Here is a 60,948-nt window from a genome sequence, read left to right on the forward strand (position 1 = left end):
GTCCAAAAAGCAAACTTCTAATGGAGATCCTAGTTGCTTGTTCCCATTCTTCCTTCTTTGGAAAATCATTCAGTCCCTCACGTGGCTTCACCAGCATGCCACTTGAAATCGTTCCTTTGTGATGACATTTTGAGGGCCATTTTTCGAAACACTTTGTTCATCTTAACAAATTTCCTCCCGTCGGTTATCTCTAGCAGCGAGAGATCAATGAGTTCTTTCAAGATCGCATGCCCTTTACCACGTGCATCTTTAAACTCATTTGTATAATCCATAGTAAAACCTTCAGCTCTCCAACATTCCAGCAAGTAATCTACACAAATCTCACATTCTTCAGGATACAATGCGCTGTAAAAAAAACAACCCTTTTTAATTTCATCTAAATCCTGGTAACAAAGCCCCAAGAATTCAAGCACTTCATCTATGCCTCCGACTTTGCTGCTATCCCATCTCTGTAAGCACATCAATCCCCGATTCCACAGTACATCACTTTCCTCGTACTTTTTGAAGGTTCTTGCTACTCTATCTATCAGCAGTGGGAAACCTCCACACTCGTTAACCACCAGCTCTGCTATTCTTTTAATTGAGGAGGAAGAAAAGGCATCACCCACAATTTCCTAAAACATGTTCCAAGCATCATCAAATGACAAATTTTCCTATATATATATATATATATATCTTATAAGAACTTTTAGCGGCTTACATTGAACAAATAATGCTTCTAAAAATTACTTTGAAAAGAGAGGTATGGATTTTTTTTTTTTCCTATATCAAATTTTAAATTTTCTCAAAGTAATTTTTAAAGACATGAGGTTAATTTATTTATTTATTTATTTTATAAAATATTCTAATTTTACATAGAAGTTTTTGATTTTCAAAATAAAGAAAAGAAATATATCCAAACAAATACTAAATTTCTAAATTCATTACGGTAAATAGTAACTCTAAGCGTTGTATTTGAATTCGTGCTTTGATTTGATAGAAATCCCATCTAGTGTGAAAACACTTAAGCATCTTGAAGTGCTGGATATTCGAAAGACCAAACTTAATTTACTCCAAATTGGAAGTTTAATATGGTTGAAGTGCTTATGAATATCATTATGTAATTTTGATACGGGAAACCATACTGAAGCTCAAGTTTCAGGGTTTGATACATTGGAAGAATTGAGTATTGATGTTGGTTCATCAAAAGAAGGGTGGGACAAGATTGTGGATATGGTAGTAAAGGAGGTGGCTAAGTTGAAAAAATTGACTCTCAAATGATGGTTACATTGTAAGAACAATACCCTGAGTTTAGGGCAATCTGAATTATAATATTATACTTTTACCCATCAAATTCATCAATGTGCAATATTTGTGCAAATGATAAAAGGTTTAATTTAAATATTAAAACAATCGACAATTAAAAAACCAAGCATTTCCAAAGCTCCTAACCCTTTTCCATCATATATTAATTGTTGCAATATTCAAATTAAGTCTTTTATCATTTGCACAAATATTGCACAAATATTGCATATTGATGAGTTTGATAGGTAAAAGTATAATATTATAATTTGGATTGCCCTAAACTCAATTAACAATTTGAAAACCAAGCATTTCCAAAGCTCCTAACCCATTTCAATCATATATTAATTGTTGCAATATTCAAATTAAGCCTTTGGTGGAATATGTGGTGTTTTGGTGGCCCTCAACTCTCTTGAAAACTCACAATTTTTTTCACTCATGGTCCCTCAAGAATATAAAGCTCTGATACCAATTTTTGGTGTTTTAAAACAAGCTAAGGAAAGTAAACACAATAGAAAATAGAGAAAATATATCAGCGGAAGTCGCTTTTTATTTCCTCCATCCAACGTACATTTATAGAACTGGGAAATAATTGAAAAGAGAAAAAAAAAAATCAAATTCAAAACAGATAGTACGTGATCCACAATTTATGAAAGTGGACTCACATATCCTAAAGAATAGGAACTAACAATGACTCAGTTTTATTCAAACTTTGAAAAATTAAAACATAATATGGTAGTCCAAAAAGCAAACTTCTAACGGAGATCCTAGTTGCTTGTTCCCATTCTTCCTTCTTTGGAAAATCATTCAGTCCGTCACGTGGCTTCACCAGCATGCAACTTGAAATCGTTCCTTTGTGATGACATTTTGAGGGCCATTTTTCAAAGCACTCTGTTCATCTTAACAAATTTCCTCCCGTCGGTTATCTCTAGCGGCGAGAGATCAATGACTTCTTTCAAGATCGCATGCCCTTTACCACGTGCATCTTTAAACTCATTTGTATAATCCATAGTAAAACCTCCAGCTCTCCAAAATTCCAGCAAGTAATCTACACAAATCTCACATTCTTCAGGATACAATGCGTTGTAAAAAAAACAACCCTTTTTAATTTCATCTAAATCCTGGTAACAAAGCCCCAAGAATTCAAGCACTTCATCTATGCCTCCGACATTGCTGCTATCCCATCTCTGTAAGCACATCAATCCCCGATTCAACAGTACATAACTTTCCTCGTACTTTTTGAAGGTTCTTGCTACTCTATCTATCAGCAGTGGGAAACCTCCACACTCATTAACCACCAGCTCCGCTATTCTTTTAATTGAGGAGGAAGAAAAGGCATCACCCACAATTTCCTAAAACATGTTCCAAGCATCATCAAAAGACAAATTTTTCCTATATATATATATATATATATCTTATAAGAACTTTTAGCGGCTTACATTGAACAAATAATGCTTCTAAAAATTACTTTGAAAAGAGAGGTATGGATTTTTTTTTCCTACATCAAATTTTAAATTTTCTCAAAGTAATTTTTAAAGACATGAGGTAAATTTATTTATTTATTTATTTTATAAAATATTCTAATTTTACATAGAAGTTTTTGATTTTCAAAATAAAGAAAAGAAATATATCCAAAAAAATACTAAATTTCTAAATTCATTACGGTAAATAGTAACTCTAAGCGCTGTATTTGAATTCGTGCTTTGATTTGATAGAAATCCCATCTAGTGTGGAAACACTTAAGCATCTTGAAGTGCTGGATATTCGAAAGACCAAACTTAATTTACTCCAAATTGGAAGTTTAATATGGTTGAAGTGCTTATGAATATCATTATGTAATTTTGATACGGGAAACCATACTGAAGCTCAAGTTTCAGGGTTTGATACATTGGAAGAATTGAGTATTGATGTTAGTTCATCAAAAGAAGGGTGGGACAAGATTGTGGATATGGTAGTAAAGGAGGTGGCTAAGTTGAAAAAATTGACTCTCAAATGATGGTTACATTGTAAGAACAATACCCTGAGTTTAGGGCAATCTGAATTATAATATTATACTTTTACCCATCAAATTCATCAATGTGCAATATTTGTGCAAATGATAAAAGGTTTAATTTAAATATTACAATAATCAACAATTAAAAAACCAAGCATTTCCGAAGCTCCTAACCCTTTTCAAGCATATATTAATTGTTGCAATATTCAAATTAAGTCTTTTATCATTTGCACAAATATTGCACAAATATTGCATATTGATGAGTTTGATAGGTAAAAGTATAATATTATAATTTGGATTGCCCTAAACTCAATTAACAATTTGAAAACCAAGCATTTCCAAAGCTCCTAACCCATTTCAATCATATATTAATTGTTGCAATATTCAAATTAAGCCTTTGGTGGAATACGTGGTGTTTTGGTGGCCCTCAACTCTCTTGAAAACTAACAATTTTTTTCACTCATGGTCCCTCAAGAATATAAAGCTCTGATACCAATTTTTGGTGTTTTAAGACAAACTAAGGAAAGAAAACACAATAGAAAATAGAGAAAATATATCAGCGGAAGTCACTTTTTATTTCCTCCATCCAACGTACATTTATAGAACTGGAAATAATTGAAAAGAGAAAAAAAATCAAATTCAAAACAGATAGTACGTGATCCACAATTTATGAAACTGGACTCACATATCCTAAAGAATATGAACTAACAATGACTCAGTTTTATTCAAACTTTGAAAAATTAAAACATAATATGGCAGTCCAAAAAGCAAACTTCTAACGGAGATCCTAGTTGCTTGTTCCCATTCTTCCTTCTTTGGAAAATCATTCAGTTCCTCATGTGGCTTCACCAGCATGCAACTTGAAATCGTTCCTTTGTGATGACATTTTGAGGGCCATTTTTCGAAGCACTTTGTTCATTTTAACAAATTTCCTCCCGTCGGTTATCTCTAGCAGCGAGAGATCAATGAGTTCTTTCAAGATCGCATGCCGTTTACCACGTGCATCTTTAAACTCATTTGTATAATCCATAGTAAAACCTCCAGCTCTCCAACATTCCAGCAAGTAATCTACACAAATCTCACATTCTTCAGGATACAATGCGCTGTAAAAAAAAACAACCCTTTTTAATTTCATCTAAATCCTGGTAACAAAGCCCCAAGAATTCAAGCACTTCATCTATGCGTCCGACTTTGCTGCTATCCCATCTCTGTGAGCACATCAATCCCCGATTCCACAGTACATCACTTTTCTCGTACTTTTTGAAGGTTCTTGCTACTCTGTCTATCAGCAGTGGGAAACCTCCACACTCATAAGCACCAGCTCTGCTATTCTTTTAATTGAGGAGGAAGAAAAAGTATCACCCACAATTTCCTAAAACATGTTCCAAGCATCATCAAAAGAGAAATTTTTCCTATATATATATATATATATATATATATATATATATCTTATAAGAACTTTTAGCGGCTTACATTGAACAAATAATGCTTCTAAAAATTACTTTGAAAAGAGAGGTATGGATTTTTTTTTTTCTATATCAAATTTTAAATTTTCTCAAAGTAATTTTTAAAGACATGAGGTAAATTTATACTTTTATTTATTTATTTCTTTATTTTATAAAATATTCTAATTTTACATAGAAGTTTTTGATTTTCAAAATAAAGAAAAGAAATATATCCAAACAAATACTAAATTTCTAAATTCATTACGGTAAATAGTAACTCTAAGCACTGTATTTGAATTCGTGCTTTGATTTGATAGAAATCCCATCTAGTGTGAAAACACTTAAGCATCTTGAAGTGCTGGATATTCGAAAGACCAAACTTAATTTACTCCAAATTGGAAGTTTAATATGGTTGAAGTGCTTATGAATATCATTATGTAATTTTGATACGGGAAACCATACTGAAGCTCAAGTTTCAGGGTTTGATACATTGGAAGAATTGAGTATTGATGTTGGTTCATCAAAAGAAGGGTGGGACAAGATTGTGGATATGGTAGTAAAGGAGGTGGCTAAGTTGAAAAAATTGACTCTCAAATGATGGTTACATTGTAAGAACAATACCCTGAGTTTAGGGCAATCTGAATTATAATATTATACTTTTACCCATCAAATTCATCAATGTGCAATATTTGTGCAAATGATAAAAGGTTTAATTTAAATATTACAACAATCAACAATTAAAAAACCAAGCATTTCCAAAGCTCCTAACCCTTTTCAATCATATATTAATTGTTGCAATATTCAAATTAAGTCTTTTATCATTTGCACAAATATTGCACAAATATTGCATATTGATGAGTTTGATAGGTAAAAGTATAATATTATAATTTGGATTGCCCTAAACTCAATTAACAATTTAAAAACCAAGCATTTCCAAAGCTCCTAACCCATTTCAATCATATATTAATTGTTGCAATATTCAAATTAAGCCTTTGATCATTTGCACAAATATTGCACATTGATGAATTTAATGGAGAAATAACCCTTTTGAATGATATATTAATTCAAACCATCATTTGAGATTTATTTCTCCATCTTTTTTCCAATGCATGTCTATCCTCCAAATCCTAGACTTGTCCCAAACTAAAATAAAGTCTTTACCACAATCCTTTTTTGAGTTGACTAAACTTCAAAAATTCATTTTAAGAAGTTGCGAACTATTCACAGAGTTGCCAACTGAAGTTGGAAAACTTTGTCATCTTGAGGTACTTGATCTTGAAGGGATTGAAATCATAAATTTACTAGTTGCTATTGGGAAATTGACAAATTTGACATGCTTGAAAGTGTCATTTTATCCTTAGATTAACCACAATAAAAGAAAAAACCATTCAAATACAATGATACCCCAAAATGTCATATCCAAATTGCTTCAATTGGAAGAGTTAAGCATAGATGTGAATCTTGAGAATGAGAGGTGAAATGCAATAACCATTAAAGATATTGTAACAGAAGTTGGTGGCTTAAATCGATTGTGTTTTCTTAAACTTCACTTGCCAGAAGTTTTGCTTTTGAAAGACTTGAGGAATGGATCATCGTTGATAAACCTGTCATGGATGCACTTTAGATTTATTGTTGGCAATCATCTGAAGCGCATATTATCTCGGTTGCTACATGAATCTACAATTAAATTTGAAGAACAAGAAAGATGCTTGAAGTATGTGAACAATAAAGGCATTCCAATTGAAATTAAGGAGGTACTCCAACATGTTACTGCATCTTTCTTGGATCGTCATTTAAATGCAACTAGCTTGTCTGAATTTGGTATTGAAAATATGAAGAATTTAAAATGTTGTGTATTACAGGAATGTAATGAGATTGAAACCATTGTAAATATAGATGGTTATGGTAAAGATATTGTGCTTGAATCAATGAAGTACTTGAGTCTTCATTATATGAAGAACTTAAGGAGCATCTGGAAAAAGGCCACCTAGTTAGGGGCGTCCTCTACACTTTCTAAAAGTTTTGGCATCGTATTCCTGCCCTAATTTGACTAACGCTTTTACTTTGTATTTGGTTCAAATGCTTGACAACTTAGAGGAGGTTGTAGTTGAAGACTGCCCGAAAATCAATAGCATAATGCTGCTTGCTGACAAATGAAATTGGACGGAAAGGTACCTACCAAATTTGAAGAAGATATCACTTCATTACTTGCCTAAATTTGTTAGTATTTTAAAAAATGTACCGATTGCACCAAGCTTGGAATGGCTAAGCTTCTATGATTGCTCAAGCCTCAAAATTCTCTTCCCGGAGAAAGTTAGCAGTCATAAATTAAAGGTGATAATGGGGGAGGCAAACTGGTGGAGTGCATTGAATGAATCGAATGAATCAGAAGGGTTTCAACCACAAAATTTTGGGTGCTATATTTTTTCCAATTGAAATGGACATAGATTTGAGGACACAGTTAGCAGAAATCAATGATCAACTTCAAGCTCAAATGCAAGAAATAGAGCCCTTTCAACAGCCAGGTTGGTTTTCCATTTCTCTTTCTCTTCAAAGATAAGGGTGATCTCCATTTTATCTATCTTATCCACAACTCCTAAAATTGTTGGCTATTAATTTGTGTATGAGGAACAGGTCCTGGTGACTCCTTGAAGGCCTTAGTAGTCGAAGCTAAAACAAGCTAAAAAAAGAAGCAAGTTCAAAGAAGAAGCAAGTTGATTAGCTTTACGCATGCAGTACTATCTCAGCTTGAGCTATTATGGAACTGGGGCTCCTTTTAGTTGAAAAAAGAAAAGGTTGATACTCGAGCATCTTTTCAAGAAGTGGCCACTCTCAAATCTCCATTGTTTTAATATGAACAAATTAAGGCATCTAGTTTGGTATTTTCTGGACAGCTACTGATTATCTTATTGATTGTTGTTTGTTTAGTTTTTTTTTTCCTCTCTTTCCCTTACTCTTCCGATACAATATAGTTTTTAAATCGAAAGTCAATTAAAAAAAAAGAAAAAAAAAGGAAAGCAAGAAGGCCCCAATCCCTTCATCTTCCTCTATGATTCATTCATTTGTTTCATTAAATTGGAAGTCAATTAGTTTTTTTTTTCTTCCTCTCTTTTCTTTCACTTTCCCTTATTCTTCTGGTACAATTCAGTTTTTAAATTGAAAGTCAATTAAGAAAAAGGAGGAAAGCAAGAAGATGTTTAAAAAAAAAAATTGGAAAAGTTTCGTAATTTTAATATTTGTGCAAGTGATAAAAAGCTTAATTTGAATATTGCAACAATTAATATAAGATCAAAGAGTTATAAGCTTTGAAAATTCTCGGTTTCCTAACGCCTTGTTATTAGACTTTAAGCATCTTAAATTTGCTAATTTCTCAAGAGTAGTAGATAAATTTATGATTTTAGTTTTTTCTAGATCAAGTACCTCAAGATAACTAAATTCTCCAAGTTCATATGGAACTCCACGAAGACTTCATAACCTTTTAAACATAATTTTTAGAATTTGATGAATTTTTAAAAAAAAAAATTTGTTAAAGATCTTATTTAGTATGAAATCAATCTATGATTTAGAGAATACATATACATTCAAAAAAGAGTAGAGAACATGTCATTAAAAAACCAAGCATTTCCAAAGCTCCTAACCATTTTCAATCATATATTAATTGTTGCAATGTTAAATAAACTCCAATATTCAAATTATGTCCTTTATTATTGCACAAATATTACACGTGCAATCTTGATGAGTTCAATGGATAAAAGTATAATATAATAGAAACTTTTAAAATTATGAAACTTTTTGAAAGATATTTATATCCAAATATGTTGAAACTCTCTAAAATAATGTAGCCCTCTACATATGCTCTTTAAATTCATTACATAACAAAGATTCAAGTACTCTTGTGAGTCAAATATAATTTCTTTATGTCAAATTCTTATAAAGTGGTAATAGTTAAGTGATGATCTAGGAACAATGATATAGCATGTTGGAGTACCTCCTTAATTTCAATTGGGACACCTTCACCATTTACATACTTAAACCATCTTTTTTCTTCTTCAGACTTATTTGCAACTTCAAGTGGTAGTCGAGATATTATACACTTTAGATGACTACCAACAATAAATCTAAAGTAGAGTCCTGAGAGATTTATTGATGATGATTTATTCCAAAAGTCATTTAAGCAACTTCTGGTGAGAAAAATTTAAGAACCTCTAACCACTTTAAGCTACGAACTTCCTTTACAATATCATTCATGGTTGCTTTTCATCCTTCATCATTTGGATTAACATTTATTTTTAACTCTTTCAATTGAAGCAAATCGCATATCACTTTCTTGGAAATGACCATCCATTTGGTTGTTTTTATTATTACAATTGTTATACCTAGAAAATGATACCTTCAAGCATCTAAAATTTGTTATTTTTTCAACAATACTAGGTAAATTTATGATTTTGGTCCCTTCAAGATCAAGGACCTCAAGATGACTAAATTCTCTAATTCATGTGAGAACTCCTTGAAGACTTCACAACCTTTTACAAAGAATTTTTGGAGTTAGACCAACTTAAAAAGAAAGATAAAAAATTTATTCTAATATGAGATGACTCTAGGATTTGGATAATTGGTATACATTAAGAAAGAGTAGAGAACATACCAATAGGGAACCAAGCATTTTCAAAGCTCCTAATCCTATTCAATCTTATATTAATTGTTGTCATATCAAATAAACTCCAACATCCAAATTAAGCCCTTATCATTTGCACAAATATTTGCACAAGTGACCTTGATGAATTTGACGGATAAAAAGTATAATATTATAAAAGTTTTTTTAAATTATGAAACTTTTCCAAAGATTTTTGGATCCAAATCTCTTGGAAGTCTTTGAAATAATATGATTATTTCAATATGCTCTTTAAATTCTTTATATAATGAATATTCAAGTACTCTAATAAGCCAAGTGCAACTTCTTTGTCATTTGTATCTAAATGGTTTGAATCTTGCCATATTTCCCTAATACACAAATTTTATGATTTTTGATATCTTCATTATCGAATTTTGAAAAACTTGTAATAGCCAAATGGCAATCCAAGAACAATAAAGTAGCATGTTGGAGCACCTCATTAATTTCAATTGGTTTGTTTCATGTCATGAGCATCTCTCAATTTGATTAGTATTGAAGTGATAATTGGGTCCATCATGCTCTAACAGGCCAAGTACCTAGGTAGAAAAATTAAAACCAATGAGAAATATTTAAAATTTTCAACATTTTTCAATTTTTTCCTTCTTGATAAACATTTGTTGAGGTTTTTTTTTTTTTTTTTTTTTTTCACTTTTTCTTTTATTTGATCACCTCCATTTTCTATCAATTTGATTTTTTTTCTTATGTTTTGTTTGGTTTGCGGAAAGCAAAGGAAAGAAAAAATTGTCCAAAAAAAAAAAATTCTCATATTTGATTGTAATATGAAAAATATTAAACAAATTAAATATAATTAAAATTAGTTAGAAATTTATATATTTTCAAATTATTTATTATTTATATTGAAGGGTTAAAATAAGTGAAATAAGTTTAAAGTAACATATAAAAATAGTTTGTCAACTCTAGATTAATCCATTTTTTATTTTCCTTTTGTTTGTTCGTTCTGTCTATTTTCCCTTTATATTTTTTTCTTTTGCATTTTTTCTCAAATTTATTTTCCCTTTATATTAACAACTCTAAATAATAAATATATTTTGAAATTCTTTTTGACAACGAGATATATGATAATAAGACTTTTTCCTTTAAAAAAAAAATTACTAAAAGTCTATTCAATAACAATTCTAGAAAATATTTCTATTATTTTTAATACTTGAAAATTTTTATCTTTCAAATATTAGTACGACCAAAAACTGTTTTCTAGAATTACTATTAAACACACCCTAAGTTGTACTTGAAGAACCATTTCGAATTATTTTCTCAATTTTTACATAAAATTTGAGATTAAAAAAAAAGTTCAAATGCAAGAAAAAACTGTATCTTTAACCCTAATTAGTTTTATATAAGATTTGAGTGTTGATGGAAATATTATAAAAGAGCCTTAAAATACTTGCAAATGATGCAATGTAATTGGAACATGTGATTTATTTTCTCTCCAACCAAACAAAAAGACAGCAATAGAAATACTTGAGGACTTGTTAGAAGATCATACAGGACAAATTCATCGAACAACTGCTCAAACTTGAGTTAATGAGTTAATTGATAGAATTGCTACATGTGACGAGGGAGTCCTCTCAAAGGTAACTTGTTTGAATTTTGATTCCTCGTTCATGCGTACGCATAAGATGATTTCAATTTCTATTATTTTGAAGTTATTAATATAACATTTATTCCTTCTTACTTTTAAGTAATAAGATTATTTAGGTTATGTTTGGCTCCCAAGAAGAAAAATGTTAAAACAAATGATTTTTCCATATTTGGTTATACTATAGAAAATACTAAAAAAATAAAATATAATTAAAAATTTATATATTTTCAAATTATTTATTCTTTATATGAAAAGATAACATAACTAAAATGAGTTTAAAGTAACATATAATAAAAATAATTTATTGACTTTAAAGTTATCTATGTTTTTTGAAAAATTTGAAAGAAACATACAAGAAAGAAAACGGATAGAAAAAGTAGAAGGAAAAAAAAAAGTAAAAAATAAATTTAAAATCAATAAATTATCTTTATATGTTTTTTAAAATTTATTTTACATATTTTCTTCCATTATATAAAGATTAAAAAATTTTAAAATGCAAAAAATTTTAACTAATTTTAATTATATTATATATTTTTTTTCATACTTTTCATATATAGTGGAATCAAATATGAGAAAACCATTTTCTTAATATTTGTTTTCTTTACTTAATACTTTCTTGAGAACCAGACATAACCTAAATCTAATCTTTTTTCTTTCTTTCTTTTTACTTTTCCTCTTTGATTTTTTTTTTTTTTTTTTTTTTTTTTTTTTTTTTTTTTTGTCCCTTGAAGTTTTCTTCAAATATTCCAAGAACTAAACATAGTCTTAATAAAACCAACTTAAAGTCTTATATAAGATATTAAATTTGCACATTTACCCATATAATATTAAGTAATGGATTTCTCTATCCGAAATTTATATTAAAAAGACTGTAGAAGCACATAATATTAAATAAAATACTTTAAAGAATATTTATCATAAAAAAAATGAATAAGTTATTTAAGATTTGAAAAAAGTTATTTATTTTTATTATTAATTTTAAGTCATTTTTAATTTTAATGTTGCAATATAAGTAATTTTATTGTATATACTTAATATACTTAGTAACGAAATTAAGTTTTTAAATTAATTTTTCAAACACTTTGTAAGAGCTGTTTTGAAAGTGATTTTATGAGAATTAAAAGCGTTTGCTTATAGTTGGAAGTGCTTCCTTATAGAATTTAGGTGTTTCACAAGTTTTAGAACATCGTTATAGTTTACCATCACACTTTGGTCCAAGTCTGGAAATATTTGCACTGGAACCCGATTTAGGATCAACCCGAATTGTTCCCGCACAGGACCTTGACCTTGATCTCCCTATTGCTCTTAGAAAGGGAACCCGAGCCTGCACTAAACATCCCATTGCCAAATATATCTCCTATAGTAACCTTTCTGACAACTATAGAGCATTCACTACAAATTTTTCAAAACTTGTGGTACCTAGAAATATTCAAGAAGCACTAGATGAACCGAGTTGGAAATTGACAGTGTTTGAGGAAATGAATGCCTTAAAAAAGAATGGCACTTGGGAGGTTATAGATTTACCAAGGGAAAAAAAAGTTGTAGGGTGCAAATGGTGTTTACAATAAAGAGTAAAGCAGATGGAAGTGTTGAGAGATACAAAGGCATACTTGTGGCAAAGGGTTTTAATCAAACCTATGGGATAGACTACCAAGAGACTTTCGTCCCCGTAGCTAAAATAAACTCGATTAGAGTTTTGTTGTCCCTTACAGTAAATTACAATTGACCCTTACACCAATTGGATGTTAAAAATGCCTTTCTTAATGGAGACCTAGAGAAGGAAGTGTTCATGAGTCCTCTACCAGGTTTTGAAGAAAGTTTTGGAGTTGGGAAAGTGTGCAAATTGAAGAAGTCCTTATACGGACTTAAGCAGTCGCCTATAGCTTGGTTTGAGCGCTTTGGAAAAGTAATAAAGCACTATGGATATACTCAAAGTCAAGTTGATCACATGATGTTCTACAAACATTCAAATGAAGGTAAAATAGTCATCTTAATTATGTATGTTGACGATATTGTGTTAACTGGGGATGATTGCAATGAACTAGAGAAGCCAAAAGGGAAACTTGCTGAGGAATTTGAGATTAAGGACCTTGGGGCATTAAAATACTTTCTTGGGATGGAGTTTGCTAGGTCCAAATAAGGTATATTTGTAAATCAATGGAAGTATGTTCTTGATCTTCTTGATGAGATAGGTATGTTAGGATGTAAGCCTACTGAAACACCTATAGAGTTGAATATAAAACTGTAACCTACAAAAGCCAAGAATGTGAATGACCGGGATCGTTATCAGAGACTTGTTGGGAGATTGATTTACCTATCCCATACACGCCCTGACATAGCATTCTCAGTGAGTATGGTTAGTCAGTTTATGCATGCGCTTGGACCAGAGATGAAGCTGTTTACAGGATTCTAAGGTATCTAAAGGGGACACCAGGTAGAGGTCTTCTATTCAAGTCACGAGGACACCTACAAATTGAAACCTACACCGATGCAGACTGGGCTGGAAGCATAGTGGATCGAAGGTCCACCTCTGGGTACTGTTAATTTGTAGGTGGCAACTTGATTATTTGGTGAAGTAAAAAACAAAACGTGGTTGCTAGAAGTAGTGTTGAGGCTAAGTTTAGAGCTGTAGCTCATGGTATTTGTGAGATTATGTGGATAAGAAGATTACTAGAAGAGTTAAAGATGACACGTTCATCTCCTATGAAATTGTATTGTGACAACAAGGCAGCAATTTCAGTAGCTCACAATCCGGTTCTCCATGACCGCACCAAACATGTGGAAGTGGACAAGCATTTCATTAAAGAGAAGATAGACAACGGATTAGTCTGTATGACCTATATCCCTACTGAGGAACAGGTGGATGATGTCTTCACCAAAGTACTACACAAGAGGCAATTTGATTTTCTAGTTGGCAAGCTGGCTCTGGAAGATATCTTTAAGCCAGCTTGAGGGGGAGTGTTGGAAAACCGAAACTGATATGGAAAGAAATAACTTTGTAAAGCTGTAAATTATTTATTATTTGTCAATCTTTTTATTTTTAGGAAAGTAATTATTAGGAGTTATTTATTAGTTGTCAATCTTTGTATTTTTAGGAAAATAATTTTAGGAGTTATTATTTCTTTTTAATCAGTGATTTAGTTTCCTAATTTGAAGGATTTGTATATGCTATAAACTCTATAAAAGAATAATCTCAATGAAAGAAAATTATTCCCGTGAAACCCTATTCTTCAACTCATGTTCAATTTGTGGAGGATGTTTTTCCATTCTCTAAGGATAACTTTATGCAAACTATTACCTCCAATTTTCAAAAGTGGCCATCTTATTCTCCTTCTTTTGCCTCTCTAAGTGATACTCCCTCCTTAGTTCATTACTCTCAACCTCCCCCCTCCTCTCTATCTATGCCACCACCGACTACCACTTCATCAAATGTTGAAGGAATATTAATCTAATAACTCAATTTTTTAGGAGCAGGTTTTGGCTTCCCCTTTCAACTTTTTAGTAAGATAGCCCTTGCTCGAGTAAGAAATCATGGGATGAGTGCCCACTAAAACCACTAATGGTAATGGAAGCCATTTTCTTGCTCCTGCCACTCTGGATCCAACAGCAACCTCTACTAAAGATTTTATTGCAATGCAACCTACTACTTTTAATTTCCAAAAGTGGTTTTCATGTTCTTCTTCCCTTGTATTTCTAAGTGATACTCCCTCCTTAGTTCATCACTCTCAACGTCTTCCTTCCTCTCTATCTATGTCACCACCACCTGTCATTTCATCAAATGTTGAAGCAGTACCTCCATTCAATGGCTCACCATCATGTACATCCTCTACTTTGGCTTTTTGTGGAGACACTACTACTCCTTTTGATCCAATCTTACTAGCTGATCTTTCTTCCTCTTTACCAAACCTCACTGGATTGCCCTTCCTCCCTCACTACACTCATCCCATGACTATTCACTCTCAAAATAATATTTTCAAGACTAAATAATTCCATACCACAATCAAACATCCTTTACCTGATCCCCTTGAACCCACAAATCCCACAATTGCCCTTCGTGTTTCAAATTAGCATGAAACAATGATTGATGAGCTTAATTCCTTACTAGAAATGGGATATGGGAACTTGTTCCACCTCATCCATCAAAAACATTGTTGGTTGTAAGTGGGCTTTTCAAGTGAAAAGCGATCCAAATGGGAGTTTAGCTCATTATAAGGCATGACCTATTGCCAAAGGCTTTCACTAATGCATGTTAATAACGCCTTTTTTACGTAGAACTCTCCATAAAGTAGTTTACATGACACAATGCAAAATGGTTTTGTTGATGAAGCTAATCCTACTTATGTGTGTTGGCTACATAAGACTCTTTATGGCCTTAAACAAGCACTTAACTCATGGTACAATGAGTTGAAAGAATTTCTACATGATTTTGGTTTACCAACTACAAGTCTGGTGCCTCTCTCTTCATGCACAATGCAAAATGGTTCACTATTTTATTTTCTTATATGTGCCAATGATCTCATTGTAACAAGTAGTACCCAATCTCTTGTACAACTGTTCATTTACTCTCTCTTCACTCAGTTCTCTATAAAGGATTTAGGCAATCTCCACTATTTTCTTAACATCAAGGTCTTGCCAACTTCTCAAGGAATGTTCCTTACTCAACACAAATATATAAGAGAGAGCTCCTGGTAAAAACAAATATGGATGGTGCTAAAGAGGTTATCACTCCTATGTCCACCATAGAACATCTCCTCCTCATTATAGCCTTTTTCTCATAGATGCAACAAAATATCAACATGTCATTGGTGCCTTATAGTATCTCTCTCTAACACAGCCAGACGTCTCTTTCTCTATCAACAAATTGGCTCAATTCATGCACTCTCCTAAAGTGCCATTAGACATTAGCAAAATGGTTATTATGATATCTTAAATATACCATACATTATGGTTTATACCTTTGGTGTTCCCAACTTTTCTCTCTTCATGCTTTTTCCGATGCTAATTGAGCTAGAAATCACCATGATCACACATCAACTACTACATATCTTGTCTATCTCTATGGCAATGCCATCTCTTGGTCCTACTACAAGCAGAAAAATATGGCCCGCTCTTCTACTGAAGTAGAATATAGAGTTGTTGCCTCCCTTGCAACTGAATTTGCCTAGATCTCCTCCCTCCTACGTCAACTTGGTGTTCACTACTCATCTCCAACCAAATGTTGTGACAACATGAACACCACTTATCTATGAGTCAATCCTATTTTCTACTCCCTTATGAAGCATATTGATATTGACTTTCACTTTGTGAGAGATAAATTTGCAATAGGTGATCTCAACGTGTCTCATGTTTCAACCCATGACCAGCTAGCAAACCTTCTCACAAAACCTTTGCCTAAGCATTGGTTTCACTTACTATGGTCCAAGATTGGTATCTCCAATGGTGTACCATCTTGCAGGGCATACAAAGGAGAATATCAGTCAATGATCCTTGACATACATTATGCCTACAACCATGGCCCAAATTTTCTTACTAAAACTTCTAATATCATTTTGTAAATAACTCCATTGATCCAACCTTAATTATTTAACCTTCCTTTAAATATCTCGATTAATTTGTGTATATAAGTGTATGCTTACCTCATAATAATAACACAAAAAAATTCCTATCTAATTGAATGCTTCATTGCTTATTTTCATTTCAATTTAAACAATCATGGTATAATACTATGTATATAGAAATTTCCAAGGAACTGATTTGCAATATATTAAATCTAACACCAACACATTCTCTTATACCCCCTAAGGTTTGATATAAATACATGTAGCATTGGTTTCAAATTTCATCCATCAGCACCCTTATGAATTATTCCATTTATTTTTTAAAGAGATTTTAAATAAAAATATTTCAGGTAGGTGTATTGAACAATTCTCTAAACAATATATTTTATTTTCATAAAAATAAATTTTATATATAAAATACATCTATAAGGATGCAAATTGACAAAATTTAAAACCAATAATGATTTAGCGTAATTACACTAAGCCTAAAGGGATGTCAATGAAACAATCCTATTTAATAATGAAATTTATTTGCATCAATAAACATTGATAAAGATATCTTCTATAGAATATTTTCTACCAAAAAGAGATTCTCATGAAACTAGTAATTAACTAACACATTCCCTTATTCAACAAGGAACCTATTTGCATTAGGAAACAACAATGTGAAAATCTTCCTGAGAATATTTTCTACCCCAAAAGATCCCTACAAAACTAGAAATTGAACCAAGTTAAAAATATTTCCAACACATTTGCTTATTCTCACTTAATAAGGGAACCTTTTTTAAGCAGGAAACAATAATATTAAAATATGCTATAAAATATTTTCTACCCAATAATAATTCAACCATCTCTACATTGTCCCCACACTGTAGTTTAAAAAATGGAAGAGAGAGCTTTGAGTGGACTCAAATACTAATTATCTCTAAAAAAAAAATAATAATAATGTTGTTCACCACCATTACTCTTAGTTCATAGATTCATCCAACAAAGATATGACAAAATGTCATCACTTTCTACATAAAATCAAAGTGTTTTTATTGAGTTGTGGCTACAATTCAGTCAGCTTGATAAATACCCCACATGTTTAATTAGAACAAAAAAAAAAACATAAGTAAAATAATAAAAATGTTAAATTAAAAAAATAGCATTAAGAATAGTAATAATAATAAAATAAATTCATAAATTTATTTAAAAAAAGAAGTTCAAAAACATAAATAGTTGACAGTTCCTTAAAAGTCACTCTGACCATTTTCCCATTCATAATTATTTGTAGTATGATATATCTCTCTTTTCTTCATAGTTTCCTTAAAACTCCAAATAAACGAACTAACGAAGTAATATATATATATATATATAGATCGTGCCAATTGAAACTACTTCATGCACACCAGAACGGCTATGCGAAATGGTTACAGCCCTATGCCTTGAAGTCTGATACCGATTATGGGCGGTTCAGGGTGGGGTCAGAAGGTACGCAAAAGAGAAAATAGGGTAACATATTCTATTTCACCGGTATAGCCATTTCTGCCTTTGATGACATGGCCAGGACTGCCGATGGTCAAAATCACAGGGGCATCGACCCACCTTCAAATGCATTTCGCAAAAAGATCAACTTGTAACATTTCCAGGTCTTTCTGCTCCAAAAAATTCAAGTGATATTGGTGCTCGCTCCGGTGCTTATAGCTTCGTGGATCTAAATCACCATCTCGAAATGGAAGATATGCTGTTGGTTTGCCCCTTGCCCCTGCTTCGGGTGGAGCAGCTCTGCCCTTGCTACTCTCTTATAGTAACTAGCGGTTATCCCAAGCGAATTGTAAATACTACACTAGTGTGGGCGGATCAATGACTACTGGACTCGAGGGCCTCCTCGACATTAGACAGAAAAATGATATGCTAAATGCACTAATCTTTCTGGTTGAGTACACGGGTACTGCTCTTCTAAGTTGAGCTGGCCCGGGAAAGGGAATCTGGGAAGGAAGACCTTCTAATCTAGAACCAAAGGACTACTTCTCGTGAAGAGCTATTTGAAGGAATCTTTCGCTGTATGGCCTCTGAAGCTTCTGCGAATATATTTCCCTTTTTTTTTTAACAAAAGGAACCGCGAACAGCTCTTTGCCTTTCTGCTTCAAAGAAAGAGGTGGGGAGAACCATCAGTTGGAGCACCCATAAAGCTTGGGAAATGCCTTTTCTGAGCCGCCTACCTATCCGCTACTCTCATTGATTCTCTCATAAGATGATCAGACAGGCAAGTCTAGCTCACAAGCAGCTGTGGAACGTCTTCCCTGATCTCTGCTGGTGTGTAATGCCAGTCAAGGTATAGAACAATCTATCGAGATGGCGTCTCATAATCATTCAGTAGTGGACTAGCCCTAGCGGCGAAAGCAGTTCAACCAGAACAGCTCTAGGCGGCGCACTCAATCAGCGAAGGAAGAACACGTAACTAAAGCGCTCCAACCAAAGGGGCGCTAAGCGCACACAGCGTCTTTGTTGATTTCGTTGGATTGGATAATATAGAAAGCCGCAGAAAGCATTGGCTTGCGGTCCCTAGTGCACTCAACTCAAGCAGCTCAGTTTGCTTTCCGAACTCTAACTAGCAAAGCGCAGCGTGAAACCAGTTGATTTCATTCGATGTAGTGGTCCGATTGCCTAGTGGAAGCCCTTAGGCACTTGATTCTAGCGTACGCTCGGCTCCTCTACCAATCACCACAGCGCGAGATGCGAAAGAGTGACCCATCTCTCTACACCAACTGGCGGAGAAAAAACCTGTGCTCTTTCAACCTCGGTTAATGTCCTAGGCTAAAGCCCTTCCCCTAAGTATGAGTTGAGAGTCTCAGAGCTTTCTTTCCTAAATAGTTAACCTCAACTATTGAGCCTATTCCTTGACTCGAGCTCCTTTACAAAGGAATTTCTCAGAAGCATCCCTGCCTGATCTATCTCACTATTTCGCTTTCCTAATCTCTTTCAAACCTATCTTGCTCTTTGCCCAGCTGAAGCCTAATTCATGTTTTCTCTTCTTCTACTTGAAGTGAGGACCGTGTCTGTTATTGAATTACTTTCACTCCGGACTTCCCTTCTGATCTCATTCCGTATTCACATTGATTTTCATTTCCCGCTTGTTCACATGGAATTTCCCTCTAATACCAGTTCATTAAGCCACATACTACAAGAGATTCTTATTACATAGAACCTTTCTTCAGAAGACAACAGGACAGTTTAAGTAAGTAAACTGCCTAGATATTCGAAATGGAGTTTATCCTTCTCAGCTTTCACCACTATCACACTACCTCCTACATATTGAAATATGCCTACTTCACCGGCTATTGTACCTACTTCACTTCCTGAGACTCAACCCTACTTCGTCTTCCCCACTCTATTTCTTAACCCTACTGAGCTTCCTTGCTTGTTCTTCTAGCCTACTTCGCTTTCGCTTCTTCTTACTTTGGTCGAGTCAGCTTTCGTTTCGATTCCTCTTCTAAAGGTCGAGAAGTCCACTTACCTGAGCCTGAGACTGAGCCTGTTTGAAATAGTTTCACTACCTTCTATTCAACTACGACTAGAAAGAGTCAATTTCATTGAACCTTAAGCTCACAACGTGGACTTATAGTCAATATTTCCTGTTGAGGACCGTTGCTATTTGAACTTCGAATTCCTCTTCCTTTGAAAGCGTCAGCTTCCCTTAGCAGTTTGATTATCCATTTCATTCCCCTGAGACTGAAGTTGCTAACAAACGGCTTATGGTTCTATTTGCACTTCTCCTTCGCTCCTTTACATCGCATTTCATTTCCCACTGCACTTCAGCTTGAAACACTAGAACAGTTCCTTCAGCGGAAGAACTAATCTGTGCTCGCTTTGAAAAAATAGAATCTAGACTCGGGCAACCTTTTCGAAGAGGACGTTTCCTCTTAAAAAGTTCGAGATTTCGCTTTCCTAAACCTATCTTGATACTCGAGCTACCTCGCTTTACTCTTTCTAGCCTCCTATATTTCACTTTCCTAAAGCGTACTTTCTATTCTTTCGACTTGATCTATCTCGCTTGACTAAAACTATCTTTCTCAATGGACAGAGAGCGGAAACACTCCACTGCGCAAACGAATCCATCTCCTCCCGTATCCATTGCATCCTTGCCATCAATGCCATCTCTCTTTCTTCCTGGAGAGGACTTTTTTTTTCTAAGGTTGTGACGTTAGGTCATCCTAGATTGAGTAGCTCGACTTGCTTGAGTGAGAAAAGCCCGATTGCTTATAAATAGAAGTCTTTGTATTTGTACCACTTCCATTTCTGATTTCTACCTCGCGAGAGCCTTAAGAAGACCGGCCTTTTTTAAGATTATGATATACTAGCTGAGCCTATAAAGAGTTCTAGCTTGAATCTAGCCCGAACTCTCTTCCTTGCTCGTTGATAGGAATTTCTCTTCACTGCGCCCTGCCTTTCTTCTGATTCGGTGGAGGCTAAGAAGAAGTCTTAGATTCAGCTCACGACTGGGAGGATGAAACAACTAGCAAGCCTATTCCTTGACTCAGAGGGGAGGACAGCACAGAGGTCTTACCGAAGGCACTTTCACACTTCCTACTATATCTACGCTCCGCCCCTTCGCATTCTTCTCTAAAGTAAGCCAAACGATTGATGTCAAAGAAAAGGACCACCCACCCAGCAAAGATAAGAGTGAGGTCTTTCAGCCGGGAACTTCGAACTAAAGATTTGCTTTAGGGGGTATTAAGGGAACAGAGAACTATTTACTTGAGATTTGGAACTTGACTGGCTATCAAGAGTTAGAAAAGAAGTTTATCCCAAGCGGGAAATCAGGAAGCTCTGCTCTAGTATCTCTACCTATAACAAGGTATCAAAGATGTTTTGTTGCTTACAACGAAGAGTTCTAAAATCAGTTTCGTGGTTCGTACTTCCCTTTCGTATGATCTTCACGATTGAGCTTGACTAAACTGGCTCACTAGCCCAGCCTTGACTTATAAGATTCTTCTTCTGCCCACTAAACGGAAACGAATCCAGGGCAAGCAAAGATAAGAATTCCTAGCCCATTCATATATAATGATCCCATCTACTAGAAAGCGCCTATTCCTTTCTTAAATAGTTAACTAGCCCCGCTTGCTCAACCCTGCTCCTTTCTAGTCGAGCCCAAAATCTCTCATTCCGGAATTCCCTACTTGAGCACAGACTCCTAAAAGTCTTCCTATCAAGCCTTCTGATCTTGATTAATCTACTTTCCTTGCTCTTTACTTGCCCTACTTCGCTTCCTCTAAACTTACCCTGGCTCACAACTTAGACTGATATTATCACTTTCGTGGTTAGCTTTGCTTTCCTATCTATTTAAACTAACTACTACTATCTATTAGAAGAAAGACAAGCTTACCTTCAGGGGAAATAACTATTTCACTTTCAATAGTGTATCTCCCGTCCCACAATCAATAGAAATGAAGGGTCCGAAGGAGATTCGATACGTGGGCTTATCCGTAAGGAGAATGCCCGTAGAATGAGTTTTGTTCAAGTCAGCCAGCTAACCATCATCTTTGTCTCCCGATCCCTCTTTTCCTGATGACGGAAATGACTCCACCAGAGGCGATGATCCAACCCTTTTAGTTACCGAGAACTTCGTATCTATCTGAGGGCAGGACTGCCTGTGTAGGCAAAAACTCAATCCAACTAAATCTTTAATAGCCTATATAAGTCTCTCAGGCTATTCAAATTTAGGGTTTAGGGTGGTTACATACTCGTTTAGCTTTTCTTTCCTCTTCTTCCATAAATAAGAGTCCCTTTTGTTGAATTCCATTTTTGTATTTACTCACTAAATGAGGAAGTCGCTTTATATATAAAGTAATTAACCTTTCCGGATAAAAATTTGCCCACGAGCTCGGATAAATTCTTTGACTCGAATTCGTATAAGGTTTGTAAAATAGCTAATAAGATCTTGCTCTCTGTACAGATGAGAACAGCAGAACGCAAAGGCTATCCGAATTTGGATAAATACAATTAGTGTAAGTACGAAGGAGGATAGGTTCTTCCTCTTTTTCGTATTCATTTTCGAGATTATGTGTTCTACAGTGAATTTCTTCTTCAACCGTTTAAAAGGAGCTCTTAACTCAAGGATTCCCATCTGATTGAGATAACCAAGCCTAAAACTCTTGTTTTGCGGGGTTGACTTCGGATCAGTTCTATGGAGGTCTACGATCAGCTGGCGGCGCATCGAGGCACTCTCTTGCACAACCACTACTTTTCTTGTAGGCAGGAAAGATTGAGCTCAGTCTAGACTGATCTGCTGGATGACACAACATTCTCGTTCAAATATAGGTCGATCGTACTTGTGATGGTTCCCAAGGATCCAATATGACCACTTAGGTCTACGTTGCCACAATATTGTTTTATGGAAATGAGCGGGATGTTAGAAGTTCGGCCCAATTTTTTTTGGTGTCGTAGGGGAGGGATTGACTTTTCTAACGCATATTCAGTTGTACCGGCATGGCCCCATGGATTTGTTTTCAATCGGAGCATCAAGCATCACAACCCGGTTTTACTTGACTAAGCCCTGTGCTTGTCCAAGGAGAGAGTTTGCTTTATCCAACCCCCTTTTTTATAATAAAGCAGAAAGCCCCGACCCGATATTCATGAGTTTTGAATGAAAAATTAAGAGTGCCCGGCCCCAACAAGCGCCTACTCCTATCAAAATGAAAAGCGTGACTTTACTAAACAAGCAAAAAAAGCAGCCCTATATATTATATTAGTAAAGCGCTAACGCGCGCCCCTGCAATCAAACTCAAGGAAAGCCCTGATCGATACCTTTTGACAACCTTACTAAGGGGAAAAATGCGCTCAAACAACCTATCTTACTAATAATAATGAAGGGCCTGATCTACGACCACCCTATCGTTGTAAAGCTACAGCTCGAAAGTCAGCCTTACCTTCTTTAGTAAAGGTTTAGTAAAGGGCGTTTAGGTTGGTCTACGATCTTAAGCAGGCTGATCTACGATCAACTTTTTTTTTATTTGAGAAGGTAATATATAGGGTTTTTCTCGCTTGTTGCTTTCTTCGCATGCTTGAGCGCATCTTTCTCATACATATATCAAAAGGCTTTCCTTGGGTTTTCAATAAGGGGCCGCCCTATCTATAGTAAGGGGCCTTTTCAATAGGGCTCGCGCGAGGCGCTCACGTTTTTTGGCTTCCCTAAAATCGAATATTTTGAAGTTGGTAAAGACCCACACCTCTTGTTTCAGTCAGAATGAGTCCTCGAGACCCCAGGACATTAGCTTCTGTCAACAGTGAACTATTAAGGTTCGCATCCCACGCATATTCTACATTATAGCCTACAACTGATTCAGCTTCTGCTTTTGGGATATCAAACGAAGCTCGATTAGTTTTTGCTAGACGAGAAACGAGGAACATAACCAATACAGGGAACATCATAGCATTGTCCGAGTGAGTAGGCAATGCCTACCAAGCAAACAAAGTTTTTTTCTTAAAGAGGTTGGGTTGGTTCCTTTTCGGCGCTCGCCTTTGATTTAGATGAAGGGGCAAGGCAAGCCCTAGGAAAGTATAAGATGGCTCCCAGCTCCATCTTGGCCGATAACCAGCTCTTGAGGGGGTGGGGTCCTGGAGCGAACTACTCATTGTTGTGTTGCCCCAATCTGGTGAGGAGCATCGTGCGGTAAGTCAAAGTAGACGAGTTGCTCGTGGTTTGCTTAATTGGCCATAACGGTCGACCTTCTTTCTTTCCTTTATTAGTTTAAGAAAAATACTATAAAACAATAGGCTTTTCAGCAGCTCTTTCAACTGTCGCCTAATCTTCCAACAAGTTGCTTAGTTTAGCTGCTCTTCGGCTTTCAAGAACAAGGCGTACTAGTTTATTTTGGCAACAACAATATAAAGCTAAATATGTTCGCATCTTAGGAAGGAGTGCTTTTTAAAAATGCATTGTTTGGGTGGTTCACCGACAGGGGCAACCTACAGCAATTGAAAGAAAGTTTCGAACGGGCAAAACAAAATGAGGATGTTTGACACCTCGATTGTCCCGAAGCCCTCTCATGCGAATTAAATCAACTTAGCCAATGTTTTGTCCGGTTTCACTGAAGGAATGATTCAAAAAGAGCCTGAAATTGGCCGACACCTTCGCGCGCATATGTACTTATGTCAAAGGGATGCGCCAACGTCTGCGTTGAGTCAAAACTAGGTTTCAATCAAAATTCGACATCACGGAACCCTCATTTTAAAATCGGGGGCGGAAGAGACTAGAGGTAACTCGAAGCCCTATCCGCACCCGATCTCGGTCTCGGATGACGCGGCCAGAAGATTCTGAGGGTGAGCAGCCACCGGTTCTCACCCCCCGTCTTCCTCTTTCGAAATACGCTACTCCATGAGCCCCGTAAGGGAAGGAGTACATGGTCATTCCTCGATTCTCGGCACCGTAAGGGTCTGCTTATTCCCAAGCCGTGCATGATCCCAGTTCTTTCTGCCAGAGTTTAGGAGAAGAGTCTCTAAGCCCTACCAGGCGAAGAAAGGGCTGAAACGTAGGGAAGTTATCAATTTGAATTTCCCTTGACTACTTGTGGAGCAAAGTGTTAGGCTATAGGTCAAATCCGCTTGATATACATGATTGGCATATCATTATATAACAAATTAAATTTTTGTATTCAATTAGTAATTTAATATGATATCAAAAGTTTTGATTTTAAAGAGATCATTATTAATGTGTTTGAATCTCACTTTGTTGCTCCTAAGACAAAGAGTCAAGGTTATGATCTAAATCAAATTAACATATGTTGACGACACTTACATTTTGAATCAAATTAGCGAGTTAAAACCTTAGATAATAATTACAAATCAAATTGGTAAGTTTTTGTTATGTTGTACTTCTTTTTTATTTTTAAAAATATAAAGTAGTAATAATTTTTTTTAAAAAAAATATAAATTTTCTTACAAAATGTATAAAAAAACTCATCATACGTCCTTAGAAATTGTTTTTAAAAAAATTTCAATTTGAGATAATAAAAGTTTTTTGATATTTCAATATTTTAAAATAGTTTTTAATACTTTATTATATTAGAAAAACAATAATACACTAATATATTAAGTTAATAAATGATAAAAAAAATAAAATATAGTTAAACTCACAATGAGGCAAGACCTATGCGATTTATAAGCACATCTCCATCCCATCACCTTTTTCCTCATGATTACATATGGATATAAAATAAACATAAAAATCTATTATATAATATTTTCTAAAATGAATTTTGATAGAACTTCTTTTCACAATTAAGCAATGATATATATATATATATATATATATATATATGTTAGATAATAAGGTACACAGGTTGTATATAAAGGGAAAACAAACGTTGTTGGAAAAATGAGTAAATACATTGAATAGGATGAATGAATTTAACCCTTTCCAAAAACCTAAAAGCCTCAAGAAGCCAAAACATTTTGGCTTCATGAAAGTGAATAGTCTCTTTCCATCCTTCTGAACTCTATATAAAGAAACTCTGACTCTCTCAGAAGTTCCAATTTTATGGCATTGAAGTCATGAAAAACCTTCCCTCCCTCCTTTTGTGGTGATAGAGTCAAACATAGTTCAATTCATAGGGAGTGGTTGCAAGGTGTTGTTGTTGCCACACGAAGACCATTTTATCCTGAGAGACAAATGCCTTGCAATTCTCAAAGCACCAACGGAGAAGGTGAATATGTTTTAAAGAAATTATGGCTTCACAAGACTCAGTTTTGTCCCTTCTTCCCATTTCTATTCATTTATTTATTTATTAGTATTATTTTTCCTTTTCTTTCATGATGGATTAACCAAGTGTGGTATAATAGTCTTAAAACAAATTCTTTCAAATTAATAAAGAGGAAAAAATAGAAAAAAAAAAACCAGTAAAATCTTTTCGTAGCTTGGAAAAAGAAGGGGAAAAAATGGAGAAAAAAAATGTGGTTGAGGAAAAAAAAAATTGTTCAAGGAGCCCTCCGAGTTTTTTTTTTGGGAAAAAAATGCAGGAAATTTTTTTTTTCTTTTTTTTGGAGAAAATGAAAAGAAAAGGTTTGTTGTTCCAAGTTTTTTCAAGAAAACAAACAAACAAAGTGATGTTTCTTAAAAAAAAAAAAAAAAGGTTTGTTGTTCAAGGTTTTTTCAAGAAAACAAACAAACAAAGTGATTTGCTGTTTCTAAAGAAAAAAAAAGGATAATTTCATGACTAAATTTTTCAAAAAAAAAAAAAATTGCTATTAAAAGATCTTTGGGGAAAACTAACAAACAAAGTGATTTGTTGTTTTCAGGAAACAAAATAATAATAATAATAATAATAATAATTTGTTTAAAAAAAATATTCTTATTACAAGAACAAGCCTCGAACTCATGACCATGGGTGCCTTCCCTCCTAACCATTGCATTGGTTGTACCATTGGTCTATGGCTCATGATTATGCTAAGTCATGTAAGTAGACCTACTAAGGAAATAAGCCTACTTACTCTATTTTCCCTGTGAGGTTTGCGCCAATTTTTATTTTTTATTTTTTTGGGAAATTGAAAACTACGATACAGAGAAGTTATGTCTAAGGAAATTGGATTTTAAGCGGGATCATTTGTGACCCACCCATATTTCTTGAGAATTGAATATTTTGTTTAAGGAGGTTGGTCCTGGTATGAGCTATTACCCCCCACTAGTCTTTCCTGGGAATACTTTGTAGAGTGCCTTTCAGTTATTCTCATAAAATTGGCTTTATTAATTTTTGAGAAAATAAAAACATTTTTGACACATTTTCTTGGGTGTTTCAGAAAAATGGCAATTGAATCCGATAATGTTGTTGTGGATGAATTGGCCCAAGTGCAACCCCTACTGTGGCATGAGTTCCAGCATTGCCTACCACTATACCTATCTCTATCTCACTTGGAGAAAAACTAGAGAAGTTTAGTAGACTTAATTTTAAAAGCTGGCAGCAAAAGATGTTATTCTATCTAACTACTTCGAATCTTGCAAGATTCTTAACTGAGAATGCTCTTAAGCTTAGAAAAGATGAGCTCGATATCCAAGTCATCAATGTTGTGGATGCTTAAAATCATTCTGACTTCCTATGTAGAAATTATGTCATGAATGGGTTAGCTGATTTTCTGTACAACATTTACTCTAACAAAAAAACAGCTAAGGAGCTATGGGAATCTCTAGATCGAAAATATAAAACTGAGGATGTCGAAGCTAAGAAATTCATCGTGGGTCGCTTCCTTGACTATAAGATGTTAGATTCCAAGACTGTGGTAAGTCAAGTCCAAGAACTTCAAGTAATCCTGCATGAGATACATGCTAAGGGAATGATTTTGAGCGGAACTTTCCAAATGGCAGCTATAATTAAGAAACTGTCCTCTACTTGGAAATATTTTAAGAATTACCTCGAGCACAAAAAAAAGGAAATGAGTGTTGAAGATCTTATTATGACTTCTCATCGAAGAAGATAATAAAGGATTTGAAAATAAAGGGGCAAACACTTTAATGAGGCTAAGGCTAATTTTGTGGAACATGGTCAAAGTTCCAAGGCAAAGAAGAACAACAACAAATGGAAAGGATCTAAGTTGAGACCTAAATGAGGGATCTCCAAGAAGTCAAAGTTTCAAGGAAAGTACTTCAATTGTGGAAAGCAAGGTCACAAATTTGTTGATTGTAGACTACCCAAAAAGAAAAAATCCAAGGAAGCTAATGTGATCGATAACATCACTAAAGATGTTTCTGACATTGAGCTCACAGTCGTAGTCTTTGAAGTGAACTTGGTGGGATCTAACCCAAAGGAATGGTGGATTGATACTGGTGCTACTAGCCATGAATGCTCTGATAAGAAACCGTTCTCCATTTTTTAACCAATTGAGAATGGGGAAAAGGTGTTCATAGGGAACTCTACCACCTCTGAGATCAAAGGTCAAGGCAAAGAAATTTTGAAGATAACTTTCAGGAAGGAGTTGACTCTAACTAATGTTTTATATGTACCCGAAATAAGCAAGAACTTCGTATCTGATTCATTGCTAAATAATCATGGATTTCAATTGGTGTTTGAGTCAAACAAATTTGTTTTGTCCAAAAGTGTAATGTATGTAGGAAAGGGGTATATGAGTGATGGAATGTGGAAATTCAATGTAATGACTATTATTAAGTCAAATATGAATAAAGCTAGTACTTCTACTTACATACTTGAGTCTTCCAATCTCTGGCATGCTAGATTAGGACATGGTAATTATGATAAATTACGTAGATTAATTAACTTAAATCATATACTGACATTCCAAAATTAATTCCAAACATAAGTGTGAAACTTGTGTTGAGGCAAAACTAACAAGGTCATCTTTTCAAAGTGTTGAAAGAAACACTAGACCCCTTGATTTAATTCACAGTGATATATGTGAATTGAAATTTGTACAAACAAGAGGTGGTAATAAATATTTTATTACTTTTGTTGATGATAGCACCAAATACTATTACGTGTATTTGCTAAGAAGCAAGGATGAAGCTATAGAGAAATTTGGTCTCTATAAAAAATGAAGTTGAGAATCAACTCAACAAGAAAATTAAGGTGCTAAGAAGTGACCGAGGTGGTGAGTATGAATCACCGTTTGTTAACATCTGTGCTCAACATGGGATTATACATGAAACCACAGCACCTTATTCGCCTTAGTCAAATGGAGTGGCTAAGCAAAAGAATCGTACCTTGAAGGAAATAATGAATGCAATGTTAATAAGTTCTGGATTGCCACATAACATGTGAGGAAAAGCCATTTTGACTACTAATTACCTTTTAAATGAGGTACCCAAAAAGAAAGCAAAAAAGACTCCATATGAGTTATGGAAAAGAAGAAAGCCATCCTATAAATACTGATGAATGTGGGGATGTCTTGCTAAAGTGGCAGTTCTTCCACCTAAAAAGGTGAAAATGGGACCTAAGACTATTGATTGCATTTTCATTGGTTATGCACATAACACTAGTGTTTATCGGTTTCTTGTTTATGAATCGAATATCCCAAATATTCACAAGAACACGATAATGGAATCAAGAAATGCATCATTCCTTGAAGATATATTTCCATATAAATACAAAGAAGAGTCAAGTTCATCAAAACAAATGCTTGAGACTATTAATGAAAATAGTCATTATCAAAATAAAGAAGTTGAGGTAGAACCTAGGCGTAGCAAAAGGGCAAGGATAAAGAAATCTTTTGGTCTAGATTTTCTTACTTATATACTTGAAGGAGAACCTTAGACTTTGAAAGAGGTAGTGAACTCTACAGAAGGTCTTCTGTGGAAAGAGGCCATTAAGAGTGAAAACGATCCCATATTGCAAAACCATACTTGGGAACTAATGGATCTTCCACCAGGTTGTAAACCTTTAAGTTCTAAGTGGATTTTCAAAAGAAAGATGAAAGCAGATTGCTCAATTGACAAGTACAAAGAAAGACTTGTAATCAAAGGCTATAGACAAACTAAAGGCCTAGATTATTTTGACACGTATTCTCCTATGATGAGAATAAATTCCATTCGGATGGTACTTGCAATTATTGCCTTAAGAAATCTTGAAGTGCATCAAATGGATGTAAAAACAATCTTTCTAAATGGAGATTTAGATGAAGAAATCTATATGGAGCAACCAGAAGGTTCTCCTATACCAAGACAAGAAAAGAAAGTTTGTAAATTGGCAAAATCTTTGTATGGCTTAAAACAAGCACCGAAACAATGGCATGAGAAATTTGACAATGTTATGATGTCACATGACTTCAAAATCAATGAATGTGATAGTGTGTTTATGTCAAAAATACTAAACATGCTTATGTCATTGTATGTTTGTATGTATACGACATGCTTATTATTGGTAGTGATGATAACATGATCACATCTACTAAGAACATGTTGAATTCAAGATTTAACATGAAAGACATGGGACTTGTTGATGTTATATTGGGAATAAAAATCATAAGAACATTAGATGGACTTATCTTGAGTCAATCACATTATGTAGACAATATTCTTGGAAAGTTTAATAAAGATAATTCTGAAGTAGCTAGAACACCAGTAGATGTAACTCTACATTTGACTAAGAATAAAGGTGAGGGTGTTTCTCAAATAGACTACTATAAAGTAATAGGCAATCTAATGTACTTAATGAGTTGTACAAGACCAGACATAGCCTATGCAGTTAGTAAACTAAGTAGATGCACGAGTAATTCTGGAGCCAAGCATTGGCAAGGAATTATAAGAACACTAAAGTACTTATGATTTACTCATGATTATGGATTGCACTATACTAGATATTCAATTGTACTTGAATGATACAGTGATGCGAATTAGATATCTAATGTTAAAGACTCAAAATCCACTAGTGGTTATGTGTTTACACTAGGAGGTGCAACAGTCTCGTGGAAATCCTTAAAATAAACAATTATTGTCAAATCCACAATGGAATCTAAATTTATAGCACTAGATAAATGTAGAGAAGAGGTTGAATGGTTACGCCACTTCCTAGAGGATATTCCAAGGTGTTCAAAGCTTGTGCCTCCAATTTGCATACATTGTGATAGTCAATCTGCAATTGGCAGAGCATAGAGCAATATGTATAATGGTAAGTCTAGACATATTCATCGTAAACACGATACTATTAGACAACTACTCTCAATTAGGGTTATCTCTATAGATTGTGTAAAATCTAAGGATAACATTGCGGATCCACTAACCAAAGGGTTAAATAAAGAGTTAGTTTAAAAGTCATCAAGGGGAATGGGATTAAAGCCCATAAAAGAATAAGTCGATACCATGGATACCCAACCTAGCTGATTGGAGATCCTAAGATCTAGATTCAAAAGGGATAATTAAACTATAAAGACTATGTTAGATCATTGTGGGGATCTTCCCTTGTCCATTCTCATGATGAAACAATGATACTAATAAAAGGAAAGGGTAAGCTATGCTTTTACTGATCCTTATGCGTCAAAAATCCAAGTAGGGTAATGCAAGTTACTCTTAATTAAGATATCACCTATGTAAGAGTGAAGTGGAGTTGCTTCTAAGGGACTTGAATAGGGTATAATTCTTATTAAACTCTTATAGAACTAGGCCTATGTTCATGGCCAAAATGAACATAACAGTAAGAACTTAATATGTTAGGAAGATTCTTGTGTAAGATATGTCACCCATCTACATAAATGACAAAATAGTTCAAGGACATCATGTCTACTATTTAGTTAGTAGAGTAAACATATTTTTACAAGGGAAGGTTCAAAGGGTAACACCTACCTTTCCTATACAGGTTTCAACTGTTGAACTTTATCACAAAGTTTGTCAGGTGTTTAGTCGTTAATTTCATTCATGTGGGGAATTGTTGGAAAATTGAGTAAATACATTGAATAGGGTGAATGAATTTAACCCTTTCCAAAAACCTAAAAGCCTTAAGAAGCCAAGACGTTTTGGCTTATTGAAAGTGAACAATCTCTTTCCCCCCTTTTGAACTCTATATAAAGAGACTCTGACTCTCTTTCAGAAGTTCCAATTTTCAAGCGTTGAAGTCATGAAAAACCTTCATTTCCTCCTTCCATGGTGATAGAGTCAGACACAGTTCAGTTCGTAGGGCGTGATTGCAAGGTGTTGTTGTTGCCACTCGAAGACCATTTTATCTTGGGAAATAGACATCTTGCAATTCTTAAAGCACCAGTGGAGAAGACAAATCTGTTTTAAGGAAAATATGGCTTCACAAAACTCGATTTGTTTCTTTTACCCATCATTGTTCATTTATTTATTTATTTATTTTTCCCTTTTCTTTCTTGATGGATTAACCAAGTGTGGTCTAACAAATGTAAAAGGAAAACAAAAGGTATAACCTGATAGAGGGAAAATACAAAATGTGTTCTTTCTCTCATCTAAATCTCACCCAATCTACAAAATCGATTAATGACATTGTTCTTTCCACTATATACATCTGAAACCAAAACAACAAGGTTTTAACAAATGAGCTCTTCAATGACTAAGTAGATTGCTAAGCATTTTCAATTGTTAGAACCTTCCCCTAACACACTTCCCAAGTAAAAATACTTACTTTTAAATGAAATCCACAAATTCCAAATAATGCCTTCTAAGAAAGGGATTGAATGCTCCAACTCTAGTAGAGAACAACCAAATTTCACTAAAAATACATCATTTCTTCATTCCATCCACCACCTTATCCTTCTTTCCTGTGTTCACAACTTTCTGTTACAACCTAAAGAAAAAAGACATCACAATTTCCAAGTCCCAAATATCATTCAAATATCTAACATGGATTTCAGTGTCCCCCATTCCCTTACACTTCCTAGACATTTGCTATCCAAGCCTCCTTATCCAAAGCAATGACATAATAGAGTGAGAAAAGATAAGCATAAGGGTTTCTCCCCACACTATCTATCATTTCAAAACTTCATCCCTCCTCCCATTCCCTAACTCAAAAGAAGTATTGCCAATGAAAAGGTCCTACCCTTTCTTAAAAGCTTTCCAAATCCCAACCTCATACCCACCTCTCCATATGCAAGACCTCCAACCCCCTTCCTCATGTCCATACTTTTTCATAATACTATGCTTCCAAAACATCTTTCCTTCTAATGCATATCCCAACTCCACTTACCCAAAAGAGGCTTATTAAGAGCCGAAAGACACTTAATGAGACATGTAATATGTTTTCATTAACATATATTTGTTAAATTTTAATTATTAGTCATCAACATTAATTGCATCAAATTCAGATCCTAGAAAAAGTAGTTTTTATATGGAGGCACATGCCCTGAAGATTAAAGAAGAAAAAGCAAGAATCCAAAGTCAAAACTCAACCTTCTTCGTTATGGGTTCAACTCTTAATGGATAAGAGATCAGTGGTTTTCTGGATCAGATATTTACAGTGATATTATGAAATCAAATAAGCAAGTAAACTACTTTAGCTTCATAGAGGTGTATGATAAATATTAATTAGTAGAAGAAAAGAGTGAACCTTGTTGAAGAAATGGAAATAGAGAGATAAATCAAAGGAAAGAGCCTCCAACTCAGACCAAATCTCAATGTCCCTTCTGTGGTTCTAAATCTCTAGGTGGGTGAAAAATGCCGAAGTGCCCACTGTCCCCATCCCAGCAAATAAAAGGAGCACTACACACACACAAAAAAAAGGGTATGTCCTGGTTAACTTCAAAGAATAGCAAGAATCTCTTGAATTAGATTTTTGTGTGTCAAAACAATAATTATACCATTTTAATATTGTCCCCACATGGTCGTCGAGAAATCAAACACAAGTTTACTGCCGTTTGTATTTTGATTTCTCAAAATACCAAGTATCTTTCAATGCCATTAGCCATAAATAGCCTTTCCAAGTTCGGTTCTCTATCCATCTTCTTTCACTGATTTATTTCTCATCTTTTCCATATCATTTTATTCCATGTTTTCAGCCTTAAGGTTCTATTTTTGCCCTTGCAAATCAATTTGATTGTATTTAATTTTATTCAATCAGCAAAATGAAAATAAGGCGTGTAAAGAAGACAGTGGACTTCTATGTATATAAAACTTTTTTTTTATTTATGGGTCCATGAGTAGTAGTTAGGGAATAATGTTCATAGTCTTTTTTCATATCCTTGCTAACCTAGGAGCTAAAATTTGTTTTAATTAATTGTTGGTGGTATCTCGTCTTCAATTTTCCTTGAGTTAATGGGTGTTTAGTAAAATTTAATACTTATTACTTAATAACTTAAGTTGATTTTAAGTTAAATTGTTTTTCAATTATTAACTTAAAACTTATTATTTATTTTTTATTTTAAGTATAAAGATTGTTTGGTAAAATAAACTTCAAATTTATTTTAAATCATCAAATTGACACATTTATCCTTATTAATTTTAACTAATATTTATCTCATTGAATTTTAACTCATATTTATTTTTATTAATTTTAAGCAATAAATTTATTTATAAAACATCCATACTTAAAGTATTTTAGATATATAAGATAATTATAAAAAAATATTTATTATAAAAAATGAGTCATAGATATGTAATTATAATTCTAGAATATACTCTCAATAGTGTGGGCAAATAAGGTAAAATTGATTTGAGTGTAAGAATAAGTTAATTATTTTTACTTAATACTTAAAGTTAAAAATAACTTTATATTGTAATATTAAGTCATAATAAATCATTAAGTTGATTTATCAAACACTAGTAATGTTTTACCTTATTTCATAGAATATATAAGTGAAATAGTATGACAAAGCATTCTCTTGGAACATATAGCCTTAATTGGACCAATATTATATCATATATATATGTAATCTAAAATTTATTTTATTGTTTTTACTTTTTATTTGTATTTTTTATAGACATAAATTTTATCATTCTATTATTTTTATGATATTGTGAAAGTTGTGAAGTAGGTAAAGATTTTTTGGAGATCTATTTATGGTACATTAGTTTGTTCATAGACTTCTATAAAAAATAAATAAATAAATAAATAAATAATAATAATAATAAAGAAAAAAAAACCTAAAAATACTCTAGCTTCTCACTTAATCATAATATATATTCTAATATTGGTAAGCAATGAGTGAAAATCTAATTTGTATAATCAATTTTCTACAATAATTTGACTACCTTCAAGATCCTTGTATTTTGAGAGCATGTCAATTAATTTTGTGAAATAGAAAACATACTTCTCTTTAGTTGAACAAATTAATCATTGTTTATTATTATTACAAGTTATTGGAAATTAGGTTAAACAAATTTACTCTTTAGTTGATTGCTTGCTTATTTTAAACTATTCTAACAATATGAGATAATAAAATAAGCCTTTTAATCAATTTAAGGTTGCATTGGTTTTTTATCTTAAATTTGAATAGGACTTGGTTTAACTTAATTTAGTTTGAGGAAACTCGAATGCTTAAATTTAAATAATTTATCTATTTTTATTAATGTTGTTAAGTATTAAAGTTTTTTATTTTTAGATGCTAAAAGCATCTTAGTAATAAAATGAGCTCTACCTCCAAAAAAAATAAATAATATATTTATTATAATTTTATAAGATTTAAATAGAATATTTGGAAAATAATGATTTAACAAAAAATGTAACAATTTAACACATTTCTATTACCTCAAAAGCACAAAAGTTTATTACAACAATAGAAAATTTTTTATAATATTAAATGTCGGTGGATGTGGTTAATGGAAGTGGAGAGAGAATAGAATTTATGTTTTGCTATTTGTTGAATCTCAAGTCAAGAAAAGGTAATTAAAAGAAAAAAAAAACAGTAATAAGTACCTAGTGCCTGTTTAGAAACATCTTCAAAAATAAAATAGGTTCTTAATATTTTTTAGAATAAAAGTTTGTTTGAAAATTTAGAATATTATCCACCTAGTTTTTGTGTTTTCAAATATTTGTTTTAGAAAAAAAAATTATTTATAATATTTTATTTTTAATTATTCTTTGTATTGTATAATTATTGTTTAAAATAACCTTTAGAAAATAAGTGAAAACAACTAAAAATAATCACAATATTTTCTCATATAACACATCATGAAAGAGTTATGTATGCCCTAAGTGTAATTTTAGCTAGTATGTCTCAACACTTAAAACATCATCCCTTGTTATGTTACTTAATGTATTGTCTTCCGGTTGGTATCCTTCTCTAATCTACGAATCCCACTCGATTCCTTACTACAGTTTTTGTTGTTTGTGAGTCTACAGTCCATTCAAGAAGAGAATGAGCAATTAATACATGTGTACAAACATATGAAAAGAGAAAGTTAGGATTTAGTTATACCTTCTTTGGCTTCGTGCACTCATAAGTAAAGTGGCCTTACATTCCATAGTTGTAGCATTTCATTTTAGCCTTATCCTTATTTCTACTTTACTTGCCTCGTTGGGGGCTTTTTTTATTTCCTTTCTTTTGCCCTAAATTTCCAGTTTTATCATTGCATTCCTTATTCCTTAGGCTTATTAGTCTGTTATTGCACTACATAGGCGACGAATGTGATATGTTACACCCTTAAGCACTCTACTTCCAACTCAATGTGGCAAGCAATATCAATAAAAATTTTCATATTCTCATTATGTGTGAGCATAAGTTTCATTTGCCCCTATAATTAAGCAAAAGAGCAAATAACAACTATGACTTGCTACTCATCGGTCAAGTTATTACCAAATGCCTTTAAGTGATGAATTAGGGTTGACAATATCCTCAAAAGTTCAGCCATGGTGTATTTGAAGTTTATGACATATCACATGAACCTCAAAGTGAACATTCCCAACCTAGTTGCAAATGCCAAACCGTCAGCAATCATAAGTTTATTCTACATGCCTTCCGCAATGGGGCAATTCTCAAACTTCCCTATTCAGTCATTGTGCATGATACTTAACATAATGAAACGTGCATATCAATCTTTTTTAACCTAGGAATAATAGGCTTCCATATTACAGTGGTGTTTAGTTGAATTCCCTTTTTCAAGTTGGATCATGGCACTAGTTAATGTCTCTAAGACCTCTTGTTCATTTAACAAGTATTGGATTCTTGTATACCACATAGCATAATTATTGTCATCTAATTTTTCTCTTTTAGTCAAATCAACAACAACGTTCCTAGTGGTCATTTCAATTTTCCAACACCATGCTATATCTTGTACCATAAGCTTTTTTTTTTTTTTTTTTCCTTTTTAAGTCAAATACTTTTTATATCAAAATTCATAACTATACACTTTTCCTATAACCATTTTTTTTTCTTTTTTTTTTTTAATCCAAGATCCATGATTTTTTTTCTTCTATTTATTTATTTATTTTTTATTTTTTTTGTTTAGATCTATGCATTTGAATATTCAAAATATCCTATGCATTTGAATATTCAAAATTTCCTTACTTCCATCAATAAATCAATCCATGTTTATTTATCTCCTATCTTTTTTATCTAAAATTAAACAAACAAACCTTAATCTAGATTAAGATCTTTCAAAAAAAATATTTAAACCATTCAAAACTATTTAATGAACATAAAATATTAATCTAATAGTTAAAATCCTGCCGAAAAAATTGATCTTCAAACCCTGAGTTTCCAAATCTTTAGCACTACATTCTATGATTTCTCTTATCTCTATGCAAAAAGGGTTTTTGTATAAAGAATTCAAAAAATTCTAATTTATACATGGGGTTTTTAAAAGCAAGGGACTTTTCTACCATCAACTAATTTATTTATTTTATTTTTATTTCTAATTTATGATTTTACCCATGTACTTTCATGGGCATTACTTTAAGTCTAGTTTCTAGGTCACCCATCATTCACATTGGTAAGTTAGGACCATATACCTCCATTGCCTTCTAGTTAAATAATTTGAAAACACATAAGTTTTTCATCAATTTTAATTATATTTTAATTTTTTTTTTGTATTTTTCATAATAAAATCAAATATAAGAAAATTATTTTTCTTAACACTTTTTTTTTTCCAAAGAACTAAACATATCCATGTAATATTTAAAGATTTCAACATATAAAATATTAGAATACATTCCTAGATCATTTTCTATTCAACAAGGGAACAAGGAAACATCAAGAAGAAAATGCACACAATATGCCCTACAAAAAGGGGATATCATGGAACACAAACCGAATTAACATTATAAGATACTTCCTAATCTACATAATGAGACATGCATCTCTTCCTAAATATATGCTAAGTTTTGAAAATTCTAGAGTAACTCTAGAATTCGACAACATATTGAAATTGAAATTTGAATCCTTGATGATGGTTAAATAAAATAATAAAAATATAAAGAAATGAGACCTAATTATAAACAAATGAGATCAGGACAAAAAGAAACAAAACTTCCATGTAAAGAAACAAGACCATTACAAGATACAAAGAAAACCTCATAGTTACTTTAAATTGATTAGATAACCCATTAAATTGAGAATATAAAATCTTCTTCTTCTTTTTCCATCAATGAGGCTTTTCACCCTGAGAAAGTGTTGGATGAAATTCTTGAGAAATGCAAGTCCCATGGAGATAAGATAGGGTTGAGGTATATTAACCGAATTGAAACTCCCACTAGTAGAGACATAATTTTTATTAAAGGTAAGGAGGAAACCCCTAACCAAGCAACACTCCTTTATTTTGCACACTCTTTCTTATTTTGCACACACTTTAAGAAGTTTGGACATACTCAAAATAGGTGTCACACTAGATTTCTTGAGAAGTATGAATCTCAACTAAATAGGCCTGTGAATGATTTTAATTCTCTAAAGAACAACATTCTAAATACTAAGAAAATGAAGAAAACTAATCCAAAGCCTAAGACTCAGCAAATCTCCATTAAGTCACCACCTAAAGTAAATAAGTAAAGATGAGAAAAGATAGGCATAAGTGTCAAGTTGTTTTCACAAAGCTTAGAGCTAGAGCTCCTAGTGAATGGTACTTTGATAGTGGGTGTTCTAGGCATACATAAGGTGATAAGTCTTTTTTCACATCTCTTGAGGATTTTAATTGAGGAAATGTCACATTTGGGGATGGTTGTATAGCCCATGTGAGAGGTAGGGGTAGTATTTCTATTCTTGGTTGCCCAAAATTAGATGAAGTCCTTTATGTTGATAGACTCAAGGTTAATCTTCTTACTATTAGCCAAATTTGTGACAATGACTTTAAGGTTAATTTCTCTCAATACTTATATGAAGTGATCAACAAAGAGAGAAAAGTCATTTTCGTAGGGCATGGAACTGTGGATAATTGTTATGTAATTAATTATAATTCCAAAACCTCTTTAATGTGTAGTGGACTAAGTTTGATGTCACTGAACTATGACACAGAAGGTTAAGTCATATTAACTATAGGGATCTTGTTCACATCATGAATAAAGATAGAGTAAAAGGAATCCCTAAGTTGAGTGGTCAACCCAAATCTATTTGTTGTAAGTGCATTAAATGTAAGCAAGAGAAAAGCTCACACAAGAAAATTCAAGGGATTAACACTACTAGGCCCTTAAACCTCCTCCACATGGATCTCATAGGTCCTATGCGCACTGAGAGTAAATGTGGGAAAAGATACATCCTAATGGTAGTGGATGATTTCTCTAGGTATTCCTTTGTATCCTTCTTGAGAGAAAAATCTAAAACTATTGAGCACTTCAAGGTTCTTTGCACTAGAATTCATTTTGTTCTTTTTTTTGTCCTTATTTGATTTCTTGGGATTTCTATAGGTTTCATTTTGTTCTTTTTTTTGTCCTTATTTACCAAATGTACACACATATATATATACAACTTTTCTAAGCAATATAGAGATATTTTTTCTCTGCAATTCTTTTCATGGTATCAAAGCCTCCCAACTAGAGCTCCTTTTTTCCTTTTAGAGACGTTTGTACCTATTTTATTCTTAGCATTTAGCTAGAGATTTTTTTTTCTAGGTTCAACATCTGTATATTGAAATCTTAGTATTTGAATGAGATTTTTTCTCTTTCTTTGTTTCATCTTCTTTATCCTTGTGTTCTCTTTTCTCTTAAAAGTGTCAGAAGAATCTAAGACGACATCTTCTGAGGTTTCTTCAAACCCAAACAAATGGAATGGAAGTCTTGACAACCCTACACTTCAGATCACTACAAAGAAATTGAATGGAAAAAAATTTCTAGAGTGGTCTCATTTCGACAAGCTATTTTTGAGGAACAAGAAGAAGATGGGCTACATTATGGGAATGATTAAGGCTCCCAAGACTACTAATCCTCTCTTTAAATTATGGGACTCTGAGAACTCCAGGATCATGTCTTGGCTTCTTAATTCTATTCAACCCGAGATAGGGAAGCCATTCTTATTTATGTCTACAGCCAAGGATATCTGGGATGCTATGGTGAAAGTTTATTCGAAGAAGGGGAATGCCACTCAGATTTTTGAACTGAAGCATGCAATTCATGAGACCAAACAACGAGGTCTAGATGTTCTCTCCTATTTCAATAAATTGAAAATTGTGGGAAGAATTGGATGTTCACCAACATTGGGAGATCGAATCGCCAAGAGATGCTACAAAGCTCATAAAGATTCTTGAACGAGAAAGAATCTTTGAATTTTTTGCTAGATTAAGACCTTAGTATGATGAGGTAGTAGGTTGTTGGGCAAGGAAATCTGTATGAGGTTTTCTCCATAATACAAGATGAAGAAAGCAAGCGAGCTATGATGTTAGGATCCAATAATGAACCAGATCAGTCAACACTCAAAGTTTCTTATGAAAATACTGTAGGAAACAAGAAGAATGATTGTTGGTGTGACTTCTGCAATAAGAATAATCATACCAAAGAAACATGTTGGAGAATAAATGGATTACCACTTCACATGGATAAGAAGAACCAGAAGGGAAAAAACCAGTCCAAGACGGAGAAAGGCTTCCATACTGACTCAATCAGTACTCAATCTTCCAAACCTGCTGCAGCTGCCACTAAAAACTCACCCTTCACAAAAGATCAATTGGAGCTTCTCTATAAACTATTGGGAAAAACTGAGGTTACCCCATCAACCTCTTATGTCTTTGCACAATCAGGTATAACTGAACCTATTATGTGCATGAAATCAATCCTAAAGAATGTTCCTTGGATTGTTAACTCTGGAGCAAGTGATCATATGATTCAAGAGTCAAAACTCTTTAACTCATATATCCCTTGCTCTGGAAAACAGAAGGTTCTTGTGGCAAACAGCTCGAATATACCAGTACATGGAAAAGGGAGTATAGTCATTAATAAAGACATTACTCTTGACTCTGTTTTACATGTTCCTGAGATGTCAACAAATTTGTTATCCATTAGCAAGCTTACGAATTTAAAGATTAGGACATTTAAATTTTGTTTCTTTAAAAATAATGTACCCTGATTTGGTAAGGGTTTTGATTTGTCTTTTCTTAAGTGTGAAATTTGTGAACTTGTGAAGAGTCATCGTGTTCCATACCCGTTGAGAAATAATAGATCTGATTTTCCATTTTCCCTTATTCACACAGATATATGGGGTCCTTCTAAGGTCACGGGTATGTCTGGGACAAGGTGGTTTATTAGTTTCATTAATGATTGCACTAGAGTGACCTGGATTTATTTGACGAGAGAAAAATCTGATGCTATAGGGATTTTCCAGAAATTTTACAAGATGATTAGTGTCAAGTTTAATGCTAAAGTTAAGGTTATTAGATCTGATAATGGAGGAGAATACTTTAGTGGATCTCTCAACATGTTTCTAATGGATAATGGAATTATTCATGAGTCATCATGCACAGATACACTTGAGCAAAATGGTGTTGCCAAGTGTAAGAATAGACATCTTCTGGAGGTTGCTCGGTCACTTCTCTTTGATAAGAATGTCCCAGAGATTCGTTGGGCTGATGCTGTTTTAGTAGCAGCTTACTTGATAAATTGGATGCCTTCCATAATACTCGCTAACAAGGCATCTCTTGAATCACTTAAAGGGTTCTTTCCTATAGAACATTTTCCAAGTTTCATACCGCCGAAAGTCTTTGGTTCAATTTCTTTTGTTCACATTCTAGCCAAGAGTCGCTCATAACTAGAATCGAGAGCCCTAAAGTGTTTATTTGTGGGTTATTCACCTTATCAAAAGGGCTATACTTGTTACCATCGTCCGACTCAGAAAAAGTATGTTTCCCTAAATATTACCTTTTTCGAGACACATGGTTATTTTGCTAGTCCTAATCTTCAAGGGGAGAACAGAAGTAGTGAAGACCAATCATAAGATATTTTTCCACTCCCAAATTGGGAAGAAATCATAGGTGTTGATGCACAAGGTGGAGCTTTGGGTCAGGGGGAGAATGCAGAAAAGATAGAAACCTCTCTTGTACTTCCAGCCATTGAAAATGAACCCAAACAGGTTCCTTTGGAGGTCTCATATTAGTTTCAAGTCAAGAACCAACAGCTTCTGCTCACCGAGATCAGTTTCAGAGTTAAGAACCAGCAGCTTCTACGCATTTAGATCAGTTTCAAATTTAAGAACCAGTAGCTTCTACACGCTTGGATAACTTTCAGAGTAAAAAACCAGCAGCTTTTGCACCTACAAATTGCCCTCTTCAAGTTTACTCTAGGAAGAACAAGAAGACAATGAATCAAGGAACACGCTCTCTCTCTCCAAAGCATAGTAAATCTTCTGCACCCGAGGTAAGTCCTGAAACTTGCAGTTTTCAAGAAAAACCTAGTTATTTTGTTAAGACTAATTGTGATATTCCCATAGCTGTTAGAAAAGGGAGGCGAAGCTGTACAAAGCACCTATTGCTCATTTTCTCTCTTATAAAAAAATTGACTCAGAATACAAGACTTTTGTAGCAAACCTATCAAATGAGACTATCTCGAGGAATATTAAAGAAGCTTTGACAGATCCAAAGTGGAAAGAGACCATCAATGAGAAGATCAAAGCATTGCAAAAGAACAACACTTGGGAAGTATCAGACTTACCCAAAGGGAAGAATGCCGTAGGGTGCAAGTGGGTGTTTACAATCAAATACAAGTCTAATGGCACTATAGAAAGATACAAAACATGTCTAGTTGCAAAGGGATACACACAAAGTTATGTGATTGACTATTAGGAAACATTCGCTTCAATTGCCAAAATCAATCCCATTCAAGTCTTGTTGTCACTAGCAGCTAATAATGAATGGTCGTTGCAACAATTAGATATGAAGAATGTGTTCCTCCATGGAAATCTAGAAAAAGAAGTGTTTATGAATGCTTCTCCTGATTTTGAAAATTATTTTAGTGTTGGTAAAGTGTGCAAACTTAAGAAATCTCTCTATGGCTTGAAGCAATCACCTAGAGCTTGGTTCGAAAGATTTAGTAGGTCAATTATTCAATTTGGCTTCCAACAAAGCCAAGGTGATAATACTATTTTTATTAAAAACAAGCCAGAAGGAAAACTAACAGCCTTGATCGTGTATGTGGATGACATTATCTTGACAAGGAATGATGTTGAGGAGATGAAAATGATCAAGTTGAAGCTTGCTAAAGAATTCAATATCAAAGACTTGGGCAGTTTGAGATATTTCCTCAGCATTAAGGTGGTGAGATCAAAGAAAGGTCTCTATGTGTCACAATGAAAATACATCCTAGACCTCTTAAATGAGGTTGGAATGTTGGGATGCAAACCTGAAACTACACCCATCAATCCTAATCATAAGTTGGGCATTGACCCCTCAAGAACATTTGTAGATAAGGGACAGTATCAACAATTGGTGGGAATACTAATCTATTCGTCTCATACTTGACTTGATATAGCTTATGTTGTTGGCCTTGTTAGTCAATTCATGCATACTCCAATGAACTATCATATGGAAGCAGTGATTCACATTCTCAGGTACTTAAAACATATTTCGGGCAAATGTCCTATATTTGAGAAACACAACCACTATTGTTTTGAAGCCTATACTATTGCTGATTAGGGTAGTTCACTCACAGACAGACGTTCTACATCAGGCTACTACACCCTAGTTGCTGGAAACTTGGTCACATGGAGTAAAAAAACATGTGGTTTCTTGCTCTAGTGCTGAAGCAGAATTTAGGGCAATGACTCTTGGGATTTGCGAGCTAATGTGGCTTAACACTCTTCTGAAAGAACTACATGTAAAAGTGGATGAACCTATGAGATTGTATTGTGACAACAAAGCAGTAATAAGTATTGCACCTAATCCAGTATAACATGATAAGACAAAACATGTTGAGATTGATTGACACTTCATCAAGGAGAAGATCGACAAAGAGGTGATCTACATGCCGTTTGTAGCCTCCAAGTCACAACTAGTAGAAGTGTTCACTAAGGCTTTACCTTCTAACATCTATTCTCCCTTAATTGATAAGTTGGGCAAGTTAGACATCTTTGAACCAACTTGAGGGTGAGTATTGGTAGATTTTTAAGAGTTGAAGATTTGAATTAGTTTTGAAGTCAAACTTTGTATTTTAGGAGATGTAAATTAGTTTCTTGATTTCTTGGGATTTCTATAGGTTTCCTTTTTTTTTTCTTTTTTTTTTTGTCCTTATTTAAAAAATGTACACATATATATATAAACCTTTTCTAAGCAATATAGAGATACTTTTTCTCTGTAATTCTTTTCAGGTTAACCCCAACAAGGATGAAAAACCACTTGATTTGCTAAATCAGGTGAAGTGGGAAATAGACATAAATTCATAGTTCCCAAAAATCACCCTATCTTGAATATAATAGGAAACATGGATGATTTTATGGTTACAATGAGACAATCTAAACAAAATGAGATAGGCTTCTTTTGTTATTCCTTCTAATTAGAGCCAAAGAATGTGGAGGAAGTCCTAGGAGATGAATCTTGGACTATCACACTATAGGAAGAATTTAATCAATTTTTTAAGAATGATGTATGGTAATTAGTCCCTAGGCCTAAAGATAAACATGTGATAGGTACTAAATAGATATTAAAGAATAAGTAGGATGAAAAATAGGGTCATTATGAGGAACAAAGTTAGGTTAGTAACTCATCGAGGAGATTGATTTTGAGGAAACTTTTGCACCTGTAGCTAGGTTAGAAACTGTTAGAATTCTTCTAACCATTGCATGCTCATTGAGAATGAAACTATTTCAAATGGATGTTAAGAGTGTTTTCCTAAATGAGATTCTTAGTAAAGAAGTCTATGTTAAGCAACCTAAGAGGCTTTGAGGATCCCAAACTCCCTAATCATGTTTATAGGTTAAAGAAAACCCTCTCTATGGCTTAAAATAAGCTCCTAGAGCCTGGTATGAGTGGCTTGCAACTTACCTTTTGGAAAAATGTTTTGAAAAATGGGGAGTTGATAGAACACTTTTTATTATAAGACTAAGTCTAAACTTTTAGTGACTCAAATTAATGTTGATGATATAGTTTTTTGAGCTATCTCGAGTGACTTAACCCTTAGTTTTGTAGAGGACATGAAAAAAGAATTTGAGATGAGTATAGTAGGTGAACTCAATTTCTTCCTAGGTTATAAATTAGACAACTTAAAGATGACATCTTTATGTCTCAATCTAAATATCCTAAGGAGTTAGTAAAGAAATTTGGCCTTGAATTCACCAAACACTCTAAGACACCCATGAGTACCACCATTAAGCCTTTGAAGGACATATCCAAAAAGGATTGTTCAGCAAAAGCTTTATAGGAGCATGATAGGAGTCTATTATATGTCACTACAAGTCGCTCTAACATATCATTTAGCTTGGGAGTTTATGTTAGGTACCAAGCAAACCCTAAAGAGTCACACTTAACTTCTATTAAATGAATCATTTGATACATCAGTGGAACTTTAGATTATGGGTTATGGTGTCCTTATGATTCCTCTCTTTTTATTGCTAGATATTTCGATGATGACTTGGCTAGAAGTGTAGAAGATAGAAAAAGCACTTCAGGTACTTGTTTTTTTGTCTACGACTATTTAGTAGCCTAGCGAAGTAAGAAACATAATTCTATCTCACTATCCACTACAGAAGTAGAGTATATCACTACAGGGAGTTGTTGTACCCAACTCCTTTGGATGAAACAAATGCTCAGTTATTATGGAATTGAGCAAGGTACGATGAGCATTCTCTGTGACAACTCTAATGCTATTAACATTTCTAAAAAACATGTTCTTCATTCCCACACTAAGTACATTGAAATCTGTCATCACTTTATTAAGGATTTAGTTGAAGAGAAGGTAGTTTCTTTAGAGTGTGTCCCAACCAAACACAATTGGAAAATATTTTCACTAAACCACTGGATTCTCTTAGGTTTGAATTTCTTAGAAATATTTGGGCATATCCCTAATTGATTGAAATCATAGAGTTAGGCCTCAAAGGGTGTGGTTAAATTGCTTCTTTTTTCTTCCCTTGGCCTTTACCATATCTTCTTAAGGCATTTAGATGTATGTTTTCTTATTTATTATCATGAATTGTAATCTCTCAAGTTTTAGGTTTAGAGAAATATGTTAAATCTATAAGATTTGATGTCACTTTCCCTATGATTTTGTTAATCCCTTTTGAGATATAAGATTCCAGAAAAATAAAATTCTTTGTATAGTGGGAACTCAACAAAAGTTACTCTTGGTAATGGATCCAAAGGGAAACTTCTTAATTTAACTAATAAAGTAGATTTTGGTTTCTTTGGAAGGACTGAATGTTATGCCTAAATCTTATTATGCACATATCTTGTTTAATTAAGATCAATATTATTGTTTCTCCAGGTGAGTTAAAGCAATACTAATTTCTTAACTAAGATCAATCCATTTATTCTTTCTAAGATTCTTTCTATACATTTATGTCACTCATGTGCAACATTAGGAAACACCCCTAAAGTGGATACAAAGGCAACCATGAATAAAATAAAAATAACAATCAAATAAAATGTTGGATCACGATGTACAATGCCTCCATTTTAAAAGAAAAAAAAATGATATCGAATTAAAGAGTTAAGTTATGTTGTATGTAGATCAATGATGTCATGTTAAACATAAATCTAACAATCTTAGGATAAATTGACTGGATGTTAACCAAAGGCATGACTTAGTTCCTTCTAAGAATTCAATCTCGAAATATAGAACTAAATAGTAAGTTATTTTCCCTTGAACATTAATGTCTTTGTTTCCTTGTTAATCCTCTTATACTTTGATTGTTATGCATCATGTTTATAAACTAAGATTGTGATTAACCTTGTTCCTTGGACTTGGAATATCATTATTGTTTTAGTTGACCTATATTATCTAGACATTCTATTTATTTGATTATTTTTTATTCTAATTTTGCAAGTTCCATGATTTTCTTACCCTTTTTTTTTATATAGATAAAGAATTTTTATTAAAGGCCAAAAGGCAAAGGAAAAAGTATACACTGAGTATACCAAGATACAAAGAAGTAAAACACCAAAGGGCAACCAAACCTCACCCTTAATTGGTGGCTAGCCAATCTACAAAATCTATCAAAGAGAAAGTGTGTTCCTTTATATATACCCTAGTCCAATTCACAAAAGTGTACAAAAAAATGGACTTAATATCTTGGTCGTTCCTCTCAATATCATCGAAAGCCCTCCTATTTCTTTCTTTCCAAATGGTCCACATTAGGTAGAGGGAGGCCGCTCTCCAAGCTTTCTCTCTTTTCTTTCCCACAAAAGAACCATGCCAACCCAGGAGGTTCTTTTTCACAAAGGAATGCATCACCCATTGCACCCCAAAGAGGGAGAGAATCAAAAGCCATAACATTCTGATCTTTTCACAAAACAAAATAAGGTGATCTATGGTTTCCTCCTCTTTTTTACACAAAAAGCACCTGTTGGGAATGCTCCAACCGAATCTCTTCAAACGATCAATGGTGAGCAGCCTACTCCAAGATGCCTCCCAACCAAAGAAGCTAGCTCTAATTGGGACCCAAGGCGTCCAAATAGTTCTGGCCGAGAATGGGGTTTTGATGCCCCTCAAGAGAGAGCTATAAAATGATTTAACTGAAAAGGTTTCATTCTTGTTCTCTTTCCACCGAAGCGAATCGTTCACACCTCTTCTAATGGTCATAGGGAGGAGCTTGCCTAACAATCTTTCAACTTCTCCTACCTCCTAATCATTAAGGTGTCTATTAAAATGAGGCGTCCAGCTTCCTCCAACTCCATCTTCCTCCCAGGCCTCAGTAACCCAACTATCTTTGTTGACAGAGAGATTAAACAAGGTGGGGAAAGCTTCTTCCAAGGATTGGTTTTCACACCACAAGTCTTTCTAAAACTTCACTCTAGTGTCATCCCCTACAAAGAAGCGGGAGTGAGAACGGAAGCTCTCCCAACCATTTCTGATGGCCTTCCAAACCCTCACCCCATAACGATCTCTTACACCTTTGGAGCACCATCCCCCGTCTTGAAGGTCATACTTACTAGAGATAATTTGTTTCCATAGGGACTCATTGATTACTACCAAAAAGTGCTATTTTGTAGACCTAATTATAATGGTTTTAAGCACCTTTGAGTAGTAATCATATTCATTTAACCCAATTAATTTATTAAGGTCCTTAGTAATTGGTTTTAACCATTTTGTGGCAAGTTTACATGTTTATATCAGCTTATGAATCAATTCAAGCATGCCAAATGATGGAGGAGCTACTTGGACAAGTTAAAGCAAGCTTTTAGCTACACCAAAGCAAGCCAACAAAAGGATAGAAGCAAAGAGAAGCAAAGAAAAGCAAAGAAAAGCAAAAGAGAAGCAAAGAGAAGCAAGGAGGAAAACAGAGGACAGCAGCTGCAGTCTTCTTTGGCACTTTTGGAGCACTTCCCGAAGTCCATTTTTTACATGCTATATATCATTTCAAATCTCAAGAAGTCAAGAATCCAACGCTTCAAACCGTGCACGATTTGGAGCTGAAACGAGGAAGTTATGACCTTCGGAAGAAAACTGCTTCAGGTGTGCGAAAATTTCGCACACCCCCCTGAAGGTGTGCGAATGATGTGCGAGTTTCGCACACCCCTCCCCTGTTTTGCCGACTCCACACGAGATCTTTTCTTTTAGATATTTTTGTATAAATTTCCATTCTTCTCCTTGTAATCCACCAATCATGAGATTTCTTAGCTAGGAAGGTTGGAAAAACTTCTCTATTTATACTCCTTTGCATCCGTTGAAACAGATATGTAATATTATGATATAATTATATAGAATGGACGCACAGAGCCTTGCTCTGTTTTTCCTTCTCTTTTCTTTCTCATTTTCTTAGTAGCCAAACATCCTTGGTGGATGAAATCCCCAAGGATGAGAGGCTAACCTTTTAAGTTTCTCAAAGTATGGATGTTATGTGATGGCTTGGATGCATTCCCATGGAAATTTCTCGCACCCGGAAGGTAAGGTAGTCATTTTTCATTAATGGTTCATTAATGCAAAGTTTAGTTTTTATTTCCATTAGACAACTTCCAACGGCCAATACTTGATAAGCTTTTGGATTTCTATCCATTAGTTATCTCCTACGAGCTATTGGAAGGTGAGGTTTTCAATTCCAAGTTTTGCATTAATCCATTAGAACCAATTTCAATGGCCATTGAAAGGTGAGTTTATCACCTGGAATGACTTTGAGTTGCCAATATTTGGTAAGCTTTTGGCTTTAGACCATTAGTTATCTCTTACGAGCCATTCAAAGGAAGTCTAAGGTAAATAACCATTGATGAAATTCACTACCATCTGTTTTGCCATTTTAAAGGATTAAAACTTAATTTGCTAAATCCATACCGGTTCGGGAAGCAAGCATCACCATAGTTGCAACCCCAACGCGAGGAGCCTATCCTGAGATTTCCAATTTGCATAAGAGCCAGAGCATAGCTATCCTATCTTTGAGAAACTTGTTTTTACACCCTTTCATTTTAGTCTTTAATGTTAGCTTAAATTAGTTTAAATCTTTTTAAAACATTTACATCTTCTTTTAAAGCTAACATCCATAAGAAAATCACCTATTTTCCTAATTTGAATATCACTTGTGTTTGCGAAAACCCTTCCCAATGAACGATCCTAGAACCACTATGCTATAGTAGCTTGGCTACTTTAGTAATAGTATCTAAGGTATAAATTTTGTTGATACGCCTTTAAAGCTAAGCTACCATGAGTCGCATCACTCATTCTCATTAGCAAATCTCCACAACCACTTCCCAAGAAGGGCCTTGTTAAAAATAGCTAGATTGCGAATGCCCAAGCCTCCATCATTTTTAGCAGCACAGATAACCTTCCAACTTACTAAGTGAGGCTTATTCTCTAAGGCACCACCGCCCCATAAGAAATCCCTTTGAAGCTTTCCAAGCCTTGTACACACCCTCTTAGGGATCACAAATAGGGAAAGGAAGTAAGTTGGGAAGCTGGAGAGGGTGCTTTTTAACAAGGTCAGACAGCCACCTTTGGAGAGGTATTGCCTTTTCCAAAGAGACAACCTTTTCCTTAATCTTTCTTCCACTATATTCCATACCCATACCCTGGTGGATTTGTAGGAGGCTCCAAGAGGGAGACCCAAATAGGTGGTAAGAAGACTCCCTATCTTACACCCCAAAACCGAGGTAAGAGTCTCCATAGGAATGTCTTCCCCCATTGGAAAAGCCTCAGTTTTGCTCTAATTGACTTTTAATCCTGAAATCGCCTCAAACCACATGAAGGTCCAACTAAGGTATTGCAGCTGATCTGCTTCGGCGTCACAAAAGATCAAGGTGTCATCGGCAAACAAGAGATGGGATACGATCAATCCCTCTCTTCCTCTTCCTCCCACTCTGAAGCTATAAATAAAGCCCCCGTTTCTTGCACAAAACAACAGTTGGCTAAGGGCTTCCATGGCGAAAAGGAAAAGATAGGGGGAAAGGGGGTCCCTCTATCTCAATACCCTAGAGCTACAAAAGAAGCCTGAAAGGCTCCCATTGATGAAGATCGAGAAGGTTGTCGTAGAGTAGCACCATTTCATCCAATTAATCTATCTATGCCCAAATCCCATCTTGGACATCACCTCCATGAGAAAGTTCCAATTGACATGGTTAAAAGCTTTCTCGATGTCCATCTTAAGAAGGAAACCCGACTTCTTGTCTTTCAATCTGGAATCAATGGTTTCGTTAGCAATAAGAACGGTGTCCAAAATCTGTCTTCCTTGGACGAAAGCTTGCTGAGAATAAAAAATCACCTCCCCCACCACTAATTTCAACCTATTTGCTAGGACTTTGGCCAGCAGTTTGTACACACTCCCTACCAGACTTATTGGTCTGAAATCTCTTAGGTCTTCGACCCCCTCCTTTTTGGGAATGAGCAAGAGGAACGTGGAGTTTAAGCTTCTCTAGAAGGTTCCATGGAGGTAAAACTCCCTAAAGAGACCCAAAATTTCTGGTTTAAAAACGTCCCAACAAAACAACTAGAATGCCATTATGAAGTCGTCCGGGCCTAGGGCTTTATCCCCACAGTAGCTGCTAAGGGTTGCAAAGATTTCTTCCTCAGAGAACATACCTTCCAGGTTGTTGGCCACTCCTTCTCCCAACTCCTTGAAATTAAGGCCATTGATACTAGGCCTCCAATCCCCAGATTCTGAGAGGAGAAACTGGTAGGTTCTACAAACACTATCTTTTATATCTTCAATGGAAGAGAGAGTCACCCCATTCACTCTAATTTTAGACAGGAAGTTCCTTCTTGCCCTAGCATTGGCCATTTTATGGAAATATTTGGTATTTTTGTTGCCTTCTTTTAACCAAATTTCTCTTGACTTCTGCCTCCAAGAAGTTTCTTCCATAAATGCCCATTTCTTATAGTCCTCAAGAGCTAGATTTTTAGCCTCCATATCTCCAGGATTAAGAGGGTTCTCCTTCTCCTTAGCTTCCCAACACTACAGGCGGGCAAAGGCCTCTGCTCTATTGGAAGAGACATTGCCTACCACCTCCTTATTCCAGATTTTCAGGTCCTTCTTAAGTGCTTTGAGTTTGTTAGCAATGCAGTGGCTGCTATAGCCTTTTACAGAATACCCATTCCACCAACTTCTTACTAGGTCTTTGAATCCATCTATTTTCAGCCACATATTTTCAAAATGGAATGGGTTTTTTCCTGAAGAGAAACCTCCAGCTTTTAGGACTATGGGGCTATGATTGGAGACCATACGAGGTAGAGCTGATTGTGTGATGGCTGAAAAGTGGTCCTCCCATTGATCTGAAATCAAGAAGCGGTCTAACCTAGAGGTAGCTTGAGAGTTCAAACCCTCTATCCAAGTGAAGGGACCTCTGGTCAGTGGAGAATCCCTTAGCCCCAGCTCCCCTATCATTTGTGAAAATCTCCTCATTTCAGTTGTGAGGTTAGGGGCATTCCTTCTTTCCTCTAGGAATCTTACAGAGTTAAAGTCCCCTCCTACGCACCAAGGGTCATCCCAGAGGCCACGGATGGCTCCAAGCTCCTCTAAAAAATCTTCATTTTTGCTGCCAATCATTGGCCCGTACACTCCAGAGAAAATCCAAGAGAAGCCATCAACACAATTTTTAAAACGAATAGAGATGGAGTACTCTCCGCTTTCAACCTCCAAATTCTCCAAAACTCTGTTATCCCAGAAGAGAAAGAGGCCTCCTGCCGTACCCCTAGCGTCCACTGACGCCTAATTAAGAAATCTTCCTATGCTCATGCTTTTTACCATTTGCAGAGACATTTCCTTCATCTTCGTCTCTAAGAGGCAAACCAAATCTAGTTTTTGATTCCTCACCACTCCCTTGATTAGCTTTCTTTTCTCAAAATCATTAAGCCCACAAACATTCCAGCAGAGAATTTTGATTCTCATTAATCAATTGGAATCAAAACCCTGGAGCTCTGGCCTGATTTTTTGGTTATCCCTAATGTCCCCCCATAGCTAATAGAGCATTCCAATCTTTTTAACTTTCTTTCGAAGCGGGTGATATAAGCTTTTTTCTTTTTCCTTCTCTTGCTAAGGGTGCTACTTCTAGGTATCAGCTTCAATTTCTTTAGCAAGGCCAGGATTTCAACTTCATGCCCTTCAACAGGCATTCCCAAGACTTTACTAAAGTGGCAAAGTTTGGAAAGCTCCCCTTCTGACCATCTTTTGCACACGGAGGAGCAGCCGATAGGTTTCTCTTATTCACCACGTCTTTTTCTAGATCAAGGTTCGGGATCTCTGTCGACCCATCATTCATCGGCGTCGCTTCCGCCTCTCTAAGCGTCGGCTCCAGTAGACCAGGGCAAAAGACCCTTTCCCTCTCAAGCCCCAAACCCCACAAAGGAGTAGAAGAAGAGGACTCCCCTCTCGAAGAGATCGAAGGCAAAGAGAGCGTACCTTGTGGGTTGCGGGCTTCGACGGGGGGGAGAACCTATTTGTAGGCAGCGACGCATCCATTTGGGGCGACGCTTCCCTCAAAGGGTTTCTGTAAGGGACGGGAAATGAAACAGGGGCTGGAGAAGGAGCGGGGGCTCCCCTCCTCCGATGCGGCGAGCAGATGAGGCTTCCATGCCCTAAATCAATTGAAGGGGTTGGGCCGAGGGGATTAAAAGATCCCAAAGAGGCTGAGGCTTAGGCCTTCCCAAGCCCAGGCCCAAAAGGGAAGGCATAGGCCAAGCCCGAATGGGCCATAGTGTCCTTACGCCAACCTGTCACTACGTCGTAGGCATAGGAATGGGGGCTGCTGCACCAGTCACGTTCGAGGGAGGGGCACGACTTCCCATGACCAACAGGAGCAGCTTTTCAGGCTGCGAAGAGACTGAAGGTGAGGGATGGGCGCTTACGCTCCCTTTGGCGCGTGACGGGGATGCCTTGTCTTCCTAGAGCTTCCAACCATCGTCTCCATGGGAAGAGATCATAGTGGAGATACAGGCCTCATCTTCCCACCAGAGTTGCAAGGCGAAGCAAAAGGGACCAGCTACAACCTGCAGTGAACTTGGGTGCTCCCACCCTCTGATTTCAATGAGGATTCTGGCCCACTTGAGGTTCCGACGCTCAACTATGTTTTCGTCCACAGCCACAAATCTTCTGCAAGAGTCTCCAAACTTTCTGAAGAGACTTTTTCCCCAAAGATGCAGAGGGAGGCCAAGAATTCTGACCTAAACAAGGCACGGGTCCCCTCTGTCTCCCTCAAAACAACCCACATAAGGCTTCCACTTTTCTAGGCAAAAGCTTTTTCTCTAAAGTGTCTCACTCCTGATTGAAACACCCTTTCTGCTATATCCACAAATTCAAATTCCAGAAGCAGGAGATTTTCTCTCACATTTGACAGCCAAAGGTTCCCTTCAAAGAACCAAAAGCTTTTTGCCCACGACTCGAAGGAAACAAGGTCAGGGAGGCGGTCAGAGTCTCCTTCCCAAAAGCCCACAAGGCACCTGCCCAACAACTCCTCGTTTCTAACGAGAGCTTCTTTCTCAACTTCTATCCAGATGACATCACGAGGCGCGGGGCAATCCCACAGAGAAGAAGAGTCTCTGATTATACTACTGCTAGGGGCTTGAGCAGGAATGTGGTTTTCCATCAGAGCTCCATTCCACTGCAGGTAATAGACTCCTTAGCTTCTCAGCTTATTAGCAAGAACTTTCCATCTTCCTACAAGCCCTCTTCCTTTAGGGAAAGCCAAGGAAAATCTCTTGTTCTTTGCATCTCTTACAACACAAAACAAGAATCTCCCTGCATTATTCCTACAAAGCTCCAGACTGTAGCCTCTATTTCCTTCCGACCAAAACTTCCTGAAATGAGCTATTTCCTTTAGCCCACAACATGACTCAACCCTTTCTAACAATAGGAACAGACCTTTCCCTCCAAATCTGATCTATGAAGAAAACTTAGGGCCTCTTTCATAGATCTTCCCATGCACTTTTCCTTTGTGCTCCTCTATGCTAATCTCAAACGTCTTCAACTCGACACCAAACCAGCACCTACCTTCAGGGAAAGATACCGGCATCCTTGGACACATAAAAAATAAACCATCCCATCTCAGTGTTGTGTATGAATCTCCCATGATTTTCTTACCCTAAGTTGATTGGTTAACCTATTTCCAAAATCTTTACATGTCTCTATACTACCAGTTGATTCTTTTACTCCATTAGTTGATTGTTAGTGTGTTTCATCCTTTCTAGAGTTTTCTACATAGCCTCGAGTGCTCAAGTGCTCAAGCATTTATCCCAATGCTCAAGCGTTGGCTCCATCACTCAAATAGCAATGCTTAAGCGGTAACACTTGAGTAGCCATAAGTTGCCTCCAATGCCACTTCACATGGTCCTACCACTTGAGCACTCTTTAAGTTATATCCAACATCGCTTCCAATGTTCTAAGAGTTCAAGCACTAATCATGCATCCAGCAGCTCGAGCACCTATATAAGGCCTTTCAACGTATCATTTTGTTTATTCTCTTCCTTTTAGTATGTTTAAGCGCTCCAAGTTGTTGGTATTTGGCTTCCAGCTGTTATTTTCCTTGTTTTTCATGCTTTATTTGCTTTCATTTATCATATGGTTGTACATCGTCATCTTAGGGAGGTGACTCCTCCCCTATCACTAAAGCCCATTCAGGGCATTCCCAAAATGCCTTGAGCTCTGCTCCTCCATTGTCGTTGCCCTTTCTAGGCATGTAGTTTATGATTTTTAGGATCCTTGTTAGCATTAAAGCCAATCAAGCTCAATCTTTTGGATTTTTTTTTATTATTTTTGTTTTATCTGGATGTATGATTTTCATTATCTTATTTGTGTATCCAAAACCTGTTTGCTTTATATCTTTATATCTTTATATATTTATGGATATTTTGGCTCTTTTTTATACTTTCATGTTTATCTTACTGTGTCTATTTTCTAACTAAAAGAAGGAGAGTTTACATTTTGACAATTAAATAAGGGAAAAATCATTTTAAGGGAGAGAGTTTGCATATTGAGATATTGGGGGAAACTAATTTACATATTGATTACATGTTTTAATGGTTCAAAAGAAAAACACCTGGCATGGATGTTTCCTACGAAATATATGTTAGTGATCTTTTGAACTTACTAGAACCACACTTTGCATAAAGAGTTTTATTGCATGGTCCTCATTGTGTATATTATGGTTAGTAAAAGCACTAAGGGCTTTCCTCTTGACCAACTGTTGCTTGCAAAGCTTCTCCTATGTTTGGTTGATTTGCATGTATTCAAATTTATTTCCCTTTGGATTCTATGCATTGATCTTATCTCCATAATACCCTATTTTGCTTCCTTGACTATATTTTACACCACACAATGCTTTACCCTTTTTATAGTTGTTTTTGTGTGTGCAGGTTACAGGTTTAGGAGATAATCACTACATCCAGATGCGATCATTGCCTTTCCTCATGTTATTTTTAGATGAGCATATTTGAGTGTTATGTAAGCTCCATTATGAGAGTTTGGGGGGGTTTATGTACCAATGTTTTATCACAAAATTGTCAAAGGGGAATATTGTTAGGAGAATAAGTCTATTACATTGTATGTTGGTAATTTTGTTCTAATTTATTTTGACTTAGGAAACTTTTTAGATAGTCACTTACTCTCCACTAAAGATTCAAGGTTACTGCTGGTTCAACCAGAAAGTCACAAGTAAGTCTAAAAAGTTTTGTTTAATGGCAAATTAGGTGGCTCAAGGGATAAAATGGATCAATGTATTTTCTTTGAATTAAAAATTATTAAATTAATGTTTTTGGAAAAAACAAGGGACACTCAAGCAATGGAAGCAATGCTCAAACGCTAAAATTGCTTAAGCACTTATCCAATGTTCAAGTGTCTGAGGCGCTCGAGTGGTGGATAAGAGCGCTCAAGCAATGGGTAAGTGTGCTCAAGTAGTAGGTAAGTGCACTTGAGCAATCATCCCAAATATGCTAGAATATGATAAATTATTTTTTGGAAATTCATGAGTATTCTTTTTGAAAAATTAAGGATACTAATCTCCTAGGCCTATAAGCCTATATAAAGCTCTTTTAACCCATTTAGGGTTCACACTTACAAAGAGGTTTAACCTAACTTGCCTTATAATTCCCAATCTTGCAAATAAATATTTAAAGCTTGGATCTTGGGTTGTTAGAAGACCTGTATCCCTTCAACAAGGCTAAGGAGAATTCATTAGAGCAATTGGAGATTGTTGCATCATGAATGTGGATCAAGTTGTAGATTCTAGAGACAGTAAGTCTTAGAGGTAAGCTGCTAGGTAATTCTATGTGACTTGATCTAAAATAGTGGATTTTATATTAGAATTCTTAAGTCCCGTGGTTTTTTATCTCCACAATTAGTGTGGGGTTTTTTCACATAAAAATTATTGTGTCCCTTGCTTATTTGTTTGATGTTTGGTTATTTTGTTTATCCCTAATATCTCTTGGAATTAATTTGGGTCAATAGTTCATCTCTTATATTATAATTTTCAAAATGTACCCATTCACCTCCCCCTCTGAGTGTTACCCTACTAGACAATGGTTTAAAAAAGGAAAAAAATGTGGAATGCAACTCCTTTGTACTTATTTTGGACCTTATGGAAGAAGAGAAATAGAAAAGCCTTTGAAGATTCTGAATTGTCGAACCAGGTTATTTTACGATCCTTTTTGTACATATTTTTGGATTGGGTTACAGTGCATATAGGTTTTAGTTCACAGTCTTTATTTGATTTCATTGATTGGTTGGGATATAGGTAGTGCGAGGGTCTTTGTGTTTTCCTTCATCTGTTTTAGCCTTGTTGCCTTGTATACAACGTGTATACTTTTAGGTGCTCTCTTTAGGCACTTGTAATACAAATTGCCTTTACTTCTCAAAAAATGATTGTTTTTGAAGTGGGTAAGGATGGGCTTAAATTATGCATCTATGTCTATCGTACACTTAATTGATTGGTTATGTCTATCTATGGCTTAAATATTTTTTTTTTTCTTTTTGTAAATTGGTTTCTTGTTGGCACTTTTGTCTTTTGCTTCCCTATGTATTCCAATGTGCTCTTTTTTATGGTTGCTGCTAACATGATTTTTGTTTGCTTCTCAAAAAAAAAAAAAAAAAATAAGTATGCATATATCTTTAGATGAGATAAATCAATCCACTATTATAAGGAATAACAAAAAAATAAAGAGAAAGTGAGCACCAAAAAAAAAAAAAATTGCTTGGAAAACATGAGTTTTGAAATAGTCTCATATTTCCTTGACCTATTGAATGTTTCCCACCTCTATTTCAAAGACATAAAAATATTTAAAGACATTCCTAAATCATTTTCTATTCAACAAAGGAACTAAGAAAACATCAACATTAAAATTTACACAATAAACCCTACCAAAAAGGTATCTCATGGAACTTGAAATAAATTAAAAAAATTTAACACACTTTCTCATGTACATAATGAGACATGAACTTCTTCCCTAATGATGGCTAAATCTAGATCATTAAGAAAAATATAAAGAAATGAAACCTATGGCCCAACAAATAAGGCCAAGGTAATAAAAAATAAAATCTAAGATGAAGAAATAAGACTTGTGTGAAAAAACGAATTCATTATAAGATGGAAAAAAAAACCATGTAGCTACTTTTGATTAGGAATTACTTTTTTCCTATACCATAGAAAAACTCATTCAATATATTCTCCTCCTCCTCCCCACCACCACTACAATAACAACAATAATACTAATAAAACTCACTCTTCTTATGCTAAATATAAAACAACAAAATAAATAAATAAATAAGGAATAGTAGTATGCAAACCAAATCATACTTGAATGGAGAAATTAACAACCCAAATAAATAAATAACCCTATTTTATCAACAAATTTAGTTCCTAAAACCAAATTTTGCTTAGATATGGAGTGGTAATAAGCATTTCAGATTAAAGACAAAAAAAAGGGCAAGAACCCAAAGTCAACATTCACCTTTCTCCAATAATGGGTCCAATTTTCAGTTAGTAAGAGATGAGTGGTTCTTGGATCAGCTATTTCCAAAGCAGCTACTCAAACAAGAGTCCATGAAATCAACCAAGCTTCACTAAAATCAGAGCAAAGTATTCTTACTTCATATTGCTTTTGGGAAAAAAAGAAAGAAAAGAAAAGAAAAGAATATTCATAGCGAAAGAACAAAGCGAACCTGACGAAGAAATGGAGCAGAGAGATGGATGATGAGAAAATACAAATATAGTGTTCCTGTTAGATCTCCTGGTGGAAGAGAAATGTCGAAGTAAAACCCGAAGAGCAGAAGTCTACCCACACCTCTCTCTCTCTCTCTTCCCTTTTTGTTTTTCAATATCCAGACAGTAGACAGGGGGATTGAACCATCTCAACCCGGAGACCAAGGAAATTTTGGCAAAGTGGTTCAATCTCTACCTTCCCATTTTCCATTCACACCCTTTTCCAGTCAACTTTTCCTTTCAGAAACTTCCTTCGAAATTAAAAATCAAGTTTTCAGATTAATTTGTTTGCTAAAAACAGCTTCCGGTAAAATTTATCGTAACACTGGATTATGTTTCAGAATGATTTGTGCTATTTTTATTAGGAAAAGTGTGTTTTGACTTAATAATTTAAAAAAATATATGAAAAAAGGAATCTCAAATGTTATAATTTTATTTTATTTTTATTATTTTAAAAATATTTTAAAATATATGTACTTTTTCATAAATCAGATAATTATTTCCCAAAATAATCTTTTACTTGTAAGTTAATAACATCAATTGATATCTTTTTTTTTCTTTTTCTTTTTTACAATGAGAACTTATTTGAGATCAATAAAATAAAAAATACAATTAAAATTAAAAAAACTTTAAAGTTAAAAATATAATATTAACTTTCTGTTAATTAAATCACACTAGTTGAAAATATATATTTGAGAAAAAGTTGAAAATACAATGAGAGTCAATATTTTATTTTTAAAATTTTTAAGTTTTAATTTTAATTTTTAAAATTTTTTTCTTTAATTGTATTTCATTTTAAAGGATTTTAGTTCTAATTGTATTTTTTAAAAAAAATAAAATAAAAGAGAAGATGAGTGAATTTATATAATACATAATATAAAACCATATTAATTAAAAAATTAGAAAGATTTTATTTATCACTAGGATCCTAGAGAATTTTCTCAATGATTTGTACCTCATATTATATAATAAAAAATTATAATATATTTATTTGTAAGATACTTTCATTAGATTAAAATGATAAATTAATTTTTTTAATAATTTTATTTAATATTGTCAAATAAAAGGGTATTTCAAGAAATGATTATAAAAGTATATATATTTTAAAATATTTTTAAATGGATGAAGATAAAACCGATTTATAAAAATTGAGATTCCTTTTACTATCTTTTTTCAAATTAGGAAGTCCAAACCCACTTGTCTCATTTTTATTTGTCTTTTATAAATTGTTCTAGAGAATAATTAAAAATATAAAAAAAAATTAGAATTTTTTCCATTTTACACACTAACTTCATAAAAATAAAACTATGTTTAATTTTTTATACAGAATTTTGCTTGAACTGTTTGAGACCTATTTCAAAAATATTGTCAACTCTATTGTATCATGTTAAAAATCAAATTTTCAAGAAAACACAAGTTATTATAATTTAAGTACACATCATATTTGAACACCGCTAATTTCTTTATACTTTTATTAAGATATATTTTGAAAAATTATATAACTTTACTCTTATCCTATTGTATATTGACTGTTTGAGAGAGAAATTAAAAAACTAAAATAAAATAAAACGTACTCAAATCATATGTGGGTTCAAAAGAAATTATTTTCATTTTAAGAATGGCATTTTTCACTCTTTTATCTTTTTAAGATATTTGGTTACAAGATTTCAAATGTTGCTGAAATAGGAAGAATGACCTATCTTCTTTCTTTTTATTTTTTTAATGACTCATTTAGGATAATATTGCCCATTTTCTTTTCCCCACAATAACTTCTTTGAGCCTCAAACCAATAATTCTACCATTTCAATATTGTCCCACAAGGTGGTTAAGAAGAAACCATAGATATGTTGGCTTACTTTTGTATTGA

General features: G+C 34.4%; 1 long non-coding RNA gene across 1 annotated transcript; it reads right to left on the reverse strand.

Moving 5' to 3' along the window:
• Positions 1–33,090: 33,090 nt before the first annotated feature.
• Positions 33,091–59,256, reverse strand: LOC117927187. The gene is made up of 3 exons (XR_004653302.1): positions 59,042–59,256; positions 58,831–58,942; positions 33,091–33,680 (listed from the first exon to the last, which is right to left on the reverse strand). It is a non-coding gene; the product is annotated as an uncharacterized LOC117927187 (long non-coding RNA).
• Between the last annotated feature and the right edge of the window lie 1,692 nt (positions 59,257–60,948).

The sequence above is a fragment of the Vitis riparia genome, chromosome 12 (assembly GCF_004353265.1).
Source record: "Vitis riparia cultivar Riparia Gloire de Montpellier isolate 1030 chromosome 12, EGFV_Vit.rip_1.0, whole genome shotgun sequence".
Taxonomy (NCBI): Eukaryota; Viridiplantae; Streptophyta; class Magnoliopsida; order Vitales; family Vitaceae; genus Vitis; species Vitis riparia.